This window comes from Chenopodium quinoa, unplaced genomic scaffold, assembly GCF_001683475.1.
Source record: "Chenopodium quinoa cultivar QQ74 unplaced genomic scaffold, ASM168347v1, whole genome shotgun sequence".
In the NCBI taxonomy this organism is placed as follows: domain Eukaryota; kingdom Viridiplantae; phylum Streptophyta; class Magnoliopsida; order Caryophyllales; family Amaranthaceae; genus Chenopodium; species Chenopodium quinoa.
In genome coordinates, this window is record NW_018745324.1 from 1078738 (window position 1) to 1150826 (window position 72089).

A 72089-nucleotide genomic window follows, 5' to 3' on the forward strand; every position below is an offset into this window, starting at 1 on the left:
CTCCCTAAGAGTGACATAAATGTCACTCATCAAATTCCCCCAAGCTAAACCTTGCTCGTCCTCGAGCAAAGCTAAGGCAAAAGAGAACAAGATGGAATTATTGAAAGTAAAAGAAACAAAATAGAAACAAAGAGAAAAAATGTACATTAACACACTTCTGTAGGAATCACGGATGCATTTAGCGTATGCCTCAAGCCCTTTAAACCCCCATGTCGCCAAAGAGGACGATTAAGCTCTTGTGAGGGTTTCCTAAGAGGTTTAACCCACAACTCTTGGCAATACATAACATTCAGGGAAAAGGTGAAATCAAGAAAACCCGAGTTTTGACATTTCAAACCAAACACAAACAACGGGCTAAGTGCACAAGAATACAATCCTTTCTAGACATTAAAAGTAGCCAAGAAAAAGAATAGCTAAGGTTGGTACACACATAAAACATGAAAAGGGTAGAGAACTTAGAGGGACTTACACTCCTCCTTATCTCCAACCAAACTTCTGCGTCCTCACTAGTTTTGCATCCACTTTTAAGGTGACATCTCGAGATTCCTCGAAGGAACCGAAAGAAATAAACAATGAAAAACATTTAGGCTACCCGACATCTTGACATCGATAGCTCGCTCAATACGCTTGGCTTGATTACCCTCCACTGGTAGTAACTAAACCTCACTAAGGTCAAAAGGTCTTAAAAGGGTTGAAACGTCTAGGCTAGGGTAAAGGGCGTGGAAATAAATTTGGAAATTGGTGGTAAACTTAGAAGTGAAGCAAGGTTGATCATTCCACAATTCAAACTCAATAAACTACCAACTTTCAAATCAAAAATTCTAGCAACTCCTCCCCCAAGCTTATTATTTTTCAACCAAACAACAAATACTTTTGTATTTTGTCAATATATATTTTTTTTCTTTTTTTCTCTTTTTTTCATTTCTTTTTATTCTTTGCTCTCGCCTCTTTCAACTTTGAGCGACTTTTTCTTTCATTTCCTTTATTTTCTTCTCATTTTCTCAAACTATTCAACATAACAAATATAGTCACAAGTATCAAAATTTGAGTTTTTCACTTCTTTTTCATTCTTTTTCTCACTTTCATTAACCAAAAATACAAATCGAGTCCCAAGAGTGCTTCACAAAAACTAATAAAGTGAAAATAAAGCAAAGGTACATTGTTTTGTAATGTGGTTATGCCAAAGAAGGGAAAAAAGGATCAAATTAGGTTACTAAATGAGCAAACGCAAAATTAAAATAAAAGAATAAAAAATAATAAAAACCCAAATCCCCCACAAAACAATCAGACTCCATTCCTTTTCTTCAATCTCTATGGCTACTCTGATTTGTGATCATCATACCACTATCGTCAACCATTATCATTGAATCACCACCATTTGATCATAATCAATGCTCCAAATCAATGGCTATCATCACCAATTGCATCATCATCATCATTATTAAACCGGTTGATCTTCATTAAAATCTCGTGTGATGCTCGTGAAATGGTTCGATCAAACCCCGGGTAGGTTCGACCGAACTACGGGGTTGGTTCAGTCGAACCATGGGTATGTTCGACCACACCTATTCAATTTAGACAACTTCAAAAGTTCCCGACTGTTTTAACACTTTTTTGCACTTCAATCGAACTCCTCAATGGTTTTCCCGAACCCGACCAATTTGTGATTTACTCTAAATTGGGGTTGTTGCTTGGGAGATTTGGGGTTGCAATTGGTGGCTGATTTGTTGCTGTAAATTGGTGATGCGGCTGTTGACGGTGGTCAGGTGCGTGGGAGCTGGTTGTGTGCGTGAGGTGGTTTTGTGTGTTGGGGTGCTGCTGCAGACTGAGCAGGGGAAGGTGCGGTTGTGGTGGCGGTTGAGGCTGGTTAGGTTGGTGGCAGCAGGGGAGTTGGTTATAGGAGGAGGTTGCTGTTGTTGCGGTTTGTGGGTGCTGGTGGTGATGTGCGTGGTTGTGATGAGGAAATTGGGTGGTTGTTACGGGGGTGATTGGTGATTGGAGGTGGTGGTGGCTATCGCAGGTGGTTGCGTGGCTGGTGAGTGGTGTTTTCGGGGGCTAATAGGTTGGTGTGAAATGGTGGTGGCACTGTGGTGATTTTGGTGGAAGGTTGCTGCCAGGTGTGTGGCTGTGACTGTTAATTGGGTTGGAGTTTGAGCTGGTGGTTGGTTGGTTTAGTGAGGGAGCAGGGGAAAGGTTGGTGTTGTGAAGGTTAAGAAAGAGGTGGGGTGAAGGATAGGAGGCAGTAGCTTTTTATGCCCTTATCTCAAACACGAGACTCACTTGACATGAAACCCGGGATCCAAAACACAAAACCGAGGAGAAATGAAGACAAATAAAAATGAAATAAATAAACTAGGAATAAATAAAGTAAAATAGAAAAAGAGAAATAACACTAAACTAATAAAAATATAAAACTATACAAGTAAATAAAATAAAATAACAAAATAAACTTAAAACTAATAAAAACTATGAAAGACAATTTGACAAGGGAATAAACGCGTCGTCAATTGTCTATCCCTGGATCAAATACAATTTATACAACCTACACAAACCTAATACGAGTATAAGGCAAGCATAGGGGTCGAACCACAGGGAACGAATAAACACCACCAAATGTTATCGATAATTAAGCTAGTCCAGAACAAGAAATAAATAAACTAAATTCTAAAGATGCTAAAACAAGAAATAAAACATTAAGGGAAATGGTTTAGGTATAGCATTCACTTGAACATAAACAAAGGCATAGAAATTGAATTAATTATGAACTAAACATGCTCGAATATCGAAATAAAGGATCCAATCTAGCTGCCTTCCGGGGTCAATTGGCTTCTCCTAACATAGCATCTATGTTTTCACATAAGAACCATATACTAGGAGGTACTATTAAATAACAATCGATAATAATGAACCTTAACTAAGTCAAATTTCGTTCCTTGTTATCAAAGATTCACCTTTAATCAACCAACAATGTGCACTTGCAAGAAGATTGAAGAATATCAAACATATAAAGACTTTAATCACAAATTAATCAATACTAAACCCTATAACATGCTCAAGATCCAACTACACCACAACCATCCCCTTAATGGGGAAATTATTCACTAATCATGCTAATAACAAGATTAATTAACAAATAATTAAGAATAAACATGATTAACAAGCAATACCAACAACTAAAATAATAATCAAAAGAAATCAAATAAAATAGAGGAGAGAGAGTAAGAGATTCTCATTGATTGAATGTGAAAATCTACAAACAACATGATCAATTTTCTTCTTCAATATCTAAGCTCAACAATGGTGAAACCCTTACTTTCTCTCTCTAAACTGCCCTAATCCTAACCTAAACCTAGAGAGAGAATCTCTCCTAAAAACTAATTAGAGAATAGAATAAATGGTAATTGTTTTTCCTTCCCTAAAAATGGGTATTTATACAAAGCTAGGAAAAATAGAAAAATAAAAGAAGGAAATAAATAAAGAAAGAAAAGGAATTAAAAAGAAATAAGAAAAGAGAAAGGAAAAAGGAAATAAAAATAAAAAGAAAAGAAAATAATAAAAACCCAAACGCCCCACAAAACAACCAGACTTCATTCCTTTTCTTCGATCTCTATGGCTGCTCTGATTTGTTATCATCATACCACCATCGTCAACCATTATCATTGAATCACCACCATCCGATCATAATCAATGCTCCAAATCAATGGCTATCATCACCAATTGCATCACCATCATCATTATTAGACCGGTTGATCTTCATTAAAATCCCGTGTGTTGCTCGTAAAATGGTTCGATCAAACCTCGGGTAGGTTCGACCGAACTACGGGGTTGGTTCGGTCGAATCATGGGTATGTTCGACCAAACCTATTCAAGTTAGACAACTTCAAAAGTTCCTGACTGTTTTACCACTTTTTTGCACTTCGATCGAACTCCTTAATGGTTTGCCCGAACCCGATCAATTTGTGATTTACTCTAAATTGGGGTTGTTACTTGGGCAATTTGGGGTTGCAATTGGTGGCTGATTTGTTGCTGTAAATTGGTGATGCGGCTGTTGACGGTGGTAGGAGCTGGTTATGTGCGTGAGGTGGTTTTGTGTGTTGGGGTGCTGCTGCAAACTGAGCAGGGGAAGGTGCGGTTGTGGTGGCGGTTGAGGCTGGTTTGGTTGGTGGTAGTAGGGGAGTTGGTTATAGGAGGAGGTTGTTGTTGTTGCGGTTTGTGGGTGCTGGTGGTGATGTGCGTGGTTGTGATGAGGAAGTTGGGTGGTTGTTACGGGGGTGATTGGTGATTGGAGGTGGTGGTGGCTGTTCGCTGGTGGTGGCTGGTGAGTGGTGTTTTCGGGGGCTAATGGGTTGGTGTGAAATGGTGGTGGCACTGTGGTGATTTTGGTGGTAGGTTGCTGCCAGGTGCGTGGCTGTGACCGTTAATTGGGTTGGAGTTTGAGCTGGTGGTTGGTTGAGTGAGGGAGCAGGGGAAAGGTTGGTGTGGTGGAGGATAAGAAAGAGGTGGGTGAAGGATAGGAGGCAACAGCTTTTTATGCCCTTATCTCAAACCCGAGACTCACTTGACATGAAACCCGGGACCCTAAACACAAAATCGAGGAGAAATCAAGACAAATAAAAATGAAATAAATAAATTAGGAATAAATAAAGTAAAATAGAAAAAGAGAAATAACACTAAACTAATAAAAATATAAAACTATACAAGTAAATAAAATAAAATAACAAAATAAACTTAAAACTAATAAAAACTATGAAAGTAACAAAGAAAAGGAACGAAATAAAATAAATCGAAAGCAAATCATAAATGAAAATAAACTAGAAACTAATTAAATAAAGAAATTAAATTAAAACATACTAAAACTAAGAAATAAACTAGAAACTTTATTAAAAAGAAAATAAAAGAATAAAAGGAAAAATAAACACGAAAATAACTCTAAAATTACTCCGTAAGAGTGACATAAATGTCACTCATCATGAAAGCACATTAATTTGTAGTACCTTCAAATTCCATTTCCTTTACCAAGGTCATTATTGAGGGTGAGGATGAAAGGCACTTCCATCAACTCAACATTCCCCATCTTCCAACAAAGCACTTTTGTTAACTTGATGTCTGGTTTGATGTCAACATATGACATTGTTGGTAGAGGTATCTCTCAAAATTTGCAACTTAAATATTTGATAAGGAAAAAAAAACGGTTTTTTCACCACATACCCCTGAGCTTATTGTTTATTCACTATATACCCATGAAAATTTTTAAATTCACCATATACCCTTAAGTTATTACCAAAATTTACAATATACCCCTAATGAAAATAAGATGAATGAAATTTGGTTAATTATACCTCAAAGTCACCTTAGATCTCTCCCCTCATTCCCGAAATCACTCCTCTTCTTTTTCCAGCCCCTAAAACCACTCCAAATCTACATAACCGTATGATTGATTTTGAGGATGAGAAAAGGAAATTTAGGATAGTTTTGTGGGTGTGAAAAAAGAATGTGGGTAGTTTCGAAGGTAGGGGAATGTATTTAGGATGGTTTCGGTTCATTATTAGCTCTAATGATTGACAAAATTAAAAATCATTAGTCATCAAGGGTATATGGTGTATTTTTGTAAAAACTCGGGGGCATTTGATGAATTTACAAAAGTGTAGGGGTATATGGTAATAAACAAAAAATTCGGGGGCATATGGTGAAAAAGCCGAAAAAAAATATTATAATATGCTACAAATTTTTAATTTATCCCCAATTAAATCTAGAGGTAAGAGCTAGGTTTTTTTTTTTTTGGAGGAAAAGGTAAGAGCTAGGTATAATCTAGGAGTATTCGATTTTTTTTTTCTTTACATTTTATCAATTGTATAACAGCATAACACCTCGAAAATTATCCTTGTTACAACAACCTAACTGTAGTAATAATATTCAATCAAACATAATAATCAACAAGACGTTATCCAAAACTTGCACCCAAGAATTAATCAAAATGCTAATAACTATGTATATACATTTATAAATACATCATAACATATAGATTTTTAATGAATACTATATATGCTATATTAATACACAAGTACTAAATGCAGTACAAATTAACCTAAATGCAGGATAAATAAATAATATTTAAAAACTCAAATGACCAAATTGTCCTTTAAATAATCAAACTACACCCCCAATAATCCATTCCCTCCTACAGTACGTCCTATCTTCCTCAAACCAAGACTTGAGGAGTCCATTAAATTAAACCAATAAGCTTCTTCTCCATTGTCCTTCAATATTGTAGATTAAGGTCTAAATTTTATGTTTTATGTAGTAAATCTCTATATTCATTTCTTACTCTTTCTGTTTTGATGTAGACATTGTTTTATTAGTAGATGCTGAAAAAATAAAATTAAAAAAATAAAATAAGAGGGTCTCGGCTTCTCTAACCGGTAAGTTGATTTAACTACCGGCACTCAATTTTGGCAGCTCAAGTCGACTACCAGCCTCAAGAGCCGGTACCTTTGGCCATGTATTGTCTCTTACGTCCGGTAGTTCCTGTCGGCCATCGATTATGTATTTATGTGTACCGGTCGTCGAAGCAACGTACTGAATATTATGTTTTGTCTTTTTAATTTCACGATTATATTGATAAATTGGTATAGTGAGTTGTATCATGAATTGATTCAAATAGGATGAAAGGTAAAGATCTGTAGAGATATACAAATTATTAGATATTGAAATAATTATAGATTTATGAGTTTTTTTTTCAAGTAAGATTTATGAGTTTTTTTTCGTAAGATTTATGAGTGATTATGATTTACTAAATTAGGGGTAACTTAGGAAGTCTAAAGTTTAATTAAATTTAATTTATCCTGCATTTAGGTAAAATTAATCTGCATTTAGTACCACCCTATTAATATAGTACCATATCAGATTTAGTATACATTACAATTTACAAGTTATGACAATAGATACTCAAGAACAAGGACAATTATAATGCCAATGATGCCTTCATCCCAAGCCTACTCAAGAACAAGACATATAGGATGTGCAGAAGAAACACAAAGAAGCAACAATTTAGCAAGTGCTGCCAGAAAAAGAGAGTGTAAGCTCAATGGCTACATCATACAAAATTAAGAATTGGATTTTTTTTCCTCTATTTGTTTGATACTTCATGGATCTAGAAATCTTACCAGAGTACCAAATATATAGCATAGATTGTACTTATTGATTGGGAAATTGAGATTTGAAGAAGACAGAAGCCCTCTCCTTGCTAAATATAAATTAATAATAATACACGACCATCAAGGTTACACTGCTTCAATTTCGCCAACCTATTCGCCTGAACAATCACAAACTCCCTTTTCAGACCAAAATCAAACAATATTCATGCAATCAAAAAATTTCCCAAAACAAAATCAAATTAAAGAGATAAGAGAATTAATTACCCGTTTTTTCTTGCCGAAATCCTTGAAAGCATTAGAATAGAAGCATTGATGGTTTAATCAGACACCATGATTGAAGATAAACCTGGACATCGAAAAATACTATGAGTAAAATATTCCATCAATTCCACAAAACACAAACAAACATCAACAACAATAGAAAAAATTTTAGAATTTTTTTTTAAAAAAAAATGTCTAACATCCAATATACCTGAGTTTATTCACTTAACTTAGCAACCGCAGCGCTGAAACCGGAAACGCTGAGAAGAATTGAAGCCCATAACCATCGTCTAAGGGATGATCGGTGGTTTTAAGCTCACCTTTCACATCCCAAGACTCAATGGTAACCTTCGACACCTTTCACACCCACAAAGATTCAACGCAAAGAATTCAAAAACAACAGGAACATATATGCAAAAACCCACGACAATCAAACATTAAAACCCCAAAAATTTGAAACTAAATCGAGAGAGAAAAACGAGATCGAACTTGATAAATGTGACGATCGAAAAATCATCTTTCACATCCCAAGACTCAACGATAACCTTAACAACTGCGGCGCCGAAACCAGAGCAATGGAAACGATGAGAAGAATCGAAGGCCCATCGCCGATCTAGGCGTGGAAGGAAAACATCTTTTCTCTCTCTAAGTTTCTCTATCCTTATTTCTCTGACTCTTTTTCCTTCTCAGATGAATAGAGAAATAGGAAAGTCGGTGAGAAGCAGGGGCCACTCTCAATTACAGCTATCACACATATTACAATAGGCAAATAAAGGGCATTTTCGGAATTCCATAAAAAACAAGGGTGTCTATGTAACGTGTTATTTTTCATAAGCTACAGTGATTTGGTTTGAATTTTTATAAAGGTTAAGGATGAAAAGTAATCCTGTGCACCGTGCCGGGCCGGGCCTGGCGGGCCACGGGCTGATTCGTGTCGTGCCGGTCGTGCCGGCGGGCCCAGGATTTCGTGTCGTGCCGTGCCGGTCATTTTCACAGGCCAGCCCACGGCACGGCACGGCCCTCGTGCCTGGCGGGCTCGTGCCGTGCCGGCCTGCGGGCTGGTGCAGTTTTCAATTTTTTTTTTTTTTTTTTTATGACAACATTATAAATTAATAAGTTTATAATGTATATAAGTTATAAAATTATAATTATAAGTTTTATAAGGTAACTTATAAGTTTATAACTTATAAGTTATAAGTTATTAAGTTATGAATTTTATAATTATAAGTTGAATATTTATGTTTTATAATTTTATATTCAATATTTATATTTATATATTTACTTTATACTATTACTTTAAAATTTAATGTTTATGATTTATTAGTAATTGGTATAATTTTATTTTTTTTTAATATGAATTTACAAATTATAACAAAACGGGGAAAAAAGGCAAATTGGACTTTGGATGTGAATAATGCGTACTTTATATTATTATTACTTGAGTTGAGAAAATTGTACAATGATAACAATGATAAAAATCATACAATGATGGTATTAAACAAAAATTGAAAAATGATAAAATTGATATTTTTAAAATCGTACAATATACAATAATTGTCTATTCTTCTTCTCCTTCTTCTTGCTCGTCTTCGTCTTCGCCTTCGCCTTCAAGGTCATCGGCTAGTTGCATAGATTGGGAACTAGCCGAACCCGAACCCGAACCGGAAGCGGAGGTTCCTTCTTCGTTGTCGTTGTGGTCGTAAGAACTAGGGCTGGCAAAAGCTGACCCGACCCGACAACCCGACCCGAACCCAACCCGAAATAAATGGGTTTTGATAGAGATTTTCAACCCGTTTATGTAATTGGGTCAACCCGAACCCGACATGAAGTTAAATGGGTCGGGTTCAGGTTGAAAATCCCAACCCGAAACCAACCCGCATAAACCCGTTTATTTAATTGGGTCGGTTTCAGGTCGGGTCAACCCGAACCCAACCCGCTTAACTTAAAACCCTAATTTTAAAATATGGGCCAAGCCCAAATTATCTAACCCTAATTCCCTAAAGACCTAAAGTCCTAAACGGCTAAAACAATCCCCTTTCTCTCGCCGCTTTCTTTAACTCCAACTCTCTCTCTTCTCAGTTTCTCTCTCTTCTCTCCTCTCTTTTCTCTCTCTAACTCTTGAAGACTGAAATAAAAATGCTTGAACCTTGAAGATTGAAGCTTCATCTCAAACATTCTGAAGGTAATAATCCTATTATTCGATTTTTTATGAGTTTGTTTGCTCATGAGTCATTTGTTTATGCAATTTCCTTGATTTGGTTATGCAATTTTCAGATTTCTTTGATTTTTTAATGCGATTTTTTGCTATTATGGTTTATGTATGCTTTGTTTATGTGATTTAATCATTTAATGTTGTTCGTTTGTTATTTTCTTACTCTGCAATTTCTTTCGAACATTTGATTTGTTATTTACTTATTTTGCGATTATTTGCGATTTGTTTGTGCGATTTTTTGCCCTGATTTGATTTTCTTACTCTGCAATTTCATGAGTTTGATTCTTTATGTCATGACTCATGAGTTTATACTTCTGTTTTTCATGTTTTATCTTTTATGCCATGAGTGTAATTCTTTTTTAATTTATTCACAGATGGCTAATAGCCCTAATCCTGATGAACCCATTGATCTTTCGGATTCTGATTCAGATGATGAAGTCTCTGATTCTCATCAAACGAAATCAAAGAAGAAAACCTCTAATGTCACCTCGCTGAATAAGCCTGGAATTCATTTCAAGCGCCAACGAAAGCTCACTTCAGATGTGTGGGCAAATTTTGAATTCCTTGATAAACCTGACGAACAAGGTAACATCATTTGCAAGTGTAAAAAATGTGGGCAGAAATATAATGCTGAAAGTAGGCAAGGAACTGGTAATTTAAAACGCCACATTAAGAAATGTAAAAAAAGGACCTTTAAAGATGTGGGTCAGATGATTATTGATTCAAGCAGTTCTGGTTCTATGATGAATAGGGTTCCTACAATTGATTATGATATTGTTCGTGAGATGTTGTCTATTGATGTGGTGAAACATGATTTGCCTTTTCAGTTTGCTGAATATAGTGTTGTTAGGAAGTTGATTAATTACATAAATCCTGATGTTAAACTTGTGTCTCGAAATACTTTGAAGGCTGATGTTCTGAAAATGTTTAAGAGGGAAAAAGATAAACTTAAGGAGGAGTTGAGTGAAGTTAAGGGTAGGATTTCTCTTACATCTGATTGTTGGACTTCAATTACTACTGATAGTTACATGTCTTTGACTGCCCATTTTGTTGATAATCAATGGAATTTGCAAAAAAAATTCTGAACTTTCGTTTTTTGCCTCCACCTCACACCGGTGTCCATATGTCTGACCATGTCTATGATTTGCTTAAAGAGTGGGGTATCCAAAAGAAAATCATGTGTATTACTCTTGATAATGCTTCCTCTAATGATGTGTTTGCTGATGTAATTAAAAATGAACTTGATTTGGTATGTGGGGGGGATTATTTCCATGTGAGGTGTTGTGCACATATCCTAAATTTAATTGTGCAAGATGGGTTAAAAGAAATTAATGAGGCTGTTGTTCAGGTGAGAGAAACTGTGAAGTATTGTAAAGGGTCTCAGGCTAGAAAGCAACGTTTTTTGACTTGTGTGGCACATGTTGAACTAGACTCAAGTAGAGGATTGAGACAAGATGTCCCTACTAGATGGAATTCAACTTATTTGATGTTAGAGAATGTTTTGTACTACAAAAAAGCTTTTCTTCATTTTCAAAAGGTTGATGCCAATTACATTCATTGTCCAACAAATGAGGAGTGGGGGAGAATAGAGAAGTTATTCAGATTTTTGAAGGTCTTTTTTGATGTGACAAATGTTTTTTCGGGTACTAATTATCCTACCGCTAATGTATACTTCCCAAATGTGTTGAAAATCCGTTTACTCTTGAAAGAGGAGCTTGAAAATTCTGATAACTTTATGCATAAGATGGCAGCAAGAATGAATGAGAAATTTGCTAAATATTGGACTAACTTTAGCATAATCATGGTTGTGGTTGTTGTTTTAGACCCTCGATTTAAGTATGAGTTTGTGGAGTGGGCTTTTAAGAAGGTGTATGGGGAAATAGAGGGTACTAATGAGTTGGTGAAGTTTAAGGAAAGGTTGGATTATTTATATGGTGCTTATGTGACTGAGGCTTCCACAACAACACCACGAACAAGGCGTCGTTCTTCTAGACAACCTAATGAAGAGCAAGTTGATGTTGCTTCTGATTCTTTTATGATGGTAACTTTGAACACTTGCTTTTTGTTTGATAATCAGCTTTAAATTCTGTTTTTTGTATGCTTTATTGTAATTTTTGTTTAAACATCTTTTAGGACTTTGATAACTTCTCTTCTAGCAAATCATATGTTCCTGCTAAATCTGACTTGCAAATCTACTTGGAAGAGCCATTGATTCCTCGTGCAACCAACATTAATATTCTATATCATTGGAAAACAAATGTTGTGAGGTATCCAATTCTTTCAAAGATGGCAAGGGACATCCTTGCAATCCCTATTTCAACAGTAGCTTCAGAAAATCTGCCTTGGTGGTCGAGTTTTGGACTGCTATAGAAGCTCTTTGAAACCAAACACAGCAGAAGCTATCATTTGCCTCAAAGATTGGACTTTTGGTGAAGGTATGAAAATAGTTTATGTATTTAAAATTACAATTTTTTTTTGTTTCTTTTGTGTACTATTTTATTTATGCTTAAGGCTGAAATTAACTTTTGTATGTATTCTTTTGGTTGTAGCTAATATGGATCCGCAATTGCAAGATTTATGTGGAAAAATCATGGCCATGAAAGTCAACGATGATGTGGGGGATACTCCCAGTCCCAGCCCTCCCAAAGTGCACCAGAAAGTCCTGCTGTCATGGAGAGTCAAACCTGATTATGTTGTTAATTTCTTCTAAAATTAGTTGATGAAACTGTTACTGTTATTTTGGACATGTATTTGGTTTTCTAGTTGAACTTTTATTTGCCTACTTGGAAGTATTTTGGACATGTAACTTTTGGAAATATTTTGGACTTGTTGGCTGGCTACTTTTCAAGTTTTAGTTGTTGATGTGAGTGTATGAAACTATGAAGTATGGACAATGCACTAATGCTGCAGGATTTTCTTGAATTATGTTGTTAAGTTATGTTTGCTTGAATTATGTGTTGAATTTGAAGTCTTGAATACTTGAATCTTACAGGTTAAAGAAATTAGTCAAATTACAGGTTAAAAAAATTACAGTATAAAGAAATTAGTAAATTACAGGTTTTTATTTTATTTTTTTTAATTAAAAAAAATCAGGTTTAGGCGGGTCGGGTTCAGGTCGACCCGTTTATAATCAGGTCGGGTTCAGGTTGGTTTTTTTGACCTGTTTAAGTAAACCGGTCGGGTTCAGGTTGGGGGGTCCTGACCCGTTTATGTAAACAGGTCGACCTGAACCCGACCCGACCCGACCTGTTTGCCAGCCCTAGTAAGAACGGTCTTGTGAGCGATTTTCCGCATCCAACCAATCTTTGAAACACACGCACATTTCTAGTGTTTCGGGTTTTAGACTTGTTCTTCTATCGTCTAAAACCCTTCCGGATGCGCTGAAAGCTCGTTCGGAGGCGACGGAGGAAACTTGGATAGCAAGAATGTCTCGTGCCATTGCCGCCAAAGTTGGATGCTTCGAGCTTTGTTGTTTTCACCATGCAAGGAGGTCGAGGCTGTTTATCTCATCGTCGTCCATGCCTTTGGTGAAGTCGTAACTCAGGTACATCTGCAACTCCGAGACGTCGCTTTGCGTTCTCCTGATTGATGAATCACCTGAAAACCTTGAAATCAAGTTAGTAGCTTGTGAAAATAAATGTTTGGCCTTCTTACTTACGTTTTTGGATGGTTGGGAAGGCCCTGAGCGAGGAACGGTGCCATATTTGGCTTCATAGACTCTATATAAAGCAAAAAACTGATCCTTCACGTTAGTCTTATAGTTTTCTACATCATCGTCAAGAAACATGCATTGAAAGTAAATGTCAACTAACATAAATGTGTTTTCATACTTTTGCCTAGGATCTAATATGGAAGCAAAAATATAAATCAAAGGAATCTCACTATAATATTTACGCCACTTTTTTTCCATTGCTGGAAGATACTGATCATAATCACTTTGATGGCGATGATCAGCGAAAAGTTGGGCGAGTAAGCATGCATTAGAAAGAAAGTTTTGAGCACAAGGATTGTAAACAGTAGAAAAACAATACGTCATGTTATATAATAACTGTAAAAATTGCATATATCTTTCACAGTTTTTCCAAACATCATCATACATGTAAAATAATGTTAACGGGCCCTTGTACTCAATTGCCTTTGTTAACATGTCATAGGTGGAATTCCACCTAGTTGGGCAATCGGTTCTAATTTTTATTACCCTTATCTTTTGTTGTTTTAGAAAACTCTTCCATTCTTGGTATCTCATGTTAGAGCTATTAATAGACATAATAGCATCTCTGATTTTGTTGTAGTATGGGCCAATTGCCCGAACTCCATCCTGTACACATAAGTTAAGTACATGGCAAACACATCTAGTATGAAGAGCTTCACCGTCTAATAGTACATCGGTTAAGTTTTGTTTGATAAGATTAGCTGTGTATGTCATAGAGGTTGCATTATCAAAAGTCATAGACATCATTTTATCTCGAAGGTTGTATTCGTCTATTGCTTGCATTAAATGGTGAGCAATGTTAATGCCGGTGTGTGGGTATTCCAGCATTTTGAAATGTATTATTCTTTTTTGTAACATCCATTGATCATCTACCCAATGGAAAGTCACACATAAATAGTGATATTTATAACCACTATCCCAAGAATCGGCTGTTAAAGATACTCTACAGTTAAGGTTACTCAATTCGGCTTGTAACCGGACTTTGTACTCTAGGAAATTTTTCATTGCGGCGGAACGAACAGTTTTCCTAGAGATTCTTTTATGTTGGGGTTGTAGTGCTTTGTTAATGTAGGTGTTGAATGCGTCACTTTCCGAGAAAAGAAAAGGTTGTTCGGCGTGTACTATCATTTTTCCTAGTTCATCCCTATCCCTCTCATAGTTGTATGTAAAGCCGTATGGATGGAATTGGGAAATTTTGGGCTGGGTTGGATCACTAGCTGGTTTTGCACAAGCTTTCATGTGTCTAGATAAGTGTCCCGTCCCGTTTTTGGTAACTGTCGTGAATACACTATTACATGTTTTACATTTTGCCCATTGTTCACCATCTTTACTTAGGACAAAATAACGCCATACCTCACTCCTTCGGTTTTTCAAAAGTAGCATCTCAGTTTCGGTTAACCATTCATGATGTGTGTGATGGTTAGTAGTGAGACTAGTGGGAGTGGCAGTAGAAGGGGTAGAACCGGAGGGAATTCGGGTACTTTCTTGGCTACCTTGGCTAGAACAATAGTTTTGTTGATCACCGATATAATTAGGTGGAAATTGGTATGGTGGTAGTGGAAATTGGTTTAGTGGTGGTGCTGGAAATCCCGACGTATTATATGGCTCATAGCCCGGGGGGAAGTAAATGGGGTCATTGGTTTGACTCGTAATTTGGGGGCTCGTTGTATTTGGTGGTTCCCTAGAACTACTACTACGGATAAGTCGGCCTTTCCCCCTAGACCTTGATGATGGGTTGTTCGATGCCATAATTAACAATTAATTTTTTAATAAAAAGTGGTTAACTATAATAATAATAATTAATAACAACAATTTTAACAATAAAAATATCAATAATATTAATTAATAACAACAACTATAACAATAACAATAACAACAAAAATAAATAATAACAACAATTGTAACAATAATAATAATTAATAACAACAATTATAACAACAACAATAACAATTAACAACAATAATTATTAAACAAGATTATTCTAATAATAACAATAAAACAATAATAAATTTAAGATTAGTTTAGATCTTACAACCGTGCTTCAACGCTCCACTAATTACGATTACGAACTTTTTAATTTTTTCCGATATTAGGAAAATAATTAGAGAATTTAAGAGAATAATTAGAGAATTTAAGAAAATAAGGATTATTAGAGATTTAGAGAATATAAGAGATAAGAAGAAGAGATTGTGATTTTGTGATTTGGGAATGAAATGGAGGTGAGTATTTATAGAATTTTTGGGGAGCAAATTGGCAAAAAACTAGCCGTTTTTTAGCCGTTTTTTTGGCTTATTAGAGCTAGAATAAACGGTAACATTACCGTTGGCCCGCGGGCCGTGCCCGCGGGCCGTGCCTGCGGGCCGTGCCTACGGGCCAGCACGGCGGGCCATGCCCGTGCTCGTGCCGGGCCGTGCCTGGGAATTCTCAACCCTGTCCGTGGCACGGCCCGTGGCACGGGAGTTGAACTTCGTGCCGTGCCGTGCTTGAATTCGGGACGTGCCGGGCGGCACGCGGGCCAACCCGGCCCGTGCCCAGGTTTAATGAAAAGCTTTTGGTTGTATAACAAGGGTATATTATGGTGTTGAGCTATGATTTTCTAGTGAAAGGCAAGGCTGGGGTTTTTAGAGATAGTTTACCTGAGAAAAGATTGAAAGAGATGATGAGTGTTCTTTGGGAGTGAAAGTACGGTATTGATATTTGAGGTTAAGGGGGCTTTATATAATTTGAGTTGTTTAGCTTTGACTCTAGAAATTTCACAAGATAAGGGTCAACTTATCTTGAGTTTGTTACATTATCTCAGTAAACAAACTTTCAAAATTCCTTTTTATCAGTTTTCCAATTCAAACCAATCTCTGTATGTTATCCAAAATCAGTTTTTTTTTTTTTTAAAATCCGAAAATAAGATAGTAATATATATTTTTAATATAAATTATAAACTTACAAGTTTATACTAAAAAAATCGTTGACTAAATATCCTCAAAAATTTGGGGTATTACATTGTTTCTTCCTTAGTATCCAAATTTATTTCCTTGTTCAAATCTTTTTATTCTCTAATATCAAAATTTTGTAATTAGTTTTCTTATCCCCCATTACCTTTTTTAAAAAAAAAATATATAAAAAAGAGCTTTGAAAAACGAGAACTTATTTTCCTTTGATTGGTTTGCAATGATAATATTCGATTGTATGTGGTAGATACTTGCTTTCTTTTTGTACTAAAATTACGAGCATGGTTTAGATGCCCTTGGTTGAACATAGAATTGGCTAATTTAGGATAGTTAGAATAACCTTACCAAATGTACGAGACTGAAAGTCTAGGTTTATGGTAAGAAAGTGTCGCCTGTCTCAAAGGAATTTGAACCCGGCCCGAAAGGTAGTAGTATTTGATCGCACATTTGTCCCAAAAAGTGAGGTTTTATATTTTCAAGCCATCAACATTTTGAATGAGTGGAAAAGATCCTCCTTGAATTAGTACCTAGATCAAGAACTTGAGTTTCAACTCCTAAGGTCAAGGCTAAAACTACTATTGTTACTAATGAAGGTTGTTTCATAAGGTGTATATGCATAGTGCAAGTTAAGGCATTCGATTTAGTTTTATCAAACGTATTCTCCTTGTTCATTGTAAATAATACTACCTCCGTTTCTTTTTAGTTGACACATTTTGACTTTAGCATTATTCATCCACCTCCCTTTGACCGTATTTTGTGCTTTATACGTAATGAAAAATATAGTCATGTGGGATCTAGTTAGATTCGTAACGTTGTATACTTTCAAAATATCAACTTTTCAAAAATTTTGCTTATCGATAATTAAAGATATTAATGATTGAATAAGTGCATTGGTAACGTGACTAAAGAAACGTATCAACTAAAAAGAAATGGAGGAAGTAGTTGGTTTTGTATATGAAGCTTTCTACCAAAAAAATGATGGAAAGAAAAAAAAGTAAAAGAAAAGATATGACAAATAGCCATCACCCTAGCAAGTAAACAAGATTGGCGGTGTATTTTTGCTTAAAAGTATGGTTATAGTTTGTATTTAGAGATTGAAGTTAGAACCCTACTTAGGGTTGTTCTTGATGAGTTACATTTTAGCTGGGAATCAAATACAAGCTCTTCTAGTTCTCTTTAATGTCTTAACTTTGCGACGAGATCCTCATATTTTTTTGTATTGTTAGAAAGAGTTGTTGAAGCCATCGTCGGTGGAGGGAGTTGTTTCACAAGCTTATGAAGAGGGTACTTTTTCATTGAGATGTCGAGTGAACCCGCTATATATATGTTTTTCCGGCTTCTTCAAGGAGTCATGAACACTACCATTAGGGGGGATTTGAACTTTGTGATAGGGACACAGTAAGATTTGTTGCATAGGCCTAAGTTGAGTATTTTCGGGAAGGTTATCTAGGCCTTTTCTAGTCATGACCGTGGTTAATCTTATACATATACCTCATGCATGAGTTTTATTGCTTAAAGATTCTTTTATCTATGCATGTGCTTTTCTTTGAGCAAATTAATCTTTTAGGTTGTTTATGGGCGATTGTGAATTGCTTGAGGATAAGCAATTGGCTAGCTTGGGGGGATTTGATAAGTGGTTTATTTAACAACTTATTATGGTGATTTTAACCCGGTTTTGCATTCATTTCCCCTTTTTCTAACCTATTTTGTGTATATATCTTGCATTTTGGCTTTGCCCCTCTTTGTATGTGTTTGTCCATGATTTGTAGAAGTTATGACTCACTTTGACAAGAAATAAAAGCTCTTAGAGGAGCTTAGATAAAAGCAGCAATGAAGGGAGAGCCCGCTTTTAGAGGAGCGGGCTCTCCATCAAGTTCACAACATTCTCCCCAAAATACGAACCTATGAGGAGCGGGTGCTCCTCTTCTTGAGCTTGCATCTGCCATCTTCTGAAGAATAAGGGAGCGGGTGATCCTCACTAACATCATCGATTTTGCCTCTATTTAAAGCCAAGAGGAGGGGCGTGCAGAGCTTAGGAGCGGGCGCTTCGAGCTTAGGAGCGGTCGTTCTTGTTTTCTTTTGACGAATCAACCTATGTAATTCTGGGAGTATACATACTATACCCCTTTAGTTCATATTTGGATAAACATTGGTAGCTTAGTTCTTAGCAACTTTCTCTTAGTTTAGAACAATAATCTTTGGTATTTTAGCTTAAAAATCCTCAAATTAATCATTGTAGTAGCTAGTTTCAAAGATTATTCTCAAGATTCAACATTTGTACTCAACATTTAAAGCTTTAATTAGTAACTCCTACTTTTCTCTACTTAATTTATGATTTTATTTTGTTATTGCATGTCATTTAAATCTCTTTAGTTCTTGATAATTTTTTATTGGATGTTAGTTTTCTCATTAGTTAATCACTTTCCCCAATTGTTGAACTAGTAAGAACCCTAATCTTGGTTTGCATGTCATTTGAAATGAGTTGTGAGTAGTCTTCTTTGCTAGGGGTTGGGTGAAGCTCAACCTAATGGTTAATTAATTAAACTTGAGAGAAGTTTTGATGTATGATTTGTGATTAAATTGATTGTATGAGATTTCTCGTTAGTTCTTCATGATAGGATTAGCTACCCTTGAATAAGGAGCTTGATGGCATGTTATGCTTAGTTTGACTTGGAAATGTAGATTAAGCATGTCATTACTTATTGAAATTTGATTATGTATCTCCTATTGCTAAACTAATGAGGGATCTAAGTTTAGTGTGTAGTGTGAGTTGTTTTCCTATTTGCATGAGGTTGATCATACATATAGTCCTTACTATCTCTTGTATCTTTTACTCCCAATTTGCCTAATTGTCATGATTGAGTAGATCCCATTCCCTATTGTTTTTAATTACTTGATTTAGAACAATAGATTGTTTTTCTACTTGACAAACCCCCAATCATTAAAATACTTTGAATTACCTTGAGTGTTAAGATCCTTAGCAATTATATCAAGTTCCTTGTGGACCGAACTCTTAATCATCATTGTGCTTGTTTGTGAGGTGCTAATTTATAAATGTGTTTGATTGAGTGTGGAATATGCGATCGTTCTAACGCCCATCAAAAGAATGCGAGGAAATTAGGTTGTTGACTAACCTCTCACGGCCAAACAAAATTATATTATAATCCTAAAATAACCCTTAAACAAGTGTAGTGATAAGTTTAGAGTCGAACTACAAGGAACGGTAATGATAGATTGTTCTCGATCTAATGTTTATGCTACGCCGAAGTCAGTTTATGGATAGAGGAGACTACAACTACACTAACTCACATATAAAGAACAAGATTTTATAAAGTCTACTAGGGGCAAATATCCACTTTGAATAATTATCAAGTTAATGAGAATCCATTTGATAATCAATCATGGAAAGAAATAATTAAAATGAGCATTAATTACTCTTAAGAGCAATCTCTCAAATTCCTAGCCTAGATCCCTCATTGGCTAGGTACATAGAAGAAATTTACCTAATATTCAATATATCAATTCTAATTCACAATCCCTTGTCAAACTAGAACTAATATACGATTAAGTTTGCTATCATGGGAAATCAATCCAATCTAAAACAAACAACATACCAATATACCATCATCAATTCAATCAATTTAATCACATAATTATCATCAAATTTTTCTCAAATAACACATTAACCATTACAATACTTCACTCATCACCTAGTAGAAGGAAATCTACTCAAACATGATTAACAAAACAATTAAAGAAATCATAAAGAGAAAAGAGAGTAAGAATGCTCATTGATATAAGACGGAGATCTTCAAATAATCAAATTCCTCTTTTGGTTATCCAAAATCCATGTAAACCATTGTGTTTCTCAATTTTTCTCTCCAAAATTTGAGATTTTCTCTTTCTAATAACCTAAAACTAACCTTAAAACAACTGAAAAATTGAATTACTCTCTCTAAAATGAGCAAAATAATCTATTTATACTCTTTACTAAATTGCCTAGGAAGCTTCGCAAAAAGTCGAGCAACACGTATAGGAGCGGGTGCTCCAAAGGTTGTGCATGGGCGCCTTTAGCTGCAGCAAAAAGAGGCAGAATCGTTCCAGAAAGTTTGGAGCGGGTGCTCCTCTTAGACTGCGTGCTCGCTCCTACGCTCTAGACAAAACTGCTCAACTTCAAACGAACATAACTCCCTCGTTTTACATTGGAATTAAGCATATGACCTATCGTTGGAAAGCTCTCGAGATAAGCTTTCATCTCCAATTGGAATCACTCTAAAATGTTTTGTATTTCAAAAGACATAGGTGTTTGAAGTTTGATCTTTGCATATCAATAAGTGCACATTTCTTCATTACTTGTTCTTTTATGTTTTATATTTCTTCAATCTTAAAAAATGAACTTATTCAAGTGTTCTTAAACCTAAGAATAAATCAATAGAGTTTAATTTAATGCAATAAGCAACCAAATGTGCAAGAAAAGCCGAAATTGAGCAATAACGACATTTCACACGCAAACATGACAAATGTAATAAAACGTCACTAAAACCAAGTAAAAAAGATATCAAAACTATGATAGACTTACTAGAAAGTCCCAAAAAAAAATAGTTACACCTCTTCTTTCCTCTGAAGACCTTTCTCTTTAGTTGTCGGGCCTTCTTTGCTTAGGGGACGACTTGATTCGGTGAACGGTCCCAAAACCTCAACCTCATCTAGGTGGAGTGCAGATTCCCCTCCTACATTACAGTACCTGACTCCTTATACTAGAGGGGCGCTAGCAGAATATTTTATGTATCGTGAGTGACACCCTTTAATCATTTATGATGATTAGCACCCGCTTTCTCTTCTTGTAGGGGTCGGCCATCCGTCGTGTTGGATGACTGCTTGGCAAGTCTTAATAGCGCATGCGCGGATTGAAACCTCACTCTTCGGGATTGGCAAACTGAAACATCTTGCGGAGAAGCTGAGAGCGATAGACTGTCTAACTCAGAGAACAAAACTACAGTCCGATTAATCGGTAAAAAACCAAAAATATTAATGATACGAATTACAAATAGAAAGTCTCAGCCCGCCGGAGAAAGCCATGTGTCCGTAGGTAAGCTCTATTCGGTCCGTAGCATTGATTCCCCAAAACGAATAGGTTAGCTCTATCTCTTTCTTTCTGAACCTGTGCTCGAGAAGGTCCCCCAATACCTCGAAAGCATCGATTTACTAGGTATTTTCTTTTATAGTTCATATTCTGGATTAGGCTCATCGCTGTTGTTTAGGGTAAAAATTACCCTAGACAAGTGTCCCTATAGGAGAAGGCCATGTGTCAAGACCAGGCTGACCCAAGTGGTCCCATAACCATCCGACACATGGCTCCTTCAGAAGAATTCTAAAATGGCGGCCTTCAAGGGCCTAAATCCCTAGAAGCGCCGTAAAACGGCGCAGCCCGCTAAAATCTAGGTCAAGTGACCTAGATAGGGACACTCCTACCAATGACCCTATAAATAGGGAGATATTTCCCTATTTTGGGGACACGTTCAATCATTTATTACACCTACATTCTCTCTTACAGAGAAACACCTGAGCTTGGAATCCAAGCAGATCCCCACCTAAATTTCCGTACTTTATTCTCTTTCAAGTTACTAACTTGATCTTCGGAGGCGGAGCTCCAAACACCCGGAGTCTCCGTTATTTTGCAGGTACAAATCAGCCGGACCAATCTTTGTGACGTAACTCTCCTGAGGGACAAAAACACCCAAAACATTTGGCGCCGTCTGTGGGGAGAGTACCTCAAGGATGTTTCAAGAGTCTGTACCACCTCCTAAGCGTCCGGTCGACAACCCGCAAGTTTTCACTGACCAAGAGGATGAAGATCCTCAGGTTGAAACTTATATAGCCGATGATGGCTCCCTGATAAACAAGGGCATCCGTCCCAGAGACACTCTGGAGCGGGGTGCCAGCCAGGCGGGTACAAATCGACCCCCTGGGCAGCCGGAAAGGGAAACCCATACGGCCAGTGGATCAGCTCCCGTCACTCGAGACGAATTCATGAAATTCATGACAAGTTTCAAGGGTGAAATTAAGGATCTGATCACCAAGAGCCAGGCTCGCCCAAGCAGGGGTCAGTCGGCAAAAAAGACTCCTCTTGAGAAGGGGAAGTCAGTCAGAGATCGGCAGCCAACTCCTCATCTAAAGGAGAAGGCAATCGGGACCGTTGATTGGTCCAAAATTCTTCTGCCCAAGAGGAATGCCAACAATCCCCGCCGGACTCAACAGCCGGTGGGCAGCAAAAAATAAACTCTTGACGCCCAAGAGATCATCACCCGCAAGAGAAATAAGCAGCTGTCTGAGTCGGCTTCTACGTCGAACTTTCCAGACAGCTTCAACAACACTTCTGCAGGGAATGTACCTTCCTTGCATGAGAGCCAAACAGGCGGTAATACCGTCCATTCTAGTCCTCAGATGATTGGGAATGCACCGTATGTACCTTCTCAGGTCTACGGTCAGTATTCTCTCAATTTCATGCAGCCGACCCTCTTTGGAGGTCAGGCGGCATACAACAACGTCCAGCCACTTGACTGGAAGCTTCATCTGCTTCGCCTGGGTGAACAACCTTCTGCGTTCACCCGGGAGATAACCGAGGCGGCACAGCCGACCAAGGTTAATAATGTGTTGGTAGGCACCTATGACGGTACCTCCAACTCGGAAGATCACCTCATGCCTTACACCAACCTCATGTACTTACAAGGGTTGGATGATGCCACTTGGTGACGATGCTTCCTGGCTACATTGAAGGGCATTGCCCAACAATGGTTTAGCAACCTGCCAGCCGGGTCCATTGATAGTTTCAGGAAGCTTGCCTTCCTTTTTGCTTCCAACTTCTCAATAAACATCCCTGCGAAGAAAACAAGTCTTGACTTGAGCACCATTAAGTAGGGGGAGAGAGAAGGATTGCACTCCTATGTTAGGCGGTTCAATCTGATCAGAATTCATATTCAAGGACTGTCTGACGAGGTAGCTTTTACAGACTTTTTCAAGGGTCTGAGAGACGAGTCAACTTTTAAGTTCGACCTAGTCAGAAAAGGGGCTTTCACTTTACAGGCGGCCCTGAGGGAGGCGGAAAGCTATATTCAAGCAACCAACCTCTGCTCGTTTGGTAACCAGTCGGACTCTAAGAAGTCTGACAAACAGAAAGACAGTCGGTTTGCTCAGCCGGCCAAGAAGAAAGAAGAGAGCAAGAAAAGAAAAGAAGTCTGGGCGGTTAGTGATTCTGACCAGTCGTCTCAGAAGAAGAAGAAAGAATTTAAACCGTATGTTCCTAAGTACGAGTTTAATAAGGACTGCAACTCCATCCTCATGGAGATCAAGGACCGGTTGTCTCTAGAGAAGCCGAATCCAATGAAAAGTTCCATTCAATCAAGGAACAAAAATAAATTCTGCCAATACCATGAGGAAGTTGGCCATGACACCAACGACTGCTTCAGCCTTCAACGGGCGTTGGACCGTCTGGCTGACAAGGGGATGTTAAAGACCTATATCTCCAAGTCCAAAGGGACTAATAAGAAGAACCCGGGGCAGTCATCTAAGACACCCCATCCTGCTAGTAGTTCGGACACTAATAAGGAGTCGTTCTACACCATAGTAGCAGGTTCTCATGCGGTGGCCCTACCATCCGGGGCACCAAGAGCCATCTTCGAAAGATGGAAAATGATGATGATGAGCAAGCATCTGCTAGCTCCTCCGTCCTAGACATTCTGATCACTGAGAAGGATCAGGGCAGCGTTCGCCGTCCGCATGACGACCCGGTCGTCATTGAATGTAAGGTCGCCAACCAACTGGTTGGGCGAATCCTTATTGACACCGGCAGCTCATCGGACATCATCAGTCTCCGGTGCCTGCAAAAGCTAAAATACAATGTCAGCAGCATGCATCCGGTTACACACCCCCTGGTTGGCTTTGGGGGTGGAATGGTTTACCCAGTCGGAAGGGTTGATTTAACAATCCGGCTGGGTGAAAAAGGAAAAGGACGACACCTGGTCGTCAAGTTCTTGGTTGTTGAGGAACTGACCGCCTACAACATTATTCTAGGCCGGCCAACCCTCAATGAATCCAAGTCTGTAATCATCCCCTCCCTCATGCTCATCAAGTATGAGAGGGATGACGGCTCCGTTGGTTCCTTGAATGGGGATCAAAAGACGGCCCGGGAGTGCTACCTCTCAGCCGTCAAAGATCGACACTGTGACCCCAGGCGACCAAGGCCAAGAACCAATAGACTTTGATAATGTCAAGGATGTCGATGCTGCCCCAGCCCCACCAGCAGTCGGGAAGAAAAGAAAGGCCCCGCTGCTGGTGGAGGTGAAGAAAGAGAAAAAATAGCAATCACTGACCGGGGAGCGGTCAGCTGATCTCCGTCCCAAGCCGGCTGGAGACCATATTGGTTTACCTCTGGACGACAGCCGTCCAGAGTGTACTGTTAAGGTTGGGACAGATGCTCATGCTAAATTGGGTGCAGATTTGCACCTCCTGCTGAAAGAATTCAAAGACATTTTTGCCTTTGAAGTGGAGGAGATGTCAGGCGTTAGCCCGGATCTTGCTGTCCACAAACTCGTCGTGGATCCTAAAAAGAAACCTATCTGGAAAAAGAAAAGAAATCACGGCGAGGAGAGAAGTCAGACGGCAGCTGCCGAAGTAAAAAAGTTGTTGGACGCTGGGTTCATTCGGCCATGTAATTTTCCCGACTGGGTGGAAAATGTTGTGCTTGTAAAGAAGCCGAATGGTACCTGGCGTATGTGTGTTGATTACACAGACCTCAACAAAGCATGTCCTAAGGATAGTTACCCACTTCCAAAGATCAACAGTCTGGTCGATTCGACAGCCGGGCATGCCTTGATGAGTTTCATGGATGCCTACTCCGGCTTCCATCAGATACCCCTGTGGAAAAAAGATCAAGAGAAGACGCCCTTCGTCACTGATCAGGGGTTATTTTGTTATACTGTGATTTCGTTTGGCTTGAAAAATGCGTCGGCTACATTCCAACGGATGATTAATATGGTCTTCATTAATCAAATTGGGAGGAATGTGGAAGCGTACATTGATGACATGATAGTCAAATCCAAGCAGCAGGCGGATCACCTTGCTGATCTCCGAGAAACTTTCACCACACTCAGGCGGCATAAGGTTATGTTAAATCCGAAGAAATGCGTCTTTTGTGTTGAGTCTGGGAAGTTTCTCGGATTCTTGATTGATCAAAGGGGGATAGAGGCTAACCCTGAGAAAATACAGGCGGTAATTGACATGAAGTCACCCCGCACTGTGAAGGAAGCACAAAGACTAACCGGTGGCCTGGCCGCTTTGGGGAGGTTCCTCAGCCGGTCAGGTGACAAATGCCTTTACTTCTTCCAAGCAATCAGGAAGAAGACCAGATTTGAATGGGGGGATGATGTTGTGGCGGCCTTTCAAAAGCTGAAAGAGCACTTGCACTCTTTGCCAAGGCTTGTTAGCCCTCTGCCAAAAGAGTCGTTATATATGTACCTAGCCGTCTCGGATCATGCTCTCAGTGCTGTTCTCCTTGCTGAGAGAGACGACATTCAGCTCCCGGTCTATTTCATTAGCCATGTTCTAAAAAATGCTGAGCTCCAGTATCCCATGGTTGAAAATTTTGGCCTTTCTTTATATATGGCCTTCAAGAAATTGAAGCCGCATTTTCTGGCCCATCCGGTGTTAATTTACACCAATCAGCCCCTCAAGCGGCCAATGTCCACCTTGGAATCATCCGGCAGAATGTTGAAATGGGCTATTGAAATGCAAAGTCTTGAAATCACTTTTGAACCTAGAAAGGCAATGAAAGGTCAGGCGTTTGCCGACTTCATTGTTGAAATGACACGATCGATTCAACCGAATAACATTGATCAGGTTTGGAAAGTGTATGTAGACGGGAGCTCGACGAAGAACGGCTGCGGTGCAGGAATTATATATGAGTTCCCTGAGGGGTCAGATTTGAATATGCACTGCGGTTTAAGTTTCAAGCCTCAAATAACGAGGTGGAATATGAAGCCCTGCTAGCCGGAATTTTCATGTGTAAGGCGGCAGGGGAAACTAAAATTGACGCCTACTCTAATTCACAGTTGGTTAGCCAGTATGAGGGAAAATATGAGGCAACTCATCCGGCTATGATCAAATACCTTCAGGCAGTCAAAGAAGAGGTCGGGGCACTTGAGGAATTCCGTCTGAGTCAAGTGCCCAGGACAGATAACAACCAGGAAGATGCGTTGTCCAAATTGGCTTCATCCGCCTGCTGTGATACGCCTCGGTAAGTCTTTTGGGAAGTTCTTGAAAAGAGAAGTATATATAAAGAGCCCATTGGAATTCTGGACCGAAGCTCTACCTGGATGAATGGCATCCGGGCATATTTAGCAGACGGCATACTTCCTAATTCACCACAAGAAGCAATCGTCATGAAGAAGCGAGCAGCAAACTTCGAGTTGAGAAACGGAGATCTCTTCAAGGCGGGTTTCCTTAAACCTTTATTGAAGTGTGTTACCCCAGAAAAGGGGAAAAAAGTTCTTGAAGAATTGCATGCTGGATACTGTGTCTCTCATATAGGCGGCAGATCCCTAGCCGCCAGAGCCAGGCGACATTACTTTTGGCCCACTCTTGAAGTAGACGCCAAAGAGTTGGTGAAGAGATGTGAAAAATGCCAGAGGTTTGGCAAGCTTATTCACCGCCCGGCTACTGATCTGACGGCAATCCACAGCCTAGTCCTGTTTGCTAAATGGGGCATGGATATCCTAGGTCCTTACACGCCTGCTCCAGGCGGAAAGCGCTACATTTTGGTGGATGTGGATTATTTTACCAAATGGGTAGAAGCTGAGCTGGTCAAGAACATCAAGACAAAGGATGTCATCTCTTTCATCTGGAAGAACATCATCACCCGGTTCGGGGTACCTATGTCTATGGTGTTTGATAATGGCCCTTAGTTTGATATACCTCATCTTAAGACTTGGTTGGGAGATCAGGGTATCTCACATTGTTTTGCATCAGTCGGCCGACCCCAAGCAAACGGCCAAGTTGAAGCCTTCAACAAACTCATCTCAGATGGCATAAAAAAGAAAATTGAAAGAGTCGGTGGCTTATAGGCAGAAGAGGTAGTTCATGTCCTATGGGCCATCTGGACTACTGCCAAAGGGGCAACCAGTGAAACCCCATTTCTTATGGTATACGGTGCTGAAGTCGTCTTGCCCATTGAACACTACAAGGCGACTCTCAGAGTCATGCTTTATGATGAAGAGGCAAATTGGGAGGCCATGCGGCTAGCATTGGACTCCCTCCCGGAATGCAGGGGCAATGCTGCCCTGCGCCATGAGATATACCGTCTGAGAATGACCAGAGCCTACAACAAGAAAGTACGCAAGCGTCCTTTGAAAGTTCTACGTAAAATGGAGGCAACCGGCAGGGCCAATGAATCTGGAAAGCTAACCCCTAATTGGGAAGGCCCCTACCGGATTTATGAAGAAGTCAGGGATGGAACTTACCGTCTGGAAACTCCATACGGCCGGCGTCTACCTAGAACTTGGAATGTAGATAACATAAAAAAGTACTACTTCTGAGAAATGTAAATTTTTTGTAAACAGTGAGTCCATCAATGAGAAATCAGGCTTTGTTTGCAAAAATTGTTTTGTTATCTTTATAATTGCTTATCCGCCTTGGTAATCCTCAGACGGGCTACTTGTTTAACCAACTAAGTTTGATACTTGGTGTAATTTAATGTTTTAATTACCATTCCGCCTGGGTAATACCCAGACGTCCTAATTGCTTAACCAACTAAAATTGACATTTAGTGTAAATATGATATCGCGTGGCCAATGGCCAGCTTGAAAAAACTAAGTACAAAAATGCTTAGTGGCTATATAACCGGTCTTAAACAATAGCAAAGGCCAAAATGGCCGGACGGTTGCTTATTTAAAAAAAAAAAAAAAAACCACCTGTCCCAACATGGACAATGGCATCCGACGACACCCCTCCGGGTGCAATCGTTGCAGAGAACAGACTCTTCGTTAGTTCTACGTACCAATGCAGACGACAAAGATTGAACGACCAAATTGGTCACCTCATAGCCATCTGACCAGAGTAATCTATGAGAACGATTAAGTTTCCGAACACCGGATGCACTGAGGCATCAGTCGGTTGCCAGCAGAAGTTTCCACTTATATTACTTATTCCAAAGTTGCACTCTTTCTCCCAACTGGGGCAAAAGATTTTGTGTCATGGCTATGTAATAATCCTAGACGGAATATTACCGTCTAGGTAAGAGACTTGAAGCAACTGTTCTAATGGCCGGCTGTGCACTTGGTTTGGGGAAATCACCATTGTGATTGATTGGCCTTAAAACACCTCATACTTCTCCAAGTATTAAGTATTTTCAAGCCAATCAATCAATTTGAAATGAAACCTACCACATAGCCGTCCAGGGGACAAGAGCACCCGGATTGCAAATTGCCGCATGCTTTTTTAAGTTAGGTAAAATATTAAACAACTGCAGTATATACGCAAAATTCAAATTGAAAAATTCAAACACAAATATATATAAATAACTGACTGAGTCAGAATAATTCATATTAAAAATGGCACAAAGGACAGAATAATTATTAGCCGGAATAAAACCCAGAGAAGAAGAAAAAGAAAATGATTGTTAACCAACTCTACAGTTGGTAAAAATACAAAATACTCGGCTTACAAGCCGGGAAAGAAGGAAACTTGGCATACTGCCGCTGAAATTGGGGAGGCGGACTCAAGGCTAAGGGGGAGGCTGCTGCTCCGGCTGATCTTGGCCAGTTGGGCCTTCATTTTGTTCTTCCACCGCCGGCTCCTCAGTGTCCGAGACTTCATATCCTTGCTTGGCAGCCCAATCACGAAAGCGAGGCGGAGGAGCCTCACCCAGCACTTGGGCATCATACACCTCAGTGGCGTAATCATACCTAAGTTTATAGACTTCAAAGTCTATATCTAGGTAGAGGAGGCTCCAAGTGATCTTCAGGCGGGCTGCATTATCCCGCTCATTTCCTCCATCAGCCGTTTTTGCTCTTGGGCGATCTCATCCGACTGCTTGTTCCGCAGTTTGACGATCTCGACCCCCAAACGGGAGACGTGTGCCTGGATTTGGGCATTCTCCTTGTCGCATCTTCTAATGCCTTGAGCTCAGATTTGGCATCCTTCAGCTTTTGCTCAAGGTCATTAGCCTTGCTGGTGGCTTCATCTTTTGCAGCCGTCAAGCTCCGGATCAGCTCCTCCTGTTTCAACTCTACTGCTTTAATCTCTAAATCACACATATGATTAGCATATTCAGCAGAGTTGAGGTTTTCAAGGGCCCTCCGTTTGGCGTCATTTACCTCTTCCTGTTTTCGCCTGAAGGGGCCTCGGAGTCCGTCCACTCTTAGCATTACTTGAGAAAAGAACAGCCGGATTATGACATACTTAGTTAAAATAAAGAAAAGATATCAGGATTAAGGTGAAGATTCTTTACCTCAGCCAGCTGGCCCATTATCCGGTCGAAGTCCACTACATGAAGATCAGGTATTGAATTCTTCTCTGACCGGGTGAGGGTCCTCACCATCCGTTTTGCGAAACCAGCAAGATCCGGCTCGTCGGATGTAAGATCTTCACCAAAAGTAGAAGTAATCTATGAGAAAGAGGCAGCATAGTTGGCATTCATCCATTGTCGGCTGCTAACTAAACCCCCGGAGGGGTCTACCTTAGTCTTGACTCTCATGAAGTCAAGTGGCAAGGTATTTCAATCTTTCCCTTAACTTGGGTATTCGGATGGGGCGTAGGCGTCTCTTCCTCCCCGGTTGTTGCCGCACCGGCTGCAACATTAGGTGGCGGGCCACCCTTCGATGCCGTGGAGGCATCCGGCGCTTTCTGCTGCGAACGCTCTGAGCCTTCGCTCAGAATCTTCATTACAGCAGGGGATTTGCCACCGGTCGTGGGACGATCGGTTTTGGAAGAAGAATTTGACCGGGGAGGGTCCTTTCTAGCAGCCTTCGCAGCCGGAGCCTTTTTCTAGATCCTCCCCTTGCCTTTTGAAAAGCTTGGAGAAGGATCGTGGCACACGTTTTGCAGAGTCCTGCAAATTGAAAAAGTTAAGTATACCCTACCGGCAAACTGCCTTTGTAAAAAATAAAAAAAATAATAAAAAAAAAAATAATACTAAGTCAGGCGGTCTTACCCCGCCTTTCTTGGACTCTTTAGCTGCAACGGCTGCTTTCTTGGAAATAGCAGCCTCCTTGCGCAGTAGCGCCGCTGACTTAGCAGGAGTTTTTGCCGGATCAACCATCTACAAGGCGTCGGCTGCATGAATAAAATAAATTTTAGAAGAAATTATGGAAAGTTTGTAAGGTAAAAATAAAATCACAAACATTCCGAATGCAAGTGGATCTACCCTTTGGAAATATGGGACTTAACCCACAGGCGGACAAGAAGCATTCGTCCTTGAAGTAGTCCGGGTTAGGGATCCAGTTTTTTGGAACTATTATATGAGTCCCATCCCCCATGGGCTCAGTAGTGTTTCAAAGAAACCCGGCTCTATTATTTGCTCCCGAGCCTTAGTAGATAGCTCCGGGAGAGGGCATTTCCTGCCCAGAAGAACCGGTTCCGTGTTGTACCGGCGTAGTGTCCGGTTGTGTCTCAGAGTTGGAGTAGAAATCAAATAAAACATATCTTTCCACCCGGACCATTTGGACACCTTGTCCAAACTCATCAAATACTAGGGCAAGGTGGAAAGAGTGTACCATGCCCCATGACCGCCTGGTGCCTGCTCAAGTAATGCATATGAGCGAAGGCGAAGAAGCTGGGAGCTATGTTCTGGAGCTCGTAGGCGGTAACTCAAAATGTTCACCCACGAGTTGGGGCTGAGCTGCCAAACTCCTAGATCATACCCCTTCAGGATTTTCCTAATCCCGGTATGGAGGGGGAACCAGAGGCCGACTTCTATGACCGCCTCGTAGCAGACAAAGTAGTGGTCTGCATTATCAATGTCATCGTCCCATGCCATTACTGTGTCAGCAGGCGGGGCGATAATATCCTACCTCTTTCCAAAGGGGTGCTTCTCTTTGAAAGCCCTAAAACCGCTCTTTAACAGGGCAATGTCACCCGGCAGCATTCTAATCCTTTTAGGGTTGGGGTTGTCAGCGACTTTAGGTGGCTGCTGATAGCCAGCCGCAAAGTTATCCTGGTCAGAGCCAGAAGTTTCGGCCCTTGACCTTTCACCGGCCTCATCATCGCCGGATCCATTAGAGGAGGCGGCTTCTTCACCGCCTTCCTCCCGTACACCTGAGCTCCCGAAAGTAGAGGGAGCCTCTTCATCAGCGCTCTCCTCCAAATCCTCATGTTCCCCATCCTGAACAACCTCATCGGCTGGCATTGCCATATTGCGCCGGCTCCTAGACCCTCTGGCCGTCTGTTTCATTCTGGCCATTGTGTCCTGCACAGACACAGAGAGGGAGGAATTGGGAGATGAGCACATCGATTCTGACAGTCCAGAAAGGCACCCCCTATTCTAAACTCAACCGTTCCGGGGGACCGGGTGAGTGTCCTAGGCAGTGCCGAGTGTTATGATTGAGAACTCATTTTTATTCCTAATTTATGTATACAGGCGGAGAAAGAATGTATACAAGTTGAAAAAGAGAAAAGTTAAAGATGGTGCAGGCGGTTACCTTACTTTAGCTCTGAAAAATCTGAAAACAGCTACAGACGGTGAAACGGGTATTGTAATGTTAGCACGCGGAAATTCGAAAAACTCTGACGCAGACGGAAGCAGAGAATCTCTCTCTAAAAAACTCTCTCTAAAAATCTCTCTTTCTCTCTCTAGAAAGTCAAAAGAAAATGAAGTGTGAGAAAAAAGGGGAGGTAAACTTCTATTTATAGAAGGTGAAAACGAGGGCATTCCCGTTTAAAATTTAAATTTTACTATCCGTTGTCACTGTTCACCTTTGATAGGTGGACACGTGTCACAGGCCCCACGTGACATCCACGTGACCCCTGCGAGGAGCAAATGTTTAGGGTAAAAATTACCCTAGACAGGTGTCTCTATAGGAGAAGGCCACGTGTCAAGACCAGGCTGACCCAAGTGGTCCCATAACCATCCGACATGTGGCTCCTTCAGAAGAATTTTGAAATGGTGGCCTTCAAGGGCCCAAATCCCTAGAAGCGCCGTAAAACGGCGCAGCCCACTAAAATCTAGGTCAAGTGACCTAGATAGGGGCACTCCTACCAATGACCCTATAAATAGGGAGATATTTCCCCATTTTGGGGACATTTTCAATCATTTATTACACCTACATTCTCTCTCATCAGAGAAACACCTGAGCTTGGAATCCAAGCAGATCCCCACCTAAATTTTCGTACTCTATTCTCTTTCAAGTTACTAACTTGATCTTCGGAGGTGGAGCTCCAACCACCCGGAGTCTCCGTTGTTTTGCAGGTACAACTCAGCCGGACTAATCTTTGTGACGTAACTCTCCCGAGGGACAAAAACACCCAAAAAAGTTGTAGTAAGTAATAATTTGATTAATCGAGGTATAGACATGCAAGTATAAGAAATCAACGGGACCTTCCTTCCTATGAAGTTTTTTTCTTTGCTACAGCTCAAAGAAATCATCGTTTTGGATGATGCGTTTGTAGCGATCCTTTTTTTAGTATTTACTAAAATGACACTTATTAGTTTTCATCTGCCAAACCGCATGCAAGACTCATGATAGTCTTTCAAGACATTATTGCCAAAGTCTTGCATGAGACATTTTTTGAGACTCCACTTCAGACTTGCGATAAAGTCACCCTTGATAACAAAGTGAGCTAACTTATAATAGGTTTCAAGTTCTAATTAATTTGGGTATGAGCACTATAGAGGTCAAATTGATGATAGTGAGACATTTTTTAATTGTAGTTAGTGGGTTGTGGGGACCATTACTTTTGTTATGGATTGGGGAACTTGGGGTCTATTTTTCTTTTTTAAATCATTTTCATAGTATACAAGAAAAAATGGGCTTATGAGAGAAATTGTATAAAATTGATAGGACCGTTTCTTTTTACAAGTGCATCGACTAAATAATGATGACCTTATAAGGGAGCGTATCAATAAAAGCAAGAGTCATTTGTTCTTAATTAGAAACTAATAAAGCTTAGTTAAGCTATCTAAATGGGCTTAAAAGCAAGATTTATTGTTGGTATGAATCTAGTTATTTTATTTATTTTTATATTTTTTATTAAAAACCTCGTAGTTTTCTCGTATTAGTGATTACTTTGTTTTATATAACATGTACATTTAAGGTTTCTAATCTTTTTCTAAATTATATAGCTATGAAGTGTGAAATTAATTAGTCTGCTTAACGATTAAAAAATTAGGGGCAGGTTGTTTATTTCAAGAATAGGTTGGACATATATATATATATATATATATATATATATATATATATATATATATGAGCAAGTTATAATGAGAACCAAGGCTAAAAAAGGAACTAGGAACTAATCTAGGCCCTTAGATCATGTTAATCGGAGGGCTCACATGCTTCCCGTTTCATTAATGACATTTTTGTAATATTTTAACTTTATAAAGTAATTTCCAATTTCATTTCTCAAAAGTAAATGAAAATTTAGTAAAAGTTAATGAAATCAGTCTTAAAGTAAATGAAATTGCCTTAAAAGTTACTACAATTGGAAAGCAACAAAATTATGAGAATGTCGTTAATGAGAGTGGGTGCAATGTGAGCCATTAGATGGAGTGCGATCAATGTCTAAATACATTAATAAATAATATTGGGTTAAAAATAATCTCAACTATTAGCGGTGGGTGCAAAATAATACGACCTTAGTTATTTGCTTTTAACGGTACTACCTTTTGTACTATATGTGAAAAATGGTACGCAAGCTATTGGAGAAGGTATCTCGAGAAATATTTAGTCCATATTTATTAGGAAAAATTGTAGACACCTAAAAATGTCTCCCCAAAACCAAACCCGTTGATGAACACCTTTCACCGCCATTATTGGTCGAGTTGAGTATTTAATCTTTGGAGTGCTTAAATTCATGTTCTATCCAATATATTTCATGAACCAATCCAATTTCTAGCTCATTTCCCTAAAACATAACCTATTTTCCACTTTTCGTGTCCACATCGCAAAACTGAGAGAAACTGATTTTATGGATATACAATTTTGATACAATTATTATTATTTTTGGATAGGCATTTAAATAAGATTTCCAACCATATATCATAAGCCCAATTCCGAGCTATAACGAAAAAGATATGAGCAAAACACTAAACTCGGCTTAAAAACAACACCGTTCTACTAAAACGGCCATATCATAAAATCTACATATCATTTTGACTTGATTCTAATTGGGTTGGAAATTAGACTTGATAAGCTTTCCAATGATATATTATATGCCTTATTCTGAGTTACGGATCAAAAGTTATGATTATTTTAAAAACGGGTAAAAAACTGAAATTACCGCGCAGCAGCAAAAATGCCGCGACGCGGCAAAAGCTGACGTGTCACGGGGCTGATTCCCGTGACACGGTGCCTATTTTTGTATTTCTGCACAATTTTCTCCCGTGTCATGGGATTTTGCACCGTGTCATGGTGCAATTTCCCGTGTCACGGTGCCCATTCCGTGACGCGGGGATATTCCATACTGCACCGTGACACGGCATACTGCACTGTGCCACGGTGAACAATGCCGTGTCACGGCATTTCTTCCCATGTCACGGTGCACATCCTGTGCCACGGGATTGCCCCGTGTTTTCTCCGCGTGTAACCTAATTATTTCCCGCGTCACTCAGTTTTTCCCCGTGTCACGAGATCTTCCCCCGTCTGACGGTGTCTGTCACCGTGTCACGGTGCTCTTTGCCGTGACACGGTATTATCTTTTTAGGGTTTTTTTATCTTTTTAGGGTTCCGCGTGTTCCCTCTGCTCATTTTCCCTATAAATAGGACCCCCCTTTCTGCAGTTCGGGGCATCAATAATCATTCTCTCTCACCTTACACCAAAAATCATTCTCTTCTCCCTCTTTAACCTAATTTCTAGCCTCCTTATTCTTCCATAATAATTCCCCTAAGCACTCCAAGGAGTCTATACTTAACCCGAGGTTCCGTCCTTAAACCAAGGCGTGAAAGGTACAAATAACCGAGGGTTTGGACCAAATCAATTCTACTTTTTATTTAATTTAATTTTCATTTACTTAATTTTTTTATTGAAATTACTAACAGTCTATTCATGATGTAGCAATTTAAAGGAACGTGCTGAATGTAAGTAATTAATTAAATTAATTACTCTTATTTTATTTTATATTGCTAGTATCATGATTAGGTTATTTTATATTTGATTTGACTAACACTATTATTGTTAAATTGCTTCTAATATTGATGTTATTCTATTATTATTTTGATCACCATATTGCATGTTTTAAAGGGAATATGTAATTGAAAATCAGGCCTAATAAGATAATTTGGACAACCGGTTTAGGTTCCTTTTTAATTTTGTTGCTTAATTCAAGTGATCACAAATATTTTAGAGTAATGTGTTGCATTAATATTAAACCAATTTAGCATAATAATAGTTTGGAGCAAATTGAATTTTTGTTTGTATGCCTTTGAGATCGCAGGAATCACTTTTCACTATAAGAATCGAGTAAAGGCCAATACGGGCAAATGTGACTCCATGACTCACTTCGTACCATCATCCCCGATCCTCCTTTCGTGGTTCCGAACCATATGGAGTAAGTAATCTCATGGATTATGAATGGGGTGTAACCTTCACGGGTCAATCGTTGTTGCCTTTGTTGTCCCTTATTCATGGTTGCCTTTTTATGATCTGTGAACGGTTTACAAGTTCCTTATAAACTTGTTGGCGGCTCCCTACTTTATTTGTCCCTAATCGTATTATGTCAATTCCCACTTCCTAAGAGTGCCAAGCATATTCACTACATGTTTAACGTAGGCGCACTTCGAACGACGCCTACAAAAATTAGAAAATAACACCACAAAAAACCCAAATTTTGATTATAACACCACAATAAAAAAAAAAAAACTTTTATTATAACACCACAAAAAAAATCCCAAAAATTGATTTCACCACAACTTAACGGTTTATTTTGGATGAAATTCTTTAATGGGGCCCTTGAAGACACATGTCAAGTAACTAGAGGTTTAAATAAATTAATAAAAAAAACCCAACCCATAACCCAGCCAGCCCACCGCCCCGCACCAGCCCCAGCTGCGACTGCCGCCAGCATCCCCTGCTCCTACACCGTCGAAAACCATCCCTTCAATCGCCGCTCCACCTCTTCTTCCCTTCCCCCTATCCAAAATCCACCCCAAGCTCTTTAAACTACTGCAAAACCTATACCAAACCGCGTGCGAAATCCACCACCATTTCTCAAAGCGCCGCAAAATCCACACCCATTTTGGCGAAATCAGCGGCCGAAATCGACCAATCGAGGGCTGTCATTGTCGATTTCGGCCGTTTTGAGGGTGGAAGGTAAGAAAAGATGTTTTTTGGGGGTTGATGTTATGATGGGTAGGTGGTGATTTGTGGTGGTTAAGAAGGGTTGGGGTGGTTTTTGGGGAGGGGGAAGAGGGGAAGGGAGGGTTTCACCGGTTTTTATAGGGGAAGGGGATGGCGGTGGCTTAGGTTAGGTTGTCGGCGCAGCTGGGGAAGGTGGTGCCGCGCGGTGGTGGGGCTGGCTGGGTTTAGGTTTTTTTCTTTTGTTTTTATTAATTTTTTTAAAAAAACCAATCGGCATTTGACACGTGTCTATTATGACCCTATTAACGGATTCCATCCAAAAATTCGTTACGAGGTGGTGAAATCAAAATTTTTAGTTTTTTTGTGGTGTTATAATAATTTTTTTTTATTGTGGTGTTATAATCAAAATTTAGGTTTTTTGTGGAGTTATTTTCTTATTTTTCCTATTTATTATTGTATTATTTTATACTACTAATTATTAATTTTTTTTCCAAAATACAAACTTCCTACATTTAAATTACAATAACACACTATTTTGACATGAAACACATTTTAAGAAAGATATTACACTTGATAAGCAGACAAATTAATCAACAAAATTTTACCACTAATAAAGTGTCATATTTAAAAAATAAAGAAAAAAGTGTTAAGTTACAACGATTAAAACTTGTAGCATAATTTTTCCACTTTGTTTACTAGCCTAATAAAGGGGTGATGTGTTATTAATTTAGGTAGGATGAAATTATTTTCATAAAATATATTTTGAAAATAAATACTTTAATATTAAAAAATAATATAATATTGAATATGAATATTCCTTAAAATTTTCTTCTTTAGTGGCCGTCGTACCATTTTGCACATATAGTACAAAAGGTTGTGCTGTTGGTAGCAAATAGTTGAGATTGTAATATTTTGCACACACCGTTGATAGTTGAAATTATTTTAAACCAATTTTCCTAGATAAAACATAAATTAAAGATTCTTTTAAAACAATCTAGGATTCTAGGTGTAGGTGTCAATCTTGCTCGTAAAGTAGGGTTTGGATAAGTCGGGTCGGGTCTAGTCTAGCTCATTTTTTTAGTCATATTATGTATTTATGTCATTGTGTTCATGCTGCATGCATACCAAAATTCAAGTCACTAGATTAAGTTCATTTTTTACCTTTATTAATAATTTTAGATAACATCTTAACATCCATCTTCATTGTGAATTTGTGACAAATATTCAAGCTTAATCAAAACAAACCTTATCAATCCCAAAAATGTCGGATTTGGAATGGTTTTTTTACACAAATTTCAAGCCTGACCCAACCCAACCCGATTTTAAAACAAAAGTTTGCCCCAACTTAACAATAGGTCTATTATAGACCTTGATCCATCTAAAGTAGGTGGACCATCACCAACCCAAATACAATACAAAACTCATTTTACGCGGCCCATACTCTTGATTTTCTTTCTTTCCACTCTAACAAAACTGACAAAAGATTCAATTATGAACATTTACTCTTACAATTGCTGAAAAACTTCTCTCTTCTCTATAAATTCGAGAATTGCCATGGAAAAAAAGTAAGAAACACATGTAGATCAAAGATAAATAAAATTTCTGAACCTAAATTTTTTTTAAATTTCTTAAAATTTGCAATTAACCGTTAATTAAATTTCTTCATTAGTTAATTTTTTGCAATTTGCGATTGTTCATATATTTTTAATAAATGTTCAAAATTTTCAATGTTCAGTTTGGATTTTTACTAAATGTTCAAAATTTGCAATCGTTCAGATTTTTTTACCAAATGTACAAAAGTATAGGCATGGTACATTGCAATTTTTTAGATATTTTTACTAAATGTTCAAAACTTTCGATGTTCAGTTCATTTTTTTTTATTACCAAATGTTCAAAATTTGCAATCGTTCAGATTTTTTTTTACTAAATGTTCAAAAGTACAGGTGTGCTACAATGCGATTGTTCAGATACTTTTACTAAATGTTCAAAATTTTTGATGTTCAGTTCAGATTTTTTTTATTAAATGTTCAAAATTTGCAATCGTTTAGATTTTTTTTACTAAATGTTCGAAAGTATAAGCGTGTACATTGCAATTGTTCAAATACTTTTACTAAATTTAATGTCTAGTTTAGATTTTTTTACTAAATGTTCAAAATTTGCAATCGTTCATATTTTTTTTACAAGATGTTCAAAAGTATAGGCGTGGTACATTACGATTGTTCAAATATTTTTACTAAATGTTCAAAATTTTCGATGTTCAGTTCAGATTTTTTTTACTAAATGTTCAAAATTTAGAATTGCTCATTTTTTTTACTAAATGTTCAAAAGTATAGACGTGGTACATTGTGATTGTTCAGATATTTTTACCAAATGTTCAAAATGTGTAATAGTTCAAATTTTTTACTAAATGTTCAAAATTTGCAATGTCCAATTTTTTTTTTACTAAATTAATCGATCATAATGGATTACGATTGAAATCGATCAGATTAGTTGCAACAAATTCAATTGATATTAAACAATAATTTCATCCATAAATTCATTGCAAAATCAAAAAATTAATTAATATTGATCACAATGAATTCATAATAACTAACCTGGATTGATCTCTTTAGGAATATCAACAATTTCCATCACGTTAAATGCAGAAAATCAATGGAAAAAATTAATGGAAAAAAATCAAATAATAGAGGAGAGAGAAAATAAGAATTTGAAAAAAAAAAATTAAAATCGAGATAGAAATAAAAAGAGATCAGATTTTTTTTTTTAAAAAAAAAGAGAGAGAGAGAGAGAGATTTTGTATAGAAGGAACAAAAAATTAACAAAAAAAAAAAAAAAGGAAGAAGAAGAAGATGTAAAAATGCAGGAAGAAGAATAAGTACAATTGAGTTGTGTTTTATTTGTATTGAGATGAATTAAAATAGATGGACCAGGTTTACACAAGAATTTGTACCAATTTAACCCTGCCCCCAGCCCGTGATAGCCTAACATATTATTACAGGAATCTCCAATAACTTTTTCAATCAAAGGCCAACAAAAATACCATAACATGTTCAACTTTCACTAAACCAAAAAAGTCGTCAAAAGTCGTGAAAACGAGTGAAAAAGATGGGGAAGAAAGCGAGAAGTTACCACCACATGTACTCTACTCTACACCATTATTTCTCTCTCCTTTCTCCTTCTTCTCATTGACGAACTCAACTACGCACCATTTCTACTCACTCGTCGACTGAAAATGGACTCCAAACCACCAATTCTTCTTCGGCTACTTACGCACCAACACCAGCAGTTCTTCTCTGCTGTTGAATCCGGTGATCTTCAATCATTACACCAAATTATCAACAAATTGGCTGAAGATGATGAACGAGCTTCAATTCCTGCTTTAATGGCGTTGCAAAATAGTTCTGGAGAAACTGCTTTGTTTATTGCTGCAATGAATAATTTGGTTGAGGTTTTTACTTATTTGGTTGCTTTTTGTGATGTGGGGGTTGCGATGATTAGGTCTAAGTCTGATTTCAATGCGTTTCATATTGCTTCTAAGCGTGGTCATTTAGGTATGTTTAATATTTTCTTTCTTAATTTTTGATTTGATTGGTTTTTGAATTTGGATGGTTTGATTTCAATTGTTCGATTTTATTTTTTATTGGGTTTATTTTGAGGTTGATTATTGAATGAATTTTGTTAGGTGTATAACTGTCAATTGCCGGAGCCTTTATTATACATCCGGATGTAACTAAAACTAGAATTAGAAAGCTTTAAGGTAGATTCTTGCAATCTTGCTCGTTTGCTCATTTTGAGAACGGCTTATTGACAAATGAGCAAGAAAATAGCCTTAGGTGTAACTAGTTTTAACTATGATCGGGGGTATAATTGCTCTTAGATTCCACTACTTTTTTATTAGGAGCGACTTGTTAACAAATGAGCAAGAAAATAGCTGTATAACTAATTTTAACTATGATCAGGGGTGTAATCGATCTTATAGTCACTAAATATATAAAACTCTAGTGCTAGTATTTGCATAATCCTCGGGCTTAGTTCTTTACATGCTCTTATATTAGGTCCTCTTGCTCCAACCCTTTTGCTCCTTTGAAGTATCCATCAACTTCTTTTAATGGAAAAAGAATATAGCTAAGGAGATACAATTACACTAATCATGACGGGGCATCACAAAACGGAACCTTAAAATTCTTTAAGTGCACACCATTTAGCTCCATTAAATATAATTATAAACCTTCATGAGACTTGTGTTTAGCATAACATGAGCATGAATGTCTTTTCTCTCATTGAAACTCACAATTTAAGCATTTTGAGGGGGAGATATAGGACACCTAAGCTGATGTGGAATTTTCAACAAAACAGTCCATTTTTAGATTTTGTTCACATTCCAAGGAACTTTTCTGATTTTTTGGGCCTTGATTTTTTGGGAGAAAATCAATGAAATACAAGAAAACACTACCTTTGGGTTAAATGCATTTCCTAAAATAGTATAAATTTGGGAATTTTTGACAAAATCACACATAGATTGGTGTAAATAATATTTAGTTAGTCTTATTATTTCCTTATTAAGCTTCAATTCTTATATGTAACACTTAGGCATGTCTATCATTTTCCAAAAATTAATACATTTTCACGAATCACAATGTTTAATGAATTGAAGGGTTACTATCTTAATCCACACAAAGTTAGACAAGGTTGAGATAATACCTAAGATTAATATTTCCACAAAGATGCATAAATGAATCCGGACCTTTTGTAGGTGAGGCACACGTTTACTTGCTTAAGAAGCCTAGCATTTGATCTTGAACTACATCAAGATCAAACCCATAAATTGTTTTCTTCTTTTAGTTTATTAAGTTTTATTTCTCTTTTCCACTGTGGGTTATAACTTATAACCAGGATGTTTAAGACACATAAAGTCCCTAGCTTGTCTCACAGTATTGTACATGATTCCAAGTATTTCTTATATGGAAAATTTGTCAAAAAAAAAAGTCAACTTTTGTCCGTTTAGCTCAAAATAAGTCAACCTTTTTAATATATCTTCCAAAATAAGTCATGACTTGTTGTTTTTAAGGGTAACCGGTTGTTCAGGTTAAGTATGTCACATAACATAAAATGATTGGTTAATTTTAATTTAATCAAAATTAAATGTTTGATTAAATTTTTTGATATTAATTTTTTACAAAAATTCTCCTCCTTCCGTCGCAGAACAAGCCCCCACCTAAACCCCACCGGCCACATCTAGCTCCCTCGTCGACCACCGTCAATCTCTTTCTCTCTTCAATTCCTTCCCACCATTGCCATCTGTACTCCTCGCCCATCTCTCTATTTCTTTTATGGGTTTCAGGTAGGTTGAATCGGGATGTAGGGTGGCTTTTTGTTGGTTAGGGGTTGGTTACGGTGATTAGGGGATGGGTTTGGGGTAACTATGGTGGTAATTCAGAGATTAATGTGGGTATTTGAGTTACGTATGGTGGTTTTTAGTTGGTTTTCGGCTATGTTACTCGGACTCGGGTACCCATGTCCGACACGGGTACGTATCCAAGTGTCCGACTCGGCTATTTTGTGACATTTTTTATGATTTTCAACTGAAATGAAGTGTCCATGTGTCATACCCATGTCCGAGGGTCAAGGGTCCGACACGGGTACTTGAGGTAAAATGAAGAGTCCGAGTAACATAGGTTTTCAGTGTGATTGATCTCGGCCAGTGAAGGCCGATGCTAAGAGAGGAGGCAGGGAAAGGGGTTGGCTGCCGTCAAGGATGAGGAAGAGATAGATAGGGGTTAGGGGTGGGGGACGGCTGGCGGTTGGAGGGGAGAGAGAAAAGCATCCGTGGGGGAGGTGGTCTGTGTTGTGATGGCTAGAGTGGAAGGGGGGGGGGGTTGAAGGGATGGCCTGTAGTGGTAGGTTTTTTTCTTAAAAAATTTAATAATTAATTAAAATAAATTATTTTCCAATAAAAAAAAGTGATAAAGGTTGTAGGTCATTTGACCTATTAAAAGAAAATATCCCTTAAAAGTTAACTTATTTTGAGTTAATCAAAAGATTGACTTGTTTTGAGCTAACCATGCAAAGGTTGACTTATTCTTAGCAAATTTTCCTTCTTATATTGTTATAATATTATTGTTTCAAATCTAGTGTTAGTTGGTTATTTTATAATATATATGTTACTTGATCAGATCTTTAACATTTTTCCTTATTATTTGTCAAGGAAAAAGTTTTAGACTTTTATATTGTATTTTAGTTGGGTTCATGATCTCTTCAAATTAATGATATGTGGAAAGTTCCAAGTCATTTATCCCAGAGAAGTATAGCTTTCCTGTTCAACAGGAACTCGTTTCCAGAATATATGATTTAAAATCTCTCTGGGAGCTGATCAATTTTGAATTCATGTACAAGTAATTAATGCTGAACCTGCCTTTTTTTTTTTTTTTTTGGTACTCAGAGATTGTGCGACAAATGCTGAACATCTGGCCTGAGCTTTGTATGTCATGTGATTCCTCGAATACATCTCCACTCTACTCGGCTGCTGTTCAGGATCAGCTGGAAGTGGTGAATGCCATATTGGACACAGATGACAGCGCAGCAAGAATTGTCAGGAAAAATGGGAAAACTGCTTTGCATAATGTTGCTAGATATGGTCGTCTTGATATGGTCAAAATACTTGTAGAAAGGGACCCTGGAATTGTCTCCATCAAAGATAAGAAGGGTCAAACAGCACTCCATATGGCTGCTAAAGGCCAAGATCCTGCAATTATAGAGGAGTTGCTGCTTGCTGATTGTTCAGTACTAAATGAACGTGACAAAAAGGGAAATACAGCTGTGCATATAGCAACAAGAAAATGCCGCTCTCAGGTTATGTTTTTTTTTTTTGAAGTGTTAATTCTTGAGGTTTAGATGATTAAGAGTATGCAAATTAATTTGTGGATGTTTTATATGTTCCTTCAACGTGTCCAACATACAACTGGTTGCACCTGGTTGCCCAGATTTTCTCATTTGCTCAAATGACTGGGGAGGGGGGGGGGGGTGGGGGAGAGAAAGTACAATCTGTTACTTATTATGTAGGCTTCTTTCCTCTGCATTTGACTTCACTCCGGTCCTCCCTAAACTTCTATGTTCATTTACCACATTGCTTTTGCTAAAACTGAGGAGCTTATTTGTCTGTGACTTTTTATGTAATTAAAACCCCCTTAAATCTTAATTTTGCACTAGGCACAATCAGGTACGAAAGCTGGCACCTTAGCTTTGCGAGGCTTAGAGACCTACAAAAGACACACACCTATGTGCTTTTTTCTAGGCTGTTTCCTGCGCCTTAAGCTGTATCAATTATATTGCTAACGTGTAAGATTATTCTTTTAAAAAAGCACTATGGAATTGTATGAAGGTTAGGTTTACTTAACTACTAGAGGAGAGAGAAACCTCATATTTCGTATACTTTTTTAGATTTATTTGATAGAATTTAATAAATTTTTGTTTGCAAGTGAAGTATGCCTCACCTACAAAGGGCATGCACTTTCTCTTTGCCTAGGCTCCAAGGATTTTTGTGCCTTGCATCTTTTATAACGAAACCTTATATTTCCCCCTTAAACACTCTCTTTAGGTTCTGTTCTCTACACCTATTTTCACTTATTTCAAGTTTCATATTTTCAAATAACGTAAGGGATAATAAGTTCAAATAATATTATACGAGGGCTAAGAAGTTTAGACAATATATAATAAGGGTTAATAAGTTTGGATAATTTAAGATAAGGGTTAATAAGTTCCAATAAGATCTAATAACATCTTAGGTAAGGTCTATAAAGGTCTAATAAGATAAGATAAGATAAGATAAATCAGAGTTTAAAGATAAGATTAAGTTTAATAAATAAGGATTAGTTAGATTAGATAATTATAGGAGTAATAAGATAAGATAATATTGGATAAGTCAAATTCAAGTAAAGAGAACAGTATCTTACTCTTGCATAAAATTGTGTCTAAATGATACGTAGTTTGTGAAATGAAGTTGTTATCTTTCCTAGTTCATGGAGGAAATGAAAAAAATGAGAAATTGGAGGGAAATGTGGAAGCTCTTCTCCAATTTAATGTTAACCGAAGGACATAAGGAGTGAGTTCATGGCAGTGAATAGTTAATTTGAAACCAAACATATATAATCTAGCCTTTTTTACCAGAAGCACCTTCCCATCAAACAATTCTTGTTTATTCTTTTGGTTACCAGTCCCACTTTTTAATTTTGAACACTTACCAACCTTGTCTGTTGTCCTTGTATCTACAGTTTATAAATTTCTCACTTGACTCTTGGATCCATACCCAAGTCCCAAAATCGTATTCAAGTATGATGATAAGTTTGTCTTGGAGTATAAATGGTGAAACATATATTTTAATACACTCTACATCCTAAAATATAGTGCTTGAATTTTATTTGGGTGTCCCAAAATGTCTAATCAATCTATTTTTATGTTACATAATATTACCCTGGTGCACCAACCCCCCCCCCCCCCCCTCCTTTTTTTTTAACATAAAATACCCCCTATATTGAAAGCTTCATTAATACTTTTGAGAAGGTTATACACTCACTCCACTTCTCTTAATTTCTATGAGACGAAGGGCACTATAGGTTTTGTAGGCTTTTTAGAATTTGTGCTTAGAGCCTCAAGAATACCGCTATATCTGATCAGTCTATTTAGGATCATTAGGTTTGCGATGATCCAAAATTATCCGGCATGTACTTTTTTATATGCTCCTTTACAAAACCTTGTCTATTTTTTACACAAACTCTGTAAATGGCCATCAAATTAGTGATTAGTCTACTTGGTGCACAAGGCCATAAATTGATGACAATTTCATTGCACTACGTGATCAATACCCCAATAGATGTAGTCCTAGGTAACAATCTATGAAACACAGAGATGCCATACAATTGAGTTCTAAAAATTCACCTGTTGTGGCCAAGGATCAGGAACCTGTGTGGGATAATTTGGATTTTACTTTTTCTTTGTGCCTTCATGTGAGGTTTTTGTGGGTAGGAGAGAGGGAAAGTGTGTGCGCATTATGTCTATTGCATACATGCAAGGGTGTGCACGTAGGGGTGTGCTGGTGGGTGGGAGTGTGTATCTAGGAATGCACATTTGTGTGTTTCACATACGTGCATCATTGTGTCTTTGGGTTGTGTTGGAGTGTGTGTACCAGGGCATGACATCTGTGTGTTTTGCAATGTGCTTTGTTGTGTCTGGGTGGGTTTACCTGTACATGGTAAAATTTTATTTTGGTCTTCACCTTTTTCCTTTGACTTCCAAGATTCTGTCTTCTGACTTCTTTATCTTGAGTCCTGGCATCTCAATTACATGCATGCGTGCACATGACTGCCATGTGAGATATCAGCATAAGTATTTGTATATTTCCTTAGTCGTCACTTTCTTGTCACAATAATTCTTGAGGTATTATTTTTATATGATATCTTTACCCCTTATTAGTCTCGAGCTTATCAAAGAGGAAACTTGTAAATATCATAGCCTGTAAATAAGAGGAAACTTATTTGATAACTCTTCTTTTAACTTATCAATGCCTTTCACTTGTACAGTGTGAGAGGATTTGAGTATGCAGCCATTCTCCAAACCTTGTGAAAAGCAAAGCTCTATTTGGCAATTGACTTCTATGAAATCAAGTATAGCACACTTCAAAAAACATTGTCTAAATATTGCTCATTCATATTGATAAATGCTTATTACTCCAGTAATCTGAAGTTGAGAATGAGACGTTGCCCAGTTTAGTTGCCATGTTCTCTTTTATGTTGAGGTTTGCTTTGTCATGTATATACAGTACCTCTTCCTCAGGAATTTAGTGACACATCCTTTAGTTCATATTTGTCATACTCGTATTAATTTTAGTTTCTGGAGTACTAATAGATTCTCTGTTACAGATAGCCTGCCTTCTCCTGAGCTACACATCTATTGAAGTCAATGCCATCAACAATCAGCAAGAAACAGCAATGGACATAGCGTCAAAGCTTCAATATGGAGAATCTGCATTAGTGATTCGGGAAGCCTTGATAGAGTCTGGTGGAATGTGTGCTAGGAATGTTGGTAAGATGGATGCAGCTATGGAACTGAAGAGGACTGTGAGTGACATAAAACATGAGGTGCAGTCACAACTTTTACAAAATGAGAAGACCAACAAAAGGGTTTTTGGCATTGCAAAAGAACTGAAAAAACTTCATAGAGAAGCTGTCCAAAACACGACCAATTCTGTTACAGTTGTAGCTGTGCTGTTTGCCTCTATTGCTTTCTTGGCAATATTTAATCTAAATGGCCAGTATATAACAACTGGACCAGATGCAGGGAAAGCCAACATTGCTGACACTGTTGCCTTTCGAATTTTCTGCCTTTTAAATGCAGCATCTCTTTTCATTTCTCTAGCTGTCGTCGTTATCCAAATTACTTTAGTAGCATGGGATACTCAAGCTCAAAAGCTAGTTGTCACTGTAACTAACAAGCTAATGTGGGCTGCCTGTCTTAGCACTTGTGGAGCTTTCTTGGCAATAGCTTTTGTGGTTGTAGGCGATGAAGGTTCATGGATGGCCATCACTGTGACGATACTGGGGACAATTGTGTTGATGGGGACTTTGGCTAGTATGTGCTACTTAGTGTTTCGACATCATTTCAAGATTTTTGGAAACGACTCACAGAGACGCATCAGAAGGGGAAGTGGAAGCAAATCATTTTCTTGGTCCTATTCCATCAATGTCTCTGACATTGACGAGTATAACTCCGACCATGAGAGAATTTATGCTCTATGATGTACAAAGTTACTTGCTCTTGGTGCTTCTCGTGTGTTACTTTTGTTGTTGCAATTGATAGGTTACTGACAGTAATCTGTAGATAATTAGATGTGTTTAGGTGGGTTTGATTGTTTTTATAGTGGCGTGTTTGGTGCTGGCTCTCGTGTTTCTACGTATTTGTTCCTGTTCACCTACATATGTGTGTTTCTACGTATTTGTTCCTGTTCACCTACATATGCATCTATATATTAATATTGTAAATTTTTCCTTATCTTTAGATAAACAAAAAAGTACATGTCAGTGTATATTGTATATTTTTAAGTCAGAAAAAATTGTAGGATATTTTTAAAAGGTTGTATCTTGCATACATACCTTTTTTAGACAAGGAAAAAGAGGAAACATTAGGAGACTCTTTTAGAGGGAAAATCCTAATACATGGGATACAAGAAAAGAAAATAAACCAAAATTGTTATAAGGTACAACCATACTATCACTAAATAAGTCACTAACATTAGCTATTATGTCGGTTGCTCGATTTGCTTCACGATAAATGTGTTGAATGCTCCGATTGTCAAAATTTGTTGAGAATAAAACGAATGCTAAATGTTTGCAATAATATGGCCAATCTTCTAGAAAATCTTGGTCTCAACCTACTTGAGTCCAACTTGGACTCTATCAAGGGTGAAAAAGTAATTTTAGGTAACCTATTCTGTTGGATAGTTAAAAAAAAGCCAGAGGTGTGGGCCCCTCATGCTCGGAACATGTTTTGAAATTCAAAATGTTAAAAAAAGTTGGTTTTAATAGAAAGAAAGAAATTCAAACAGAGGTGTGCTCAGAGGAGAGAGAAAGCAATTTTGTGTACTTTACTGATGAGAGAAAGAAATCAAAAGGAGCGAAGAGAGTCGAGACCAAGAATTCAAAGAAACGAAAAGACGACAGTGTGTTGAGTTTGCAATTTGGGTGTGTTACGCTTTCGGTTGGTTCAGACCTAGCGTTTTGGAACGATTTCTGGTAAGTTCTCTTATCCTTCTAATTGGAGATTTTGTTTTATTTTTTTATTTTTACTTAGAGGTTTGATCATGTTATAATTGAATGTATGGTTAAATTGTTATGTGATTTAAGCTTGCATATAACCGTGAAATTAGGATTTTTGGTCTATAATTGAAAATTTAGGGTTTTTTTATTTGTAAATTGTAGGAATTAGGTTTTTTTTTTTTTTTTTTTTTTTTTTTTTTTTTTTTTTTGTTTTGTTTTGTTTTTTTTATTTTTATTTTTTATTTTTTATTTTTTACATTGTATAATTTGTTCGAATTATGGTGTTTTGAAATGGAGTCATGGGTTCGATTCTCATGTACTGATAATTAGAATTAGGAATATGTGGCGTAATTAGGGTTTGTTGGTTGAGTAATTTCTGTTGAAATTACAGAAATTTTTGGTATGTGGTGTTGGTTGAGGGCCTGTTCACATTTACTGAAATGAGCTGAACTGAACTGATTGGAGCTGAACTAAATTGAAATGAACTGAATTGAACTATAATGATTGGAGCTAAACTGAATTGAATAGAGCTGAAATGAATAATTTGGGAGAGAAGAAAATTAGGAGCTGAGCTGAACTGAAGGGATTGGAGTTGAACTAAACTGATTGGATCTGAACTAAATTGAACTGAACTGAAATTAAGCTGAAGTAAACAGGCCTTCATGATTGTTGTTTGAAATGTGTGGTCGGATGTGGTTATCTGAATTCTTAAAATAATAAGCAAGTTGATTGTTTCTCTGATGTTGGTGGTGTTGTCTCTCTTAAGGATGCAAAGTTACCCAACACACCACTCTTAATTCTTCACTTCCTTTTTTATCTTCTTCTTCTTCTTCCTTTTCTTTCTCTATGTATTCTAGGAATTCTCCAACTTCTTCTATTTTCTCTAATGTGTTGGTGGTGTTGTCTCTTCTCTTAGTCTTGAGTTTTGTTTACTAACTACTGCTTTTGTTTTACTTTTCCTCCTTTTTTTTGGGGTTTGATCCCAACTTCTGTTATTATAATCCCTTGATAAATTCAATTTTTCTATTTACTTTTTAGGAGTTTGTTTTTACTTTGATTTATGAATTTTATTTATGGGTTATGTAATTTCTTGTTCAATTAATTCACGAAACAAGTTATACTAGATTTCATTTTGCTTTCTCCGATTTCCTTTGTTGTAATTTGAATCTTGCTGAATTTCATTCTTAGGGATTTAATTACAGCAAGAAACTACTATAAAGTTTTGACTTGTTTAGGTTAACCATTTGATATGTAACATGTTAAAGTTCCCAACTTTCGTTCTGTTAAAATTTTTAGAATACTATTACTTTTGTTGAAATTATATATAATTTATGTGAAAGATAAATTGGGAAGGTGAAAGATAAAATGGGGAAGGCTTTTTCAGATTGTGCATTTTAAGTGTAGTTGTCAAATGATGTTGTTTAGACTTAGTAGCAATCTTATTGTGGTGTTTGTTTATACCAAGAACAATGTTGATTATGGTACTTTCATATGCAGTGTTGGTATTGTTTTGATACCATTAGGTGGGTGATTGGTATTGTTTTGATTTCATATATATGGTTCAAAAGTATACCATTGTAGGCGTCGTTTGAAGTGCGCCTACGTTAAGCATGTTTTGAATATGCTTGGCACTCATAGGAATTGAGAATTGACATAATACGATTAGGAACAAGGAAAGTAGGGATCCGCCAACAAGTTTTTAAGGAACTTGTAAACGGTTCACGGATCATTTTAGGCAACCAAGAATAAGGGTACCGAAGGCAACAACGATTGACCCGTGAAGGTTACACCCCATTTATAATCCATGATATTACTAACTCCATATATATGGTTCGGAACCACGAAAGGAGGATCGGGGATGATGGTACGAAGTGAGTCATGGAGGGTCACATTCGCCCGTGTTGGCCTCTACTCGATTCGTATAGTGAAAAGTGATTCCTGTGATCTCAAAGGCATGCAAACCAAGATTCAATTTGCTCCAAAATATTATTAGGCTAAATTGGTTGAATATTAGTGCAACATATAATTCTAAAACTAGTGAGTAAGCCCGGGCGCTGCCCCAAGTTTCTACTATTGTAGACGTTCAATTGATGATAATTTTTTTAAAAAGCTTTTCAAAACAACAATTGTTGCTGTCAAACTAATATTGAGTTATTCTTTAAATATTTTTTTTATTAATTTTTAATTGAACCTTGTGACACTTATATGATTTTTTTTTTTCATTCAAATAACATAGTTAATATTGGCTTAGATGGTTTAATAGTTACATGTGTTATAAGAGGTGAGGGTTCGAAATCCCTTATCCTTATGTTTTTATATGGTAATGTTAGTTGCTTGAGCGACGTGGCATTGTTGGTAATGTTAGTTGCTTGAGCGACGTGGCATTGTTTGAGTGGTTGCTTGGGTGATGTGGCATTGTTTAAGTGATGATGTGGCGTCATGAGATATTGGGAAGATGACGTGGCGCAACAAAATAGGGACTATGTGGCACATCAACGTTCTTAGGAACGCCTTTTAATATATTAGTATAGATATCGTGATCACTTCATTAAACAACAAGATTAGAAAGGAATCTAAGCCAGTTGTCCAAATACCTTATTAGGCATGATTTTCAATTACATATTCCCTTTAAACATGCAATATGATGATCATAATAATAATAGAACAAACATTAATATTGGAAGCAATTTAACAATAATATCGTCAGTCAAATCAAATATAAAATAACTTAATTATGATACTAGCAATATTAAAAATAAAAATAATTAAGTAAGTGATTAATTACTCACTTTCTACGTTTTCTTGAATTGCTACATCATGAATAAACTGTTAGTAACTTCAATAAAAATAAGGATTTTTTGACTTTTGCTACATGGGAAACACCTCAATTTCAATTTTACTACCTATGAAAACATTTATTTTATTTTACTACCTAACTTTTGCACTTTTTTTAATTTTTGCTACCATTTAACGACTCTGTTACTGCAGATCTTAAGTGGGCCCCACTCACCTAACTAACCTCCCTGTTCTTTCTTCTCTCTCCTCGAACCTACCCTCTGCCATTTCATTTACTTTCTTTCTCACTCAATTCTCACTCAATTGAAGCGATTCAACGCTCCATAGTTACTCCATTGAAGCGTTTTTTTTTTTACTTCGATTCTTTCTCTCTCATATGTCAGATTTGTGACTTTTCTTTTTCATATCTTATCTGAATTTTGGAGCTTGAGCAAGGTTGCGTGGAAGGGTATTACTGGGACAGCGAAGCAAGGGATGGACGATTAGCTGGAGTGATTCATCATCACCATTGTTGGAAGATTCTTCTGACTTGGCATTTTATAAGGTACAAAGCCCTATTTACTTTAAGTGGTCCAAAAATGGTTGTACTTGTGCAATTACTTATGTAAATTGAGGTATATTTGGGGAAATCTGCAGTAAACCCTAATTTAGTGTGGTTTTGAATAAAGTATGCAATTTGACTATTTAATTGACTAATTTAATTGATGCATGCCTGCTTTTTAGATTAATTGTATTACTTTATGTGATGCTTGATTAGTTTATACAGTGCTGCAATTAGTTTTTGATTAGTGTATTTGTTTATTGGTTATATACTGTAGATTTAACACATGGCAGATGAGGATGATTTGTTGGTGATGTTGTTGATATTAAGCTTAGAATATTTGGGGGGTTTGTGTATAAAACTGGGTTCACTTATTGAAGAAGGGAAGTTCCTATGAGGTGGGTAACTGTTGGGTACTTAAGGTATTTGTGTGCTCAGGGGATAGTTGACATGGACTGGGAAGTTCCTAACATATATGTTCTGTGGTACAAAGAGAAGGGGAAGACATGGATGACTGGTAAAAGAAAGATAGAAACAGTTGAGGATGTTCAAGGTCTAGTAGAAGCTAAGCATAGGGATGGATATTTGGAGGTTTTTTGCACAGTATCAGATGACACTTCCCCTATTCAGGACCCACAAAGCACTGTTGTTGAAGATAAGAACCCCAAAGTAAATCCCACTTTAAACCAGCTGCAATCCTAATACACTTCAGCCCACACTGCTACTACATCAAACCCAACCCAAAAAAGGCCTAGACAAAGACAACAAACTGCAATTCCACAGCCCAGTTCACCTCAAACTCAAGATAACTCAAACACAAATGCACTTGTACTGAGAAGGAGCCCTAGACTAACTGTGATACCTAAAATAAAAGAAACACTGAAAAAGGGGTTGGTGAGGAGAAGCCCTAGGTTTTGTAGATCTCTTGACAAGGGGGAGGGTAAGCTGACAGAAGCAGCTGGCAGTTCTGGTTTGAGTGTGAAAGATCCAAGGGCAGGGAAGGGTAAGACTGGTTTAGGTAAAGGGAAGGGAAGTAAAGCAAGGAGGGCTTTGAGGTTGGATGATGAAGATGATGCATCAGGTTCTGGTTCCTCCAGCTCAGAGGAGTCTGATCTTGACATAGATTGGCAGGTTGGTGAAGAGGAGGGAGACAGTGATGTAGATGAGGCTGACAGGGCAGGTTCTCAAGAAATTTTAGGTGAGGTTAATAGGATTTTGGAGGTTGTCACATATAGGGAAGAAGAGAAAAAGGAGTCAGATTTGCAAAGGGAGGAAAAACTAAAGCAACTAGTAAAGGATATAGGTGGTGCAGAACCTGAACTGAAGGATGAGGGCTCTGAGTCAGATGAGCTTAGAAGTTTGAATGGTTCAGATGATGATGAAGATCAAAGCCCATGGTTTCATGCAGACACTGATTTCAAAAAGGCTATTGTGCTTGTGGACAAGCTGCAGTTCACTAACAGCACTGTTTTGAGGAGAACTTTAAGGACTCATGCAATAGAGAATAGGTATGAGTTTTACTTTTTGCACAATGGTGGTGACAGAATAACTACTTATTGTAAGAGGAGGTGTAATTGCAAGTGGAATGCAAAGAGGAGCAATCTGCCAGAGTGCAAGTGTGGGGTAAATGTGAAGAAGTGTCCATTTAAGGTGCTTGCAAGGAGGTTACCTAATAGCACTGCCTGGCAAATCAAGGAGTTGGTTGTGAAGCACAATTGCATGAGGAGTAAGATGAACTCTAAGGTGAATGCTGAGTACATTTGTGATAAGTATCTTGAAGAGTAGAGGCACAATCCAGATTGGAGAATCAAAAGTGTACAGGAAAGGGTTCTAAGTGACTTAGGAATTAGCATAAGTTATTCAAAGGGGTGGCTTGCCAGGGCTAGAGCAAAGCTGAAGATATATGGCTCAGCTACAGAGCAATATGCCAGGGTGTATGACTATGGAAAAGCTGTCATCAAGTACAGCCCTGGCTCAGGGGTGTGTGTAGTTGTTGATGGTGATCACAACAGCCCTGAGAGGACATTATTTATGAGAATGTACATCTGTCTTCAGCCACTGAGAAGTGGCTTCATTAAAGGCTGCAGACCACTCATAGGAGTTGATGGATGCCATCTCAAGGGAGCATATCCAGGTCAAATTCTTGTGGCAGTGGGCAAAGATGGAAATAACAACATCTACCCATTGGCTTGGGCAACAGTTGAGGTGGAGAATAAGGAGACATGGTGTTGGTTCTTGGGGTGCTTGAAAAAAGACCTTGGTGATGTGGCTGAAGGTGGTGATTGGACTTTCATGTCTGACAGGCAAAAGGTCATTTCTATCCTGTGCCTTATTTTTTTTTAATTTTTTTTTCTGTCTAAGTTTGTCTAATTTAATGAGTTTGATGTTGGTTGTAAATAAACAGGGCCTACTTGAAGCATTTGAGTTGGAAGTGCCTTTGGCTGAGAAGAGGTATTGTGTGAGGCACATCTGGGCCAACTTCAAACTTCAGTTCACAGGCTCCACCTTCAAGGAGCTGTTCTGGAATGCTGCAAGAGCTACTACAGCTGTGAGTATACTGCCTGTTTTTTTTGTGAATGCTTTGGTATTTTTTGGCTACTAATGCTTTGTATATGCTTTGTTTTTTTTGAATGCTGATACTTTGTGTCTGTTTTGTGTGTGTACTGTAGTTAGTTCAGTGAGTCATTAAATCCTTGTGGTTTTGTGTATTTGTTTTGCTAGATTGATTTTGAGATAGCCATGGAATCAATAAGGTTTCTTTCTGAGGATGCCTATGTCTACTTAGATAACATTCCTGCAAAGCATTGGTCTAGACACGCATTCCCAACTGTGTGCAAATCAAATATGCTACTAAATAATGTATGTGAGACATTCAATGCTATCATTAGAGAGGCTAGGGACAAGCCAATATTCACTCAAATGGAGTGGTTAAGAAGATATGTCATGAAAAGACACAATGACAAATGGGAGGCTGTGAAGCAAATTGAGGGGAAACTGATGCCCTATGTCACTAAAACTTTTGAGAGGATTGAGAGGGTTGCAAGGCACTGTATAGTGCAAGTCTCAAGGGGAGACTCATATGAGGTTGAGCTAAATGGTGATACAGTGCTTGTGGACTTAGGTAGGAGGAGTTGCACATGTTACCATTGGCAACTAACTGGGATACCATTTGTACATGGTTTTGCTTGCTTATTGGACAAGAGAGTTGATCCTGAAGACTATGTGGATCTGTATTACACAAGGCAAACATATGTGTATGCATATGAGGAACCAGTCAACCCCATGCCAGGCCCTAAGCATTGGGAGAAGCATGGATTTAAGGAACCTCTACCTCCAGCAATAAGAGTGATGCCTGGAAGGCCAAAGTCCAAGAAAAGGAAGCTGGAGAGAGGTGAGGGAGAGACTGAGAAGCCAGCAAAGTCCCAAAAACATCAGAAAAGTTGTAGTAACTGTGGCCAGCCTGGTCATTACTCCAAGACATGTAAGAATCCAGCTGTGCAGACACCTAAAGCTCGACCTGGCAAGCCAATTCTCAGTGATGAGTGGAACATTGAACAAAGAAGGAAGAAAGAGAAAAGGGCTGCAAGTAAGGTGTGTAATGCTATGACAATCCACCCTTAGTAATCTGGTGTTCTGGTCTTAATCTTACTTTTTTTTTCCTTTTCTGAAATTTAATTTTTTTTTTGGGTGTGTCACAGGTTGGTGCAACTCCTGGGCCTCACAGTATTGCCACCAAGAATCCCAAGAAACAACCTCCACAGAACTTACAGACAACCTCTCAGGATCAGGCAACCAGTCTTACCCAAGCTTCACAGGCATCAACAACAACAACCCTACCACAGCAGAAGACAACAAAGAAAGGAAAGGGGAAGAAAAAGATGACTTAGAGTCATACTTGTTGTTTATTTTTTTTTTTTTTTTTTTAAGGATTCTCCAAAACAATTTGGCTGTCAATTGTACTGTATTCTGTAGCAGCCAAGAAACCATGCTTATTTGGTTGTTACACTTTTGTGGAACTGTGCACACTTTTTCAGCAACTTATGTAAATGCTTGTTTTCTGCATATACTGCAATGATAACAAGCCTTTTGCGAACTATTATGTTATGCTAATCTTATGCTTATTGTGCAATGATGGCCAAATTTTTTGATAAACAAAAGCATATTAGCTTTAATCCATTCATAGTCATTGAAAATATATCAAATCTATGACATCACATTTATAGCTTAAGTTCATACATTCCTTCAAACATACTAGTACATTGTCACTCTAATACTTCACTACTCTAAACTCATTTGAATACAACTACAACAACAACAAACAGAAACAACAGACACATGACAATAGCTACTGCAGCTGTGCATCCACCAAGAGAGACTTGTTGCCCTTCCTTTTTGTACTCCCTTCTGTCACAGCTTAAAGCTTTGCACTATTAAATCTTCAAGTTTTGCTTGCAGAGTTTCTTGTCAAAAAGGAGTTGGTTGATTACGTCGCGTTGCCTACAATTACACCAAGTTTATCAATAATTATACCCTAATTACAGTCACACATCAATTTAAAACATCAATTTTAATCACTATTCTCCCAATTAAAAACCCCTAAATTAAACAAACAAGAACCCTAATTAACTCCAACAAACATTAAAGCAATTAACAAACAATACAAAGTCAAATTAGGGTTCAGTATCACTCACAAACACTACCAAAATCAATCAATTCACACAAATTATTCGAAAAAATCGCAATTCGAATTTCCCCTTAATCGCAATTCTAACTACTTAACTGGAAAAATTAAAGCTACTTACCTTGTTCTTCTGACGACAACCACCACTATTGATCAGCTGCCCTCACCAATTTAATCTAAACAAAAAATTTTTGGCTTCACACCTCAGTAATTTTCTCCCCTCAAGAATCGTTGTGTAAAATTTGAAGTTTGGAGCAATAAGGTTGACAAATTTCAACTGAATACATGGAGCATAGGAAAGAGCCGTTGGAGTGGGTCCCCTAAACGTCTACAGTAAAAGAAGTTAGCCTTGGTAGCAAAACTTAAAAAAAGTGCAAAAGTTAGGTAGTAAAATAAAATAAATGTTTTCATAGGTAGTAAAATTGAAATTGAGGTGTTTCCCAGGTAGCAAAAGTCAAAAAATCCTAAAAATAAATCAAATGAAAATTAAATTAAATTAAAAGTAGAGTTGATTTGGTCCAAACCCTCAGTTTTTTTATACCTTTCACGCCTTGATTTAAGTATAGTACTTCGGGTATTGTATGAACTCTTGGGAGTGCTTAGGGGAAGTATAACGAGAAAATAGGGAGGGTAGTGTTCAGGCTAAAGAGGAAGAAGATAATGATTTAATGATCAAGCTTGTTGATGATTGAAAAAGGGGAGATATGAGCTCTATTTATAAGGAAAAAGAAGGGTCGAAGAATCAAGAAAAGATAAGAATTCGAATTAGAATAATACTCTTGCGACATACAACATTTTTTGTGATTTTTGTTTTTATCATATCTTTTGATCCAGAAATCGGAACAAGATAAATAATATGTCGTTGGAAATCTGTTAAAGTCTTATTTTAACCTAATTCGAATCAGATTAAAATATTTTGTAGAATAAAAGATATGGCCGAAATAGTGAGACAGTGTCAGTTTTGGATAGAGTTTGGTATTTCATTCATATCTTTTCCATTATAGCTTGGAATTGATATTATAATATTTAATTGGAAAGATAATTTGAAGGGCTATCCAACCATATAATATTTGAATAAAAACTATGAGGCACAAAAATAATATCTGACTATCTTTGAACGTCTTTCAATTCGAATAGAAATAGGACTTTCAAAAAGTGGAGTTTTATTCAATTTCAAACTCTTTAATAATATGATTAATATCTTTTTAAAAAGGATAATTAAGATCTTTTAGAAACTTATAGAAGCTTCCAATTAATCCTAATTTTTTTAGGATTGGGATTAAATCTTTTGGACCCTCCACATGATCATTGGGTTGTAGGTAAGGTTGGCTTAGGTTCGGTTTGGGCTCATTTTAGTATTTTGGCCATAACTTATTCATTATAACTCGCATTTGGGCTTATAATATATCGTTGGAAATGCAAATTCTTATGTGCAACCTGGTCCATCTAGAATAGATGGACCACTTATTAAAATGCACCCATATATACAAATAAAAAGCAAAATTTCTTTTTACTTCTTCTTCTTCTTCTTCTTGCCATCTTTACTTTTTTTTTTGTTAATATTTTGTTTCCCTCTTTGCAGAATCTCTCTATCTTTTTTTTAATCTAATCTTTTTTTATTTCTTTCTCGATTTTAATTCATTCTTTTTTTTTTTCAAATTCTTATTTTTCTCCCTCCTTTGTTTTTTTTCCATTGACTTTTGCATTTAACGTGATGAAAATTGTTGATATTTCTGAAGAGATTAATCCAGGTTAGTTAATTATTATTAATTCATTGTGAGCAACATTAATTTATTTTTGATTTTGAGATGAATTTGTGGATGAATTTATTGTTTTAATATTTATTGAATTGTTAAAACTAATCTGATCGATTTCAATTCGTAATTCATATGATCGATTTTAATTCGTAATTCATTATGATCGATTAAGTGATATTTTTTATTGTTCTTATTAATTTGATCGATTAATTTAGTAAAAAATTCAAACGTCACAAATTTTGAACATTTAGTAAAAAAAATTTGAACAATTGCGAATTTTGAACATTTAGTAAATAAAATCCGACCTGGACATTGAAAATTTTGAACATTTAGAAAAAATATCTGAACAATCGCAATGTACCACGCCTATGCATTTGAACATTAAGTAAATAAAAAAAATCAACTATTGCAAATTTTGAACATTTAGTAAAATATATCCGAACTAAACATCTAAAATTTTAAACATTTAGTAAAAATATCTGAACAATCCCAATTTACCACGCCTATGCATTTGAACATTAAGTAAATAAAAAAAAATCAACTATTGCAAATTTTAAACATTTAGTAAAAAAAGATCCGAACTGAACATCGACAATTTTGAACATTTAGTAAAAATACTGCATCGCAATGTACCACACCTAAACTTTTGAACATTTAGTAAAAAAATTTGAACGATTGCAAATTTTGAACATTAAGTAAAAAATCCGAACATCGCAAATTTTGAACATTTAGTAAAAATATATGAATAATCTCAATGTATCACACCTTTACTTTTGAACATTTAGTAAAAAAATATGAACAATTGCAAATTTTGAACATTTATTAAAAAAATCCAAACATTGACAATTTTGAACATTTAGTAAAAACATATGAACAATCGCAATGTACCACTACACTCCTTGAAATCGATCGGATTAGCTTCAACAATTCATCATCATCACTACATGTAGAATAATTTGTCGAGTCTCTAAAAATTTCAGTGAAGATAGACAAATTACTACTCTTTACTCAAATTACTACTCTTAAATTTAATTGTATTTGTAAAAAACTTAAGAATTTTGCATAAATTTATGTACTTTGTACGAAATTTAAACGAATTTAAGTGTTGTTTACACAAATTACCTTTTTTCTGGAGAATTTTGTTGAGCATGAGCTTCCATGGTTGATTTTAGTTTTTTTAGGGAGAGAAAAAATAGAGAGATGAGAGAGAAGGGATATGTTGCCTTGAAGTGAAATGTTGCAGTTGTTTAGGTAAATCAAGTACGTGGGTTAGTATCTGATGTAATCATGTAGGCTGTTTTCAAGCGTGTTGGGCCTGGTCCAGCTATTGTAGCTGCACCAGGGTCCATAGTAGACTAATTGCGTTGGAAAGCTCTTTTCAAACCCCATCCAACTATTCAATCATTGGACTCAGATTATGGACCAAAATTAAACTAGAATAAACGTTTTTATAAAAAGGACACGAAATGAATTATTTTGGGTTTAAAGGCACGAAAAGAGGAAAATAAGTTATGGTTTGGGGAAATGGGCTATAATTGGGTTGGTTTATGAAATGGAAATATGTATTTAAGCACTCAAAGATTAAATACTCAACCCCGACCAATAATTGCGGTGAAAGGTTGTTCATCATCGGGTTTGGTTTTGAGGAGACATTTTTAGGTGTCTACAGAAGCCCCCACTTTGACTGAGTTTGTAGAAACGTCTGTTTTGAAAACGACAGTCAAAGTAGTCGATAGGGACGGAGAATGCTTTAACACGTTCTGCGATCCCAAATCACTTTGTATACGCCGATACCTGCAGAAAAATGTTAGTTCTACAGATAAAAGAGTAGAGGGATAGAATTCTTATCTGACACCAGTGTATCGGTGACAAATGAGTTTGGTAGCTTCCTATGCTTGAAGGAATCCACCGGATGACGTTTTGTTAAAATACTTTCCATGCCCGAGGAAAGTCGACTGACGAGTTTTGTAGCTTTCTATGCTTGAAGAAATCTACTGGATAGTACTTTCCATGCTTGAGGAAAGTCGACATATGAATTTGGCGGTTTTCTATGCTTGAAGAAATCCACCGATAATACTTTCCATGCTTGAGGAAAGTCGACAAATGATTTTGGCCGGTTTCTATTCTTGAAAAAATCCACCGGATGACACTTTCCATGCTTGAGGAAAGTCGACAGATGATTTTGGCGGTTTTCTATACTTGAAGAAATCCACTGATTAGGATAATTTCAATGCTTGAGGAAAGTCGATAGATGATATAATCACTGACTTCTTCGCTTTGAGAAGTGAAAACGACCGATAATTTTCCATGCTTGAGGAAAAACTTGTCTAATGAGATTGCAAGTCTCTATGTATCGAGAACCTTGCGCCATGAAATGATGGTGGTTCGATTGTCCTCGAATGTAGGCTGTAGGTGGTTTGCTTATCCCCGAACATGGGCTATAGTTGGTCCACTTGTCCCCGGACGTGGGCTGTAGTTGGTTCGCTTGTCCCCGAACGTTGGCTGTAAAAGGTTCACTTGTCTCTGAACGTGGGATGTAATTGGTTCGCTTGTCCCCAAACATGGGCTTTAGATGGTCTGCTTGTCCCCGAACGTGGGTTGTAGATGGTCCGCTTGTCCCCGGACATGGGCTGTAGTTGGTCCGCTTGTCCCCGGACGTGGGCTACAGATGGTCCGCTTGTCCTCGGACGTAGGCTGTAATTGAGACCTGCAAAATAAAATTTGCCAAGGGACTCATATAAACTATGATTGACTTGACCAACTGACTTGACCAAGTTTGACTTGACACGACATGACATGTATATAACGTGTGGTTGTGTGTGTATATGGTGTGTGTGTGTGTGCAAACACAAGCAACAGAAAGTGCAAAATCAAAAATTTTTCGTCATTTTTGTCCTGAGACGAGTGGAAGGCACCGACTTTCCCCAGAAAAAGAAAGACGTGAAAAATGAAGTTTTGTTTTCGAACTTCCCTCGATAAAAAATTTTGAAAAAGTTTTTGAACTTCCCCAAAAAAGACGAAAAAGGGAAGAAGTTTTGAACTTCCTCCTTAGGCAAGACGAAATGAATCGTATGGATTGAATTGTTTGTCTTGAAAATAATGTATGCATGATGAATGTTCTTAGGCTAGGAGGCTAAGGACAATTACATCATGTGACACGATAGATGAATGAACTTAGATCATGGAGCTAAGCATCATATATGGTTTAAAGAAGCGATCTTGAACGTCACTTAGGTCTAGAAGCTAAGCACGTATATAGATGAAGTAATTATTGCATAATGAACGTTGCTTAGGTCAAGGAGATAAGCACGATATGCTTTGTATGATTACAAATCATTGATATATAAATGTTGTTCGGCACATTATGCGATGGGTGAAACAATGAACATTTCTCAGGTCAGGTTGCTAAGCAAGTATACAATGTTTCTTCTAATGAATGTTGTCTTGAAAGATGATGAAACATGCACAGTGTTGAAACAAGATTTCATGATAAAATGTTCTTAAAGGGAAGGATGATATGGATATGGATGTGTGAGTGAAGTGTGTGAATGTGATACTAAGGCTAGCTGCAAGGGTTATGGTGATGGAAATATATGTGAGAAGAGTCAAAGATGATGAATCTTTAGGCTAGGTAAGCTAATGTGATGTAGGTTCAAGCCCCCATGTCTAGCTTTAAAAGGGTAGGGTTAAGAATTGTATATTCTTTGACTCGATCATGCATGGATATAAATATGAATGTGAATATGAATGTGGCCGCACCTCGATGTGAGGTGGCCTAGTATCCGTTAGGAATCAGGCCGAACGTAGCTCTAGCCGAACTTTGCACAAGTGTATGTACACCTCAAAGAGGTCTTTCAAGGGTTGGAATGTGGTTAAGTTGATGGTTTAGAGAAGAAAAGGGTACAAGTCTCAAGACTCGAGAGAATCCCCAAGATGTGTAATATTGAATTTGAAAATTTTGAATTTTGCAAGTTTATTTATATTCAACATTTTTTTTTTTGCTTTGATTTTTCTTTTCATTCTTTTGAATCAATGTGGGAAATCTCTGATCATGCAGTCCATCATTCACTTAGCATTCATGTTTCTCAGGCACGGTACCAAGCACTCGATGAGAGACGCAATTTGAGACGTGTTCATATCAAACACATTGGAACACTTGCCCTTAGACATTGTTTTATTGTTGCTTTGTTGTTTTTTTTACTTACTTTTGAATGTTACACAAATTACACACCTTCCGATCCCAGGGTTAAGTGAATGTGGGTTGAATAAATAAGGCCAATCGTTAGACGAAGCTTAAAGTGGTTAATGAAGAAATGGATATGTGATTGAATGGTTAATGGGGAATAAATGGGTTGCAAAGGTACCTCAAATCATTGGTATACCTTGTGTTCTGTTTGGCAATTGATTTTTTTTTTTGCTAATCACATGATCGAATGTAAGAAAGTGATGATCATTTATGAAGAAGGTAAGAAAAGTAACACATAGACACATGGATAAGGAGAACCTACGCTAGACTTTTTTAAGGAAGAGAGTTTAAAACAAAAGAAAAAGAAAACATAAAATCTTGGTGAGAAGCTTGCATCGTGCTTTGTCTTCATGGTTGTTTATGAGTTACTTCTTGCCTCCTGGTGAGGAAAAGAATTTGTTGTTGTTGATGCTTTGATTGGAAGGAAAGAAGGAAGGAAGGAGTGATGTTCCCCTTATTCTTCCAATTATCGCCTAGTGATTTTGTACTCAAGTACTGTGTAAGGATGAACTCACTTAATGCATTCAATCAATACTCGGATTGGAAAGGAAGAGTGTATGAAACAATTTTAAAATATGATGGAAAATACTCAACTCATTCCTATAACGACGAAAAACGACGCATGCATGGTCCTAGTATACGTTCATAAACAATATAGTGCATTACTCGAATACAAAGTGTGTGTAATGACTGAACATGTGTGATTAGGTTAGTTTGTTAAGACTTGTAGTATGATCGCATAGATAGACGTGAGGACGTTATGAAAAACAAAGAACCCAATGACCAAATAGCACGGAAGACTAAAAGACAAACTAACTTGATTAATTTTGTCCAATTTTAATGTTTATTCTATTTACTAGGTGAAAACGGTCAATTGGAAATCATTAATCGTATATAAGATCAACCACAATCAAAGACAAAGAACACGTGTTAAGGTTAGCACAAAATATCACAAGAAACTAGGAAGAGGTATAGAATTCTAGAAGAGTTAGGACTCATGGATATAAAAATTAAATAAATAATAATAAAAATCTAAAATCCTATGTTATACGAGTTAACACGGATTTAAGGACTTGGCTAAGACTAGCTTGACACAATTTTTTTTTTTTAAAATAAAAAATAAAAAAGGTAACGCTAAAAAGACACCTAAACTGGACAAGCTGTAGTATATCGGTTATAACTTTTGATATGTGACTCTAATTGGCACAAAATCAACTCCAAATAAAAGATAAAACTTGGGGATACAAATCCATAGGTTTCACGACACGTAAATCTTTCTAGAACTCTAGAGATGACCAAAACAAGTTGACTCTTGTGCAGTATACGAGAATAAAAATCCGGGTTGACTAAAAAAAAAACTATGACTCGACTACGTTAATTCGGCATCGTTCGAAGTGCGCCTACGTTAATCATGTTGTGAATATGCTTGGCACTCATAGGAATTGGGAATTGACATAATACAATTAGGGACAAGGAAAGTAGGGAGCCGCCAACAAGTTTTTAAGGAACTTGTAAACCGTTCACGGATCATTTAAGGCAACCACGAATAAGGGACAACGAAGGCAACAACGATTGACCCGTGAAGGTTACACCCCATTCATAATCCATGAGACTACTAACTCAATATGGTTCGAAACCACGAAAGGAGGATCGGGGATGATGGTACGAAGTGATTCATGGAGTCATATTCGCCCGTATTGGCCTCTACTCGATTCTTATAGTGAAAAGTGATTCCTGTGATCTCAAAGGCAAGCAAACAGAGATTCAATTTGCTCCAAACCATTATTAGGCTAAATTGGTTGAATACTAATGCAAAATATAATTCTAAAATATCGTGATCACTTGATTAAACAACAAGATTAAAAAGGAACCTAAGCCGGTTGTCCAAATTATCTTATTAGGCATGATTTTCAATTACATATTCCCTTTAAACATGCAATATGGTGATCATAATAATAATAGAACAAACATTAATATTGGAATCAATTTAACAATAATATCGTTAGTCAAATCAAATATAAAATAACATAATAATGATACTAGCAATATTAAAAATAAGAGTAATTAAGTGATTAATTACTCACTTTTCGCGTTTCCTTGAATTGCTACATCATGAATAAACTGTTAGTAACTTCAATAAAAATAAATAAAATGAAAATTAAATTAAATTAAAAGTAGATTTGATTTGGTCCAAACAGTCAGTTAATTATACCTTTCACACCTTGGTTTTAAGTATAGTACTTCGGGTATTGTATGAACTCTTTGGAGTGCTTAAGGTAAGTAAAATGAGAAAATAGGGAGGCTACTGTTTAGACTAAAGAGGGAGAAGAGAATGATGTAATGATCAAGATTTTTGATGATTGAAAAAGGAGATATATGACCTCTATTTATAAGGAAAAAGAAGGGTTGAAGAATCAAGAAAAGATAAGAATTCGAATTGGAATAATACTCTTGCGAAAAACAACAGTTTTTGCGGTTTTTGTTTTTATTATATCTTTTGATCTGGAAATCGGAATAAGATAAATAATATGTCTTTGGAAATATGTTGAAGTCTAATTACTAAACAAATTAGAATTAGATTAAAATATTTTGTAGAATACAAGATATGGCCGAATTAGTGAGATGGTGTCAGTTTTGGATAGAGTTTGGTATTTCATTCATATCTTTTTCGTTATAGCTCGGAATTGATATTATAATATATCATTGGAAAGATAATTTCAAGGGATATCCAAACATATAAGATTTGGATAAAAAATATGAGGCACGAAAATAATATCTGACTATCTTTGAACGTCTTTCAATTCGAATAGAAATAGGACTTTAAAAAAGAGGAGTTTTATTCAATTTCAAACTCTTTAATCTTATCTTTTCAAAAAGGGTAATAAAGATCTTTTAGAAACTTATAGAAGCTTCCAATTAATCCTAATTAGTCTAGTAATGGGATTAAAGCTTTTGGACCCTCCACATGATCATTGGGTCGTAGGTAAGGTGGGCTTAGGTTCGGGTTGGGCTCAGTTTAGTATTTTGGCCATAATTTATTCATTATAACTCGGATTTGGGCTTATAATATATCGTTGGAAAGCTCTATTCAAGCCGCATCCAACTATTCAATCATTAGACTCTGATTATGGGTCAAAATTAAATTGGACTAAACGTTTTTTAAAAAAGGACACGAAATGAATTATTTTGGGTTTAAAGGCATGAAAAGAGGAAAATACGTTATGGTTTGGGGAAATGGGATAGGAATTGGGTTGGTTTATGAAATGGAAATATGTATTAAAGCACTCAAAGATTAAATGCTTAACCTGACCAATAATTGCGGTGAAAGGTTGTTCATCATCGGGTTTGGTTTTTGGGAGACATTTTTAGGTGTCTACAACCATATATATGTTTTCATGCATGTTTGTAGAATTTGTGTGGTATGTTTTTTATTATAAGTTTCTGTATGGAAGATTGAATCTGTTGTATACCATATTTTTATTTTGTAAATTCTGCTATTTTTCGTTAAGTTAATATGATTAATTATTTTGGTATTGTTTCAGTTTCAATATATACACACACACATACATACATACATACATACATACATACATACATACATACATACATACATACATACATATATATATATATATATATATATATATATATATATATATATATATATATATATATATATATATATATATATATATATATATGGCAGGGTTTTTTTGTATGTTAATGTGATATGCATTGTTTTTCAATTTCTCTATTTGATGAGGACGTTGTTTTTTCCTTTGTGTTAATTATGGTGTTAGAGAGGTATATTGATTCCTCAATAAGCTGCAGACGTAATTGGTGGGTGAGTGATTTGCAATGAAGTTGTTCAGTGAGTTTTTTTTTTTAGATTGTCTTTCGTCCTTATTTTATACATATGATTAGGTGTGGTACTTCTATTGGTTTCTAAGATATTGTGTCAATGAATTTGAATTGTAACAACAATTGCAGGGTAGCTTAAAAAAATCATGAGGAATGTATTGATAGGAATTGAGTTCTTCGAACACGTGTATTATTCCGATAGAGGGTTCGTAATTATGAGAAATCGAATTATTTAGTGAGTTTAAGTGATAGGAATGCCTAGATGGAGGCCGCTTCCGATCATTAATATTAATGTACAATTAATGTTACAGCATAATCTTGACTGAACCCTACAGGTCACCCCCAATCAAGTAGCCAATTCGTGACGACTAATTAATTCGAAAGGAATTAATGAATCATTAGAGTATTATGAGCAAAGACGTCGGATATCAATCTAGGATCATCGAAACCGAGCTTCTTAATTCGATTCGGATTTATGAAACGACACGACGATAAAATCAAGCACTCTACAAGCAATCTACCGAGTGTTAGGGGGATGGCTGCTAATACGGGTGCTGACCTAGTCAAGGCCGCCAGCAACGCTGGCTGGTGCAGGGCATTGCATGCTAGCACACCAGCATTGCTAACAAACTAGCAGCCCAACAACATGCTAGACCTGAAGGAGTTATGTCTTCGATAAGTGCAATTACTAGATATATACCAAGGATCACAATTATGGAGATAATTAGTTCATTCTATAGGGTCGTCAATGTTTGGTGCTAGATATGACAATTGATCTTTAGGCTTGTTAAATGGTCCAAATCCTTATAGAATGGATCTTGTTTTGGGTGTTTTTTGTCCGTCGGAAGAGTTACAGCTCAGAGACTGGTTGCGCCCGGCCTGTACCTGCAAAACAACGCAGACTCTGGGTGGTTGGAGCTCCGCCTCCGACGATCAAGTTAGTACTTGAAGGAAAATGGGAGAAAGTGCAGAAAAAGAGGTGAGATCTTCTCAGATTCCGAGATCAGGTGATTCTCTAATGTAAGAGAATGTAGGGTATGCTGTAATAATTGTAGATGCCCCAAAAATGGGAAATTTCTCCCGATTTATAGGGTCATTGGGAAATGTGCCCTTGATTAGGTCACTCTGACCTAACCATTCTAGGCTGCGCTAAATTACGGCTTTCTCGAGATTTGGGCCATTGAAGGCCGTCTTTTTTTCCCAAGTTCTAGGAAGGACATGTTTCAAATGGAGAATGTTCCAATTCGGACCAACCAGGGTATGACACGTGTCGAGGTTTGATTGGACCACGTGACATGGGTAAAATTACCCAAAACATTTGCCCCTGACATATGTGACGTGGCGCGCCACGTGGCATCTGTGACACATATTACTCCACCATAGGTGGCGAATTTGTGAAAATTTTAACTTTTCACATTCCGGGGAAATTACGAAATTATCCCAAATTTACCCCTCTATAAATACTAACTTTACCCCCCTAGTTTTGGACGTTTCCAAAACATTCTAGAGAGTTAAAGTCAGAGTTAGAGAGAGAGCCTACCTTCCGTCTGTGTGTGTGAACAGAAATTTGGTATTTTTCCCGCCTGCATCAGCCGGTTCTCAACCGCCTGTGCCCCAAGCAAGTAAGATCAACTTCAGCAGCGACTCAGTCGGACATCGCCGTTTTCCGCCTTTTAGAGACAAACGTAAGGTACCGCCTCTACCCCTTTCATCTCGTTTCATTTGCTTCAATTCATTCAATAAATGGACTCATCACCAACACACACGGCACAACCAAGGTCAGTAGTCATCCGATCACCTAGGACGGATGAGTCTAGGATTGGGAGTGCCGACTCGGGGCGCATGGAGAAATTTTATACTCCTCAACCGACCATCTATGTGTCTGTGAAGGACACGATGGCTAGAACCAAACAGATAGCCACCAGACGGCGTCGGAGAGATAGTTCTTTGGAAGTGTCGTCCAATGAGATAACCCCGGTTGAGGGGTCTTAGGGCAATGAAAGCTCTGGGGTGTATTCCCCATCTGGGATCCCTAGAACCCCCAACGATATAGTATTATATGCGGGTAGAGACGGTGAGGGGGCCGACTCCCAAATGGAAGTCGATCAAGCAGACCCTGGACACATAGACGGGGAAGAGTCCACCTCAAGGTCATCCGGTGACGAGAGAGACGGCGAAGACTCCGCCTTAGGGTCTAGCTTTGAGGACGATAGTGACACCCCCTCTCCCCGCTTGAGGATAGCGAGGTTAAGGAGATAAAAAAGTGGGAAGATAAAGATGATCCCTTTAATATTCACGTGTTCGCTACAGACTGACAGATTATGTTAAGCGATATTGAGGGCTTTGTAAAGAAACGACCCCTTTGAAAAGGTTATACCATTCGGGTTCCGCTGTGATGGGCACCATCTCTTGGGAGGATGACCAGGAAAATACCGATGCTTACTTTGGATGCTACGAGGCGGCGTTCCTTGCAGGCCTCCGCTTCCCGCTTCACCATGAGGTGAGGGCCATTCTTAGGGCTTATGGCCTAGGAGTCTGGCAGCTCTCCCCAAACTCATGGGCCAACATTCTTGGGTATGTTGCCGCCTGTAAGATGCAAAATTTGAACCCAAGATGACACGCTTTTACTCATATGCATTATATGAGTCCTAACCTAGGCGGCAGGAGGGCGTGGTACACTCTGACCACCCTTCCTAAATATCAGATGACATTGGACAAGGTATCCAAGTATGACGGTTGTAAGACACGTTTTTATTTGCTGTCTGCCCCAACCCAGCGAGAGAACAGGAAGCTACGCTGGTATAATAAGAAACCCGACCTTCTAGGTCGCAAATGTGCCCTCCCCAATATACCGGGAAATGACTACGATGCGATCATGGAAACCAAGTTTTTTAAGCTCCATACGGAGACTCTCTCAACCGGGGATGTAATCAAAGTCCCTAATAATTAGATGAGGCGTTCTTGTCCGCCTGCGGGCTCAGCACCCTGATTCCAAAATATACATTTGACAGGCATCCGGTTTAATGCCGCTTGCACTTCTACTATTTAGTCATAATTTTGTATTTATTGTGTTTGTTATTTTTTGCAGAAGATGCTTTAAATATGGTGGCTGAGGAAAAGACCCCCAAACGGTCCTCTGCACAGATCAGAAGAGACCTGGCGGAGGCTAAGGCTGCCAAACTGAGGGCAGAGGTAAATGCCTTTTCCTTAGCCTAACTTTTTATCAGGCGCAACCGGATGCTTAACTAGTACTTTTATGTTTCAGGGTGGAGAAATTCCCAAGTCCTTCACCAAAAACCTCTTCAAATGGGGCCTGAAGGAGACCGCCTCCACTCTAGTCAAACCTGCTAAGTCTGCAAAAGAGACTTTAGGTAAGACGGGCCCTGAGGGGTCTTCTGGGAAGCACCGCCTCCGTATCGGGGGGAGAAACACTATTGTAGGAGGCTTCGGAGTGGGCTTTGACTCGGTCCCATCCGGCCTTTCTACGCCTGTGGGTGGAGCAAACCCACAAGCTCCTAAAGGTAAATTCAAACCCTTCGAATCCCCGCCTGAGCTGGGCTGGCTGTTGCAAGTGAAATCTCACTCTCAACAAACTTCTTCATGAGACAGCCGGTATCAATTTGGTGCCACCTATATAGTTCACTCACCTTTGACATATGGTGCAGATCCATCCCCGCGATGGCCGAATGTCCAGGCACATGCCCGGGCCATGCTGGCGGCGGTGCACAAGAAGGAGAAGGATGCTATCCCTAGCATCGAGACGTTCAATGTTGAACGGATCCTGGCTCTCTTGTCTGAGGTACACTTAATTCATTTTTTCTACAATTAAGCATAAAGTATCCCGGATGATTGACACCGTTTGTGTTTACAGACCATGCTTAGGGTTGAGGGACTCAAGCTGCAATATGCTCGGAAGAGGGAGGAGGTAAAAAGAGTCATTAGATCAATTAGGGATTCACAAGATGTTGCTAAATATGAGTGTAAAATTAGTGAACTTTAATCTAAAGCCATATTGATGCAGCAGGCGGAGGAGGTTAGGGGTCTCAAGCAGGCTCTGGATGAGGTAAAGGAGAAGGCCACCACGGTTGAGTCCAAACTTAAGAAGGCAAAGGAAGACCTCCAAACCTTGCAGGGTCTCTCCCAAGAGAATACTAACCTCAAGGTGGAGGTTGAGAAGCTGAAACAGGATGCGGAGCAGGTCCAAAAGAATCTCAAGGTGACCATTGAGGCGGAGCAGGAGCGCGTGATCTCTGAAAATAATGAGGACGCTGACACCCGGATGAAGATCGCCTGCGCTGCCCTTTACCCCAATCAAGAATACCGCATGTGGGCTCTGGCTTTCCAATATTCTGAAACCGTAGTTTATTTATGAGAGAAGGGTGAGCCGGAGCCCGAGTCATTCGCCGCCTGGGCGAACCAAAAATTGGAGGAGCCTGCTAAGGAACTTCATGGGGAAGGAGAGACCATAGATGTCCAATACGATGAGGAGAACCCCAAGGAGAGCTAGGCGACTACAAACCAGGGAGTCCAGCACCCGGAGAACCAGGCGGCCCAACCTCATTCTTAATGTTTTCCGCGGCAGTATGCCAAGCGTTTGGATTTTTAGAACTTTCCGGCCTGCGTGCCGAGTATCTTTGTTTCTACCGACTATGGAGTCGGTAACAATTTTATTTCTCTCTTCCCGGATGTTTATCCGGTTAACAATATTTATCCGGCTTTTTGCTGGTTTTGAATGAAATTATGCCGACTAAGTCGGCTTGATGAAATTTTATTTTGTTTCCATTTATGCATGTATATTCTATAATTTTAATTTTGAAATTTTTGCCTATCTTTTTAAAGCATGCGACAATTCAGACAGTAAGCATACGACAATTCAGACAATAAGCATACGGCAATTCAAACAGTATACCGGCTACTATTGCCCCTGGAAGCTGTATGATTGGTTTCAGTACTTGTATGATTGATTGACTTTGAAATGTTTGATACTTTAAAGAGTATGGAATGTATCTAAGTCAATAAATCACGGTATTGATTGCCCTAAACCAAGTACACAACCGTCAACGTCAACCATTTTACCCAATCCGGGCATTCTCATAATTTCTTTGTGAGACAGGCGGGTAATTGCTGCCTGGCAGCCAATGGGACAAGGGACATATAGTCCCCCTGTCTGATGGATCCCAGACAACTTAATGGTCGTCAGGGGTACCTGCAATCCATTTCATCTTAATCTCTAGCCCCATTGGGGTAGCTGGTACAATTTCGTTAAATAGTCTAACAGAGAACTTCTGTAATTCACCGGCTGATGTCACTTGACATCCGGTTTTAAACTTAATCATTATTTTAGACTACTTTGGTCAGACAACTATGAGTTGACCGATTTGGCCGTTCAATTTTTGTCGTCTGTGTATGTTGGTAGAGCAAACGATAGAATGCCCTCTGCGACGATAACACCCTGAGAGGCGTCGCCGGACGCCATACTCAAATAGGAGCAGAAGAATTTATAAAAACAATATTTCATCTGGCCATTGGCCTCATTTTTAATTTTAATTTTAGCCACTAAGTCTTTTGACTAGGTTTAATTTCATATTTAAAGGTCCGCCCAGACAGAGATCCGACT

The 72089-nt window shown here is 37.8% G+C and overlaps 1 protein-coding gene and 2 long non-coding RNA genes across 3 annotated transcripts; 2 read left to right on the forward strand and 1 right to left on the reverse strand.

Annotated features, from left to right (window-relative positions):
• Positions 1–3294: 3294 nt before the first annotated feature.
• On the reverse strand, positions 3295–8134 carry LOC110712644. The gene is made up of 4 exons (XR_002509633.1): positions 7627–8134; positions 7419–7500; positions 7164–7312; positions 3295–4578 (listed from the first exon to the last, which is right to left on the reverse strand). It is a non-coding gene; the product is annotated as an uncharacterized LOC110712644 (long non-coding RNA).
• Positions 8135–11630: 3496 nt separating this feature from the next.
• Positions 11631–12433, forward strand: LOC110712684. The gene is made up of 3 exons (XR_002509666.1): positions 11631–11668; positions 11761–12062; positions 12177–12433. It is a non-coding gene; the product is annotated as an uncharacterized LOC110712684 (long non-coding RNA).
• Positions 12434–39807: 27374 nt separating this feature from the next.
• LOC110712640 (ankyrin repeat-containing protein At2g01680-like) lies at positions 39808–47876 on the forward strand. Its single transcript, XM_021891110.1, has 3 exons — positions 39808–40337; positions 43226–43635; positions 46698–47876. The coding sequence occupies exons 1-3, from the start codon at positions 40019–40021 to the stop codon at positions 47571–47573; spliced, it is 1605 nt and encodes a 534-aa protein (XP_021746802.1). The 5' UTR covers positions 39808–40018; the 3' UTR covers positions 47574–47876.
• Positions 47877–72089: the final 24213 nt, after the last annotated feature.

Bases quoted from the DNA above. Each gene is read 5' to 3' on its own strand.
- LOC110712640 (XM_021891110.1), top strand. From the start codon at position 40,019: ATGGACTCCAAACCACCAATTCTTCTTCGGCTACTTACGCACCAACAC. The intron at 40,338-43,225 runs GTATGTTTAATA...TTTGGTACTCAG, and splicing joins TTCTAAGCGTGGTCATTTAG to AGATTGTGCGACAAATGCTG. The intron at 43,636-46,697 runs GTTATGTTTTTT...TCTCTGTTACAG, and splicing joins CAAGAAAATGCCGCTCTCAG to ATAGCCTGCCTTCTCCTGAG.